The sequence below is a fragment of the Ochotona curzoniae genome, unplaced genomic scaffold (genome assembly GCF_017591425.1).
Source record: "Ochotona curzoniae isolate NIBS_2020 unplaced genomic scaffold, NIBS_Ocur_1.0 scaffold_2476, whole genome shotgun sequence".
Classification (NCBI taxonomy): Eukaryota; Metazoa; Chordata; class Mammalia; order Lagomorpha; family Ochotonidae; genus Ochotona; species Ochotona curzoniae.
The window spans coordinates 6,150,086-6,222,174 of NW_024467095.1; the positions used below are offsets into that span (position 1 = coordinate 6,150,086).

Consider the following 72,089-nt stretch of genomic DNA (forward strand, 5'->3'; position numbering starts at 1 on the left):
TTTTCAATTTCACAAATAATCTGCTTCAGGAAGATTAGTTTAGATTCCAGGGACTACTTCACATAGTAAAATGTGGCATAAGATAGCAACCTGTATACAATTAGAAAATCTGTCAATGGTAGCACGTTTTACTTTTCAAGTATGTAAGGGTCAACTGTGAAAAATCTGCATCTACTTTAAGCATTTTTTAAATAACAGAGTTTTTTTCCTATTAATGAAGTGAGAAATGCCTGAATCCCTGCAAACATTCAATAACACATACTCCTCTGTGCCCTTTTGCTGGATTCAGCTGAACAAGAAACAATGTACTTGTTTATTTAGACTGTGTTGTTCTCACTGAAAAGGCAGGAAGGCAGCAGGAACTCCGAGGTCTTACTGAAAGTGGTAACAACGTGATTCATGGGATAGGATCCTTGATCTGACGGTAGGATACAAAGTGAAGAAGTGGAAGGAAGGGAAGGCTTTCCATAATGAACTGGGTGGTTTGGGTGGATGCTAGGGCCTCTTATTAGATCCACATGTCCCTGTCCTTATGTGATTGATCTGCAATGGAGTGACATGGGAGGGCTTTCGTGGGTTCTTCCCATACAAGAGGGAAGGATGAGTAGTTGAAAATCTGCCAGAGACCCCAATTTAAATGTAAGGCTATACGTCTAGATGACTTATAAGGTGCATAAATGAATGAAGCTGCAGCGTTGAAACGTCTTTGTTTCTGAGATCCCAAAGCGACTTCCTGTTGTTTAGCAAAAGGGAAATTTCTTGGGAGGTCTTGGATTGGGCCAAGAAAGGAGGCCACTACTTGCAGTCTTACAAGACGCCATCTGTGTAGGATCTTCTAGGAACCATATACTGTCTCTCCTTTAGTCACCCACCACACGATGTTAAGAGGTAAGCATTTTAACCCTCGTTTCCAGATGGAAAAGTCAAGTCTCGATTAGGTAGTATAATTTTCCAGAGGTAGAACTTCAGCTCAGTTGCACATCTGCCTATGCTGTCTCTGCCCCCATGCTTTTTGCAACCCTAACAGTGCATATGTCTTTATCTTCCTCTCATTTTTCCATTTTCTACTTTTAAACTACAGAAACAGTAATAGAGTTACAGAATATTGATAATTAGCTTGCTATTCATGAAAAAAAGACAGAGTTGGAAACGACAGTTACAGAGGACTCCAGATAATTGTTTCCTTCTAGCCATAATGTACAATAGATACATTCTATCTTTGAAATATCTGGAGTTTACAAAGTTCTCAGCCCTATAATAGTTCACAGTAAACGGTTACTAAATGTCTATCATTCCCCACTATTTTTGTTTTTACTACACATTGTCTGGCATACATGAGTTAGTCGGCATTAGTAAATGCAGCGATTACTTAAAGGAAAAAAAAAAGTGTCAGGGCCAGTGCGATGTCTGGTGGTTTGCAAAAGTGTTTCACAATAAAAAGTGAAGTCTCTGAGCATTGTTCAATTTCGGGAAACATCTGAAAAGGGATCTTCATAAACAACACCACTTTTCTCAAAGACGGTTTCTCCTGAGAGCCGTGTGAGTTCATTTCCACATGGACAGCTGTCACTACGCCTGAAGGCTCGCTCTCTGTCCTAGGACGGCACAGGGGACTGGCACTGCCATCTCCTAGAACATCACTGCATTTTGTTCTTTTTTTTTTTTTTTACCACCGACTCGTGTTTTCTCTCCACCTCTTCCTTAAATGCCAGCTCATGCACTGCCTTCTGCACAAGATCCTTTTATGCATGTTTCACCAAGGCTTTAGCACCACCTACCTGGGTGAGCCGTGGGTGATTGATGATTTAATTCTCTCCAAATGTCCATTCCCTTCTCTGGTCCTCATTTATACATTCAGCCTTAAGACAACCAGAAAATCACCTGCCCCCCTTTCTTGCGTATTTTATGAGAATAGCGGCATCTGGGTTGATTGCTCCCGTGACCTGGCGTTCCACAGGCAAAGCTCTCCAAATGCCAGGGCTCATGCTCAGATGTGCTCATATTTTAAATGTGTGCTGAAGCCCTTTCATGCAATGACCTCTTCTTCCCCTGTTAAAATTTTGCATTAAATACCTTGCTCCTCTTTTTCCATAGATGGATGTCCACCATAATCCAGCCTGCCCTCCGTTAGGCATCTTTCCAGTTTCCATATTATTTTACATTACCATCCTAGTCACATTATAATGTTCCTATTATTGTTTCACTACAGGAAAAAAAAGGAATCTTTTCTAGCCTCACAAAATTACCATTCAGTGTCACTAAAGCCTCATCCTTTTTCTAGGCAAACTCTTCCTAAGGTAACTCAAAAATCAACTTTATTCTGAATAAAATGAGATGAGCAGATATTTCCTCCAAGTCTATGACTCAGCCTTTTACTGTCTTAACTGTTTTTTTTCCAAAATAAATTATTTTAATTTTCCTATACTTGAATATTTACATCAGTACTATTTATAATTACTTCAAAATGAAAATAACTTAAGTATACTTTACTGGGTTAACAGATAAAAACAACTATTTATATTTATCGATAAAAATGAATTTTTGTTGCATGCAATTGGAACTTCAAAGGCAGTCTCAAAGAAATGTCTCAAGAGATCACATATCATATGATTCCATTAAGGAATCAAGGAAACAAACGGATTAGAATGGAGGAAAATAAAAACAGTGGTCGTCGGGTTCTAATGGTAGAGTAGAACGTACAACTAAAAGAGCCAATGTGAGGAAATTTTGTGGCAAGCTGCTGTTGGCTCTATCCAGGTGACATGGTGGTTACAAAAACAAAAAAACCTATAGATGTCTTAAAGTTATAAGAATCTATTCCCAAAACAGTGGGGAGGGCATTGTGGTACAGGGAGTTTAGTAACTGTTTAAAGCTTATGCTGGTGAAACTGACATCCCATGTTAGCAGACTGAAGTTCCAGCTATCCCACTTTACAACGGACTCCTGCCACTGTGCCTGGGAAGACAGCAGGAAATGGCTGAAGAACTTGGGCCCCTGACACCACATCACATACCAGTTCCAGGCTCTTGGCTTCAGCCTTGTCCAGCCTGGTGGCTCTGGCCATCTGGGAAGTGAACCAGCAGACAAATGATTTCTATCACAGCCTTTCACACAAATAAGTAAATATTTTCAAGAAATTCAAAAACAAAAGCAGATAACACTACCATATTTCAAGTAAGTATTACATCAAAAGCTGGAAGGAAACAATGTTGACTTTATTAAGAGGTAACGGCTCTCATTTTCTCTTCCAAGTGGCAATAAGACCAGGAGGATGACTTATGCTCTATAGCAGTTAAATAGCTTACACATCTTCTGTTTAATTATCCTGACAATGAAATACTGAATATACTTTTGTATTTTCTGTTCTCTAATTTCATTCTTAACTTAATGAGGTCAGTCCTGCCAAGTTTGGTTAGTTCAAAGCCAATGTTGGCTATATTTCCACAAATCACCAGTGGGTCACTGCTTCTCTCAGAGGTCCAGATGTGTGTCTGCAAATCATCCTTGTGGGAGTTGGAGTAGGAAAACTTAAAGTACTACCTTCAAAACATAGACTCCCGGAAATTTCTAAGACTGTTTTTCACATGTTCCCAATGCTTCTCTGTCACCACAGGGAAGAGGTACCTTCATTCAGACTAAACACAAAGTGTCAGACCTCTGAGGAGTGCCCTGAGGCCCAATGGCCTTTCAAGTTCAGAGATCTTTGTTTAAAGTTGGCTCTGTAAGGGGGGAATGTGTGAATCAATGTATGCAAGAATGAATAACAAGGCATAGAGAAATCAGTATCAAGACTGACATCATTAAAATGCGTAATAACTGTATATGCAAGGAAAAATAGTTGTAATTGTTTAATTGTGGAAGTCCACCTCCAAGATAGCACCACAACATGCTATAGTTCTGTATTTCAAATTTATTCATATACCTACAAATTCTCACTTTGATACTTTCCTATAACACACCCCTTAAAATTCTCCAATGTCAAGTTAAATAATATCAAAACTCCTTAGTACATGAATGCATAAAAATAATGCAAATTGAGGATCAGGAGCAAAAAGCTTAAATTGTAGAATATTCAAAGGCCTTTGCTATTTTGCTCTCAGTAGACGCCACCTGATTAATTTCCTCTACCATTCCCTACCTGTGCTACAGTGAATATGAGCTGCTCTCCCCTCTAATGCTCTAACCTAAGCTTTACGCATCCTTTCTCTAAGCCTCAATATTCGTATCTGTAACATGAAGATAATCATATCTCTCTCAAAGGATCACTTGTGAGGGTTACATGAGAGAACATACGTAAATCACCAGGACATGTATCAGGAACTTGCGATGTGCTCCATGAAGGATGGGACGATGGTTATCAGTATTGTCACTGTTGCTGCAGCTTCGTTGACACTTTGAATATTTATAAATCTCTTCACTCCCAGCCAGCGTCATCTCCAGGTTCCAAGGCATCATGATTTAGTGGGCGCTCTCTTGCTCTCCAGTCTAGAGAGCAATTTGAAAACATGACTCAACTTTTTTTTTAAATTTATTTATTTTTATTACAAAGTCAGATATACAGAGAGGAGGAGAGACAGAGAGGAAAATCTTTCATATGATGATTCACTCCCCAAGTGATTGCAACGGCCAGTGCTATGCCAATCTGAAGCCAGGAGCCAGGAGTTTCTGGGTCTCTTCCGCAGGTGAAGGGTCCCAAGGCTTTAGGCTGTCCTTGACTTCTTTCCCAGGCCACGAGCAGGGAGGCGGATGGGAAGCGGGGCTGCTGGAATTAGAACTGGTGCCCATATGGGATCCCGGCATGTTCAAAGCAAGGACTTTAGGACACTAGTCCACCACACCAGGACTATGAACTCAACTTTTGTAAATTTTTAAATTTATCCCCCAAATTTTCTGGTATTGACTTAGGCATGCTAGGAGCTCACAAATGATTTAAGCTTCTCAGACTTTAAAAATTATTAATTTATTTAAAAGGCAGATAGAGGCAGAAAGACCATTCATCTACTGATTCACTTCCCAAATGGCTGCAATAGCTGGGTCTATGTAGGCTAAAGTCAGGAGCCAGGAACTTCAACCTGGTGTCCCACAGGAGTAGCAAGGTCCAAGCACTTGGACCATCCTGCGTTCCCAGGCATATTGAACTTAGTGAGCTAGACTAATGAAGAAAAGGGGACATGAGTCGAACTAATAAGATCAGAAAGGAAGAGATGACACTTGATCACAGCTATACAAAGAATCAATAGGGACTATTATGAACAACTACACAAAAATCAGAGAGGGACACAATAAAATCTATATATCAACATACCTGATGGACTTAGATGCAAAAGTTGTCAACAAATGTTAAAAAAATAATAAATGAAGCTGTGCTTCTGAACAATCCTTCCTCATGATTAAATCAGGATCAAGTGGGATTTATCCCAGAGAGCCAGGGATGGTTCAAAATATGTCAATCAAAAAATTAAGAAGCAAACATTACATCAGCAGAACAAAGTACAAAATTGTATAATTATCTGAACAGATGTTGGAAAAGAAATCAGTAAAATTCAACACCCATTCGTGATTAAAACAGAAAAAATTAAGTATTGAATGACCATGTGTCAACACAACAAAGGCAGTACATGAGTCACTCACAACCAGCTCCACACTGAATGGCAAACAAACAAACAAAAACATTTCGTCTGTCTTCTAAAAAACAACAAGGACGTCTACTTACACTGCTCTTGTACAATTACTTAAAGTAATCAGAGAAGAGAAAATAAAAGACATATCAATAAGAGAGAAAATGAAATCGAATTATCTCTAGTCACAAATGATGTAGTTATGTATTTAGAAAAATCTAAAGATTATACCAAAAGATGGTGAAAATGGACATGAATTCAGGTAAGCTGCAGTTTGCAAAGTCAATAGCATTTGTTTACACTAATAACAGACTTGTAAAGTAATAAATAATGAAATGATTTTCTTTCACAACAGTGACAAAAAGAGCAAAGCGCCCACAAATAAATAAACCATCAGCTAAAAACCTCTGGGTAAAGAATACAAAACAGGAAAGAAACTGAAACTTTCCTGTTTGAGAAAAATTGGGGAAAACTTCTTTTCAAGGATTAGAAGAACAGACATTTTTCAAAATGTCCCTGATACCCAAAGAGATGTACAAATCAACGAAATTTCCATTGAAATATCAATGTCATTCCTCATAAAACTAGAAAAAAATCACATGAGAATAAAAAAATTCTGATTAACAAAAGCAATTATGAAGAAAAAGAGAAAAAACAGCTAGAGACATCACAGTTTGTGACTTCAAGATGAATTAGTTAGTTTAACCAAAATACCATGATATTTGCATGGAAACAGATACACATATCAACGGAATAAAGTTGGTCTTTTAGGTGCAAACTATATTCCACACAGGTGCCCAGAATATACATTGGCGAAATGACAGTCTCTTTAATAAATAATGTTGATATCAAAATATTTTAAAAACATTAAGCTCGATCCCCTCAGTACCTCTTGCACTATGCAAAAATCCAATGGAAGGATAGCTGAGATTATGAAATAGGTGCAAGAAAGCAGCAGAAACATTTTGAGACATGATCTGTATGATGATTTTTTGTATAGAATACCAAAAGTACAGTCAACAGAAGCAAAAATAGAGAAACTGGATTATAAAACAAAAACAAAACACCAAGCTTTCACACAGCCAAGGAGACAGTCAACAGAGCAAACAATCACCCTATGGAACTGGAGCAAGTATCTGGAATTATTCATTCAACAAAGAATACACAGGGCCACTAAAGGTATTAAGGGAAAGATCAACAGAAATAAGCAATCCAGGCAAGAAACAGGCAAAGCATCTATCTGAAGAAACCAGGATTCCCAATATGTTTTCCACGTGACATTTTTCTTAATTACAAAGGAATGGTAGTATCACTTAAAGATGTTTACAGAATGTCTGTAAAAAAACAAATGGGTGTGCCTATCTATATAAATGCATTAGTATTAAACATAGTCTCATCCAGTGCTTGATTGCATGAAATCCTGACTTGTTTCTTTTTCTTAAACTCATTATTTATCGTTAGTATCATCAGGTTAACAAGAATTCTTACATTCAACCATTACTCCACTCAAGAAACACTAAAAAAGCTTACTAAGGTCAAGGTACTAATTCAATAGACCATGTATATCTCTTCCCTAAGGAAGTTCCTGGTCTAATAATTATGAGTCAGTTACTTAGAATTTTAGCACTTTCGAAGATAATACTATCTGTATTTAATTTCTAAAATACTTCAGTGAGTACAGTCACTACATTAATTTTAAATTGGAACAACTAATACACAGAGAGATGAAAATAATGTCAAAATAATTGAACTAAAGCTCTTAGTGCAAGAAAATATTGCCCTCTCATTTTTTATTTTTATTTTATTTTATTTTATTTTTTGCTTATTTTGAATGGAAAAATTTGCTGCTGACTCTAGAATTTTGTACGTCTCAGCCTTTTGCACACTCTTTTGCCACACTCCTGTGAACAACTACATGAAAAACACTGAGGTAAATTTTTATTTTTTAAGTAAAACTTACTTCTGAATAGGAATGGAGATATTACTGCTTCAGTTGGCCTCTAAGTAGCAGAAATCTTGTTGCAAATTTGTCTGGTTTGCGAACTCAAAAATACCGAGATTGTTTTAGTGGCAAAATTAGAAAGATTGATGGTGGGGCTGCCTGTTCTGACTACTGACACAAAGTGTATTAACATATTTCCCCTCAGAATCCTGCTCTCAATTCAAATATGAAATGCCAGTCCCCATAACTTTTCATATAATTCATATTACAAATTTGACAGTTAAAACATGATTAGACTTTTGTCTCAAAGAAAGGCATTAAGTGCTTAAGAACAAACACTTGTGAGATGGGGTGTTATAAGCACATCAGCCTCTCAGCAAACAGGAGCCGAGGAAGATGAGCCTGTAAAAGCACAGCCATCTCCTTGAGAATAGGCCTTCCCGCTTCCGGCAGTGACTCCCCCCAGGGCACCCTCTCTAAGGGTGACTCAGCCAACCGGTGGCAAAGGACTCTTCCACTTGTCTTTCTCTTGAGCCGGGTATAGGACGTCATAACAGCCAGCTTCATATTTAGAAAAGGAAAAGCACATAGTGATTGATAAGTAACAGGAGATAATTGCTTAACCTCCTGTTTAGCAACATAAATACAATATTCTCATGATGGAATACTATGCCAGCGACTATGTGCAATATTGAAGATTAGCTCTCGTGTCTTTGGGAGATTAATGCATAAATTTGTCATGAAGAAGAGAAAAGCATGATTTAACCAGACAGAATTTACCAGGACAAAACATGAGGCCATGTTATTCAGTGGGAGAAACGATTAAGCAAGTACCACATTTTAATGGACACTCGATACAAGCCAAATAGCTCCAGGCACTTGCTCACTGGAAGCACTCTGCAATAGCTTTCTCTGTGTTACTAACACATTTTAAATTAAGAAGAGCAGGCTATAATCAGGAGCAAATTCTAAGCAAAGTAGTCCCTTTGCTTTCTTCATTCTAATCAGTACAGACAGTGCAGAATTGGTGTTGTTGAATTTGATTTCATGCCCAAAAGTTCTTACTAAATTACAACTCAGTGGTTTCACTGATTAAAAAAAGATTTCTAATGCCTCCTTAGGTTAAAAAAAAAATCCCCTATGGAAATCATACAAATTTGATTATTCTAAGTTTAAACTCATATACTCTCACTGACCTAATTCATTTCTTGGTGGTGGAATCCATTATTTCCAATTTTTGTTATTATACCCTATAGTGGGAGGAGTCCGGAGAAATAATTCAGTGTAAAAGAGCATTGGATGTAACTGGTCCTCAGAGCTGGCTTATTGGGAATTTAAGAGACACTAATCCACAACAAGAAAACAGCTACCTAGAAATTGCTTTAAATAATAAAATAAAATCCATTTACACTATGATAGGAGATTGTATCACAAGTATAAAGAAGATGTTTATTTTTCAAATGCACGAAATATTGATTTCCAAAATGTGCTGTGGAAAGAAAACTTCATATCCCATGGAATTCTGTAGATTGTATCATTTTAATGTGAAGTTTTCCTTTTCTGCGTTGCAAGCTGCCTGATACTCTCACACTGTTATTCAGGTTGCTGCCTGTAACTGCTCTGACTTCTGCAGAGCTGACAGTAGGACTTTCACAGCAGGCAAACCAATCGAGCTTCGCACCTGTCCCCACTCTCACCTCCCTCTGCTTTCACCTGTCCCAGGGGTTCTGGTCTCCTCTGAGACCAGAGGGTGTGTCCTGCTGAGTTCTCTTTCCCTCTGCTGCCTCCCTCCGGACAACCGCCCTGCCCAGAGCCATTGCTGTACCTTCTGCTTTCCAACGTCTCTGCCTCTGTAGGTTAGAGTTCTTAGCAGAGCGTGCACTTCTTGCTCAAGACTGCTTCACCCCACAAACCTCTCAGAGATGAATTTTGCCCAGTAGAGTCAGCCATTTGAATTACAGCACTTGACCAAACTTAAGCTATGAGTACCGTTCAGTGTAGTGTCTCTCCCTCATGGGCTATTGGGTTTCCTTAGCATCTTCTATTTATATTCCTTTTCATATGAACTAACAAAAAAATTAATTTAATTATTTATTGAAATGTAGAGCAACAGAGAAAGAAGGACAGACACAGAAATAGGAAGAAATCTTCCATTCACAGATTCAGTCAAAACAAATGGCCCAGGCCAAACCCGGAAGCCAGGACCTCCATGTGGGGCTCCCACAGGAGTGGCAGGGGCTCGGGCTCCATTGCCCACCTTCACTGCTTCCTGAGCAGTGAATCAGAGGCAAAGAATCAGAACCTACATCAGCAGTGAGTCAGAAGCAAAAAATCCAAGCGTCAAACCCAGTCCTTGGATATCAGCACCGTAAGGAGCAGCGCAGCGCACTGCATCACAAAACCAGGCCAGCTTAGGAATGTTTGAGAGCCAGTGATTCCCTGGACGTAATCTGTATTCATCTCATTTCACAGCTGTTAGCATTTTTTCTTTTGTCTTTTCTCTCCATACAAACAAAAAATGCTCCTTTCCTTCATTTTATCTGTTAGACAATCCCTGCCCACCTCACACCTCACACAGGAGGAGCCACTGGGAATACAGTCTTTTCACTAGGATAATTCAAGACTTTCAATTATCCTAGAAAATGATATGAGATCTTACTTTTCAAAATATAAAATAAGCTCTTAGATTGCCAAGACAATCCAATTAAATTAATTCCTGGGAAGTGTGGGACAGTGTTTTATTTTGAATATTCACCTAAAGTTAATCTGAAATACTTAAAATCAGGCAACAGCAGGATAAATTGTTGATCACACACACTCGCATACCTGCATATACTTACGCATCGCAACATTCACAGAATTTCTTTCAAGAAGTTATAGAAGAAATGAGAAAGGAGTTCCTGGCTACTTATTTCAGAGTTTTTTTTTTTTATTTTAATAATTCTGTTCATTCATTATAAAAATGTGAAGAAAAAAATTCATTGACATGGAAGTAATTGTTCTAAGTCCTCTGGATGAGCTTACCCGAGAGACACCTATTTTATGCTTTATCAGCATGGTTGTCACCATCAATTACAGCTCATTACGTGGATGCTAAGGAGACAGAGCCTGGCCTGGGGTACCAGCACAGCTGGACAAGAATGTGGAGAACTGGCACGCAAAACAAAGGCTTGATTTTTTTCTGCTTTCTGTCAAGAGATTCTATAGGGTAAGTAGCACACTAGACCACTCAACACTTCATAAAGAAGGTCGAAATTTGTCTTTGCTTATCTTTTAGAATGAAGCTTTTTTGGGAAATAACTTAGCACACTTTTATAGTGTGCCTCATAGAAATTTCTTAAGAAGGAATAGATTTTATTGACAAATTAAATGTGTGGGATATAAAGTTTATTGTCTTTAAACATAGGATGTTTGGGTGCCTTCTCTAAAATAGTATCTTTTGGGGAAATCTGATTTCCCTGCATTTAAATATAAATATAATGATGACATTTTAACTTTAACTATGATTTTATAGTTTTGTATTTTCTATTTAGTGAAAAACTAAATACCATTTTTCCAGCCTTGTTCTTAAAGCTTAACTATATTAATCCATTTGAATTTCTGTGCTAAGATATAATCACCCTAAATTTATATGTGAATATATTCCCATTAAAGCTATACAACTAAGCTACATTTATAAGAATTAGTCTGTCTTGGGATCAGCACTTGGCGACACTGGTAAAAACAGCATCCCATAGAACTGGCAGTTCAAGTCTCTGCTGCTCCACTTCCTGTGGGGGATCGCCCATGGATCTCCACCTGCCTCGCCCATAGGAGGCCATAGGCACATGGCACACTGTGTCCTTGGCTAACTGGAGCTCCAACCTGGCCTGTTCACAGGGCATGAAACAAGAGTGGTGGGCTGCACCCCAGTTTCTCTTCTCTGCCCCTTTAATGAGCTGTGCTAGGACTTCCTTTCTAAACAACTCTAGGAAGTCAAATGTTACATTCATCCTGCTTTTTAGCAAGTAACAAGTTTGCCCTGAGACACAGCTTCCTGTGCTTCCTGACCTTTAACTTCATTGGAGGGTCCAGGTAGAAAGACATACTGTTAGCCAGTACAATGTCATTGTTGACTGGAAGCACTGGAAGCACTCAGTACTTTAAGGTGGAAATGAGCCAGTTGAGCCGTTACACCAGCCCCAATATTTGAGTTTCTATCATTCCTTTATTGAAATAAGCTTCCCCAAGCTACAACATTAGGTGAAAGTCTCCCACCACCAAACTCATTCTAGTAGATATGATTTAGCACTTAAAGGATTTGTTTCCATTTTAATGTTAAAAGGAACCATGAATAACAAGATCTCTGAACACTCTACAACAGCAAAGGTCCAGTAATGCCAATAAAAGCAAACTAATCTTATCACTAGATCATGTGGCATGAACAATCATTCCTACCGCACATTTTTCAATATGAAGTAGGATTGAAAATTTATTAGACAATTTACAGCACCGACAGGTTATGCTGAGCTCAGCAGTGTTGCCAAGAAAAAAAAAAATATTCCATGATTGCAGCATTTGTTCTTTATAGAAAAGTCCAAGCATATTTTCCTTCTATTTAAATTTGCTCACGGAAACCATTTTCCACAGATAAGTGAACAGTGAAAGTGTTTGCAATGTGCTACTTCATTCCTATCCAGTGCCGACAAAATGAGAACCATGTTTTCATAAATAAAAGGCAACAGACCATGTCCTTGCCCTCCTCTGCAGTTCCTCTCCCCGCTGCACGAGAGCAGGTTTCACTCACACTAGGCAATGGAATTACATTGTGAAGGAATGCACTCAGGGCAGTTTGGTGATGGAATATTCCACACAGAACACAAAGGCCACATTCCCTGTAAAATCAGCAGATTTAATTTGCCTCAGCCAGTTAATGATAAGCATAGGGATTGCAACTATTAAAGACATCGATAAGGAACTGGTAGATTATGCAATTTTCAACAATGCTCTACCCAGTGCGTTGAGCTATAGTTACATAGCTTAGTTTGGCTGCAGTCCAAATATACAATAGCATAGTATATGTTTTCAAATCTCTGGACTATTATAGAGTCAATTTCAATGTTTTCATAGTTTGTAGAGAGCATAAACAGAAATAAAATTAAAAACTTCTGGAAGCATGATTAAGAAAGTTAAATATTCCCTACATAAGTCAAGTTCACAATAAATCCTGAAAGACTGCTCAAATAGTTGTTACCTTCATTGCTACAAAGCAGTTTTCCCCTTATATGCTAAATAGATCTGAGGTCTTGGGCAAAATCTTTTAGAGTTACTTAGACCTATCATATCAAATACATTTTTTTAAAAAATGAAGCATCTGAGGAGGAAAATACAGAATGGAACTTAAGAAATCTTTGTGTTACAGTACTCCACATTTATGTAAAATAATAGATCTGGTTACGGTAAATCTTGGAAATGTATAAACAAAAGCCCCGCAAAAAAAAAAAAAAAAAATCACACAAAAAAAATCTACCTTCAGAATTAAATTAAAAAAAAAAAAAAAAAAAACTTAATTTGGGGGCCAGTGCTGTAGCACAGCACGCTAAGCTTTCACCTATGGATACAGCATTCCATATGGGTGCCGGTTCAATTCTCCACTACTTATCCATCTTTCTACTATAGGCCTGCTTTCCTGCACCCACACAGGAGTCCTGGAGGAAGCTCCTGGATCCTGGCTTTGGTGAGACCCAGCTTTGCCTTTGCAGCCTTTTGAGGAGTAAGCCAACAGATGGAAGCTTCTCTCCCTTACTCTCTCTTCTCTCATTCTCTATTAAGGTTTGTTTTTAAGTTATTTATTTGTTTATGTGGACTTGGAGGAGAGAGACTGAGTGCCATCTCCCTGCCGGATAATTCCCCAGATATCAGCAATGAATGGGACCGGACCAGACTAACACCAGAAGCTGGGAACTCAATTCAGGTCTGCCACATAGGGGAGAAACCTCCCTTCTTGATCTATTGCATGGCCTCCAAAAATCTACACCAGCAGGAGGCAGGTGTCAGGAACTGGAGTTGGGTATCAAATGCAGATACTCCCATAGAGGGTATATTAACTAAGCATCTTAGCTGCTAGGCCAAATGCTCAACCCCCTAGCCAGGTATTGATAGAAACCTCTAGTTAGCACTAATTGCAAGTTGTAATTTGAATTCATATACTGACTTCGTTTTTTAAATTTTCTAGCAAATAGCAAAGGTGAGCAGTCTTCTGCTGCAGAATACATCATATATATTATTTAACTTCAATTATCACAGCAGGTCATGTTATAGATAACACTGAATCTCAAGTAAGTCTGAAACTTTTAGCATAGTGTCCAAGCTCAAACATAACCAGAAAGATTCAGACTGAGTCATTAAATAGAGAGCTTGGGCTGGCACGTAGCAAGCATTAGTCATGGATTGAGCTTTCATCCTATTGACTGGCGACTGGAACATGAAGGCTGGATCCCAGAGTGTCATGACCAGGCTAGCCAGTGGCTTTTTCTGTGGTCTTTCCTATGGGCTTGTACGCTGTCAGCCAACAAGAAACAACGCAGAATACAAACACAGTCAGAACCCATGTGGCTTAACTGTTCTTAAGAAAGGAGAACGTCATCATTGTCTATATCTACAACGTCATGATACACTTAAACAGCAGAATGAGGGATTTGTGACTGTTGTGGAAGGACATACTATTGTAATGATATAGGAGGAGACAGTGGTGGACAGAGGAAATGGGGAGGGTAGAAGTGGATACCCCTGACCCCATGGAAATAAAGCATGAAAAATAAAATGTTTTTAAAAAGGAGCAAGATCTTCCAGCTAGGGGAAAAAAGAATACTCGGGGAATTAAAAAGAAAGAAAAAAACAAGATAGAGACACCAACTACCTACAAAGGCTAAGAAAGGATTAGTTTCACTGAAGATGGTTCATCAGCCCCTATCAAGTTTCAAATCATGGTAAGGAATGAGCAAGACAAGCACTGGTGCCTGAAAGATAAGAGTGCCAAAGTTCACAGATATCCAAGGCTAATAATTACCAAAACAAGAAAGTTTAATTCTAAAATAAGGTTACATCCAGTCACATATTCAATATTCACATTAGGTTTTTCAAGAAATCTGAAAATAAAAGCTAAACAGAAAAATTAACATTTGACATGTTTCACGAGATTCTTTTTTAAACTTCCAGTGCAGATTAGGGAGAAAATGGCCACAACTTATGTAATGTATAAATCATTTAATTACATTTTGTAAAAACAATAAGCTATTTAAAGGTACATGAAATAAATTAGGAAGCCTGGCTTATTTTCATATTTTCCTAATAGCCAAATTCCTAGTGTTGATCTTATAAAAATTTAGTTTGAGTTAATCAATATTACCATCATAAACTAAGAAAATTCTCTAAAGTTTAAGTTTAATTTAAAAAACAATTTCATCTCTTGCTACAAGAACATGGATCATCAGTTTTATTTGTGAAACTCAGATGCCACCTATTGTTTAGAAAAATAAATACATCATCTTTGCAGAGCTCCACTATTACTAACTTGCAAGTCTAGGAAAAATAATAATGTACAAGTAGAATGCAGCCTGATCCCCACCTCTGTAGCTAAGTCAGAATGGCCAATGAAAGCTAATGCCAAGATAAGCTTTCTGAAATGAATATTAAGTAGGGGTAAGTGAGTAACCTCAAGGACTCAACTTTGGAGGAGTACTTGGCCCTAGTAACTTCCATATGTACTTAATTTTTATTTAGTCTTTTAATTTTATACTGTTGTCAGTGGACACATATGTGCAACAGCACACGGAAGTCTCATTTACCCCGTGCAAAATGACAAGGATAGTGATGGATAAGTTGAGACATAGAACATTTTTATCATCATACAAAGACCCTTTTGGTCGTCTAATTATTGTCACACCCACTGCCTTCCTATCCCCATGACCTTCTTAATACCTTGCATCTCCTAGTCTGATCATTTCTATAACTGTATCATTTCAACTATGTTCTATAAATGGAATCATACAATGGGTAAATGTGTGCCTTGCACTTCTCAACCAACATAATCATATAGTCACCAACATTGTGATTTGTGTTGTCAGTTCATTCAATTTTGTAGGGGTGTGCTACAAGTTTCTAGTGTGGGACCTTTCCATATAAAGCTCCTGTAACCACTGGGTAACAGGTTTTACGTGTAGGTAACTCTTCATTTCTCTGGGATAAATTGCTGGGTCTGTAATTCCTAGGCTGCGTGGTAGTTCCATTTTTAATGCTTTAAGACGTTGCCAGCTTGTTTTCCACAGTAGCAGTCTCATGTCACATTCGTGGTGGTGGTTACAGATGGGTTTCTCCTCGTCTGCACCAGGACTTGGCTTTGCCTCTGCTTTGTTGCTTCTTCGTTCTGGCCTTCTGACAGATGTGGCGTGGTCTCCATCATTCCAGTTCTAATTTCCATTTCTCTAGTGGTTAATGATGTTTAACACAGGCTTATGTGCCATCTGATGAAATGTTTTTATGTGTTTTTTTCAACAAAATTGCTGGTGTTTCACTTTTGAGTTTTTAGACTTCTTTAAATAACCCAGGAACTAGTCTTTTGTCAGACATGTAATTTGTCAATTTTTATCTTCCTTACCAAGTCTTTCATATAGCAATGGTTTTAACTTTTGATGAAGTCCAATTTATCAAATCTTCATTTAGTGGACAATGCTTTCTTTTTTGTCAGATATAAATCTCTATGTGCCACTGGAGTGTGAAGATTTTTTTTCCTAAAAGTTTTATAGTTTAAGCTCATGATCCATTTTGAGTTCATTTACATATAAGATTTACAAAGATCATTTTTCGTTTATGGATATCTTCTTACCCTGCCACCATTTGTTGAAGATGTTCTTAGTTTCATTGATTTTTTTTTTTCCTAAGTTTCGTCAAATGGCAGCCATATCTGTTTGTCTTTGTCTGGGTCCTACCCTCTGTTCCAGTGATCTGTGTCTACCCCTCCATTACCACCCAGTCCTGATTAATTCTAACTGTATGGTAAGTCTTTAAGTCAGTTCCAATTATTAATTTCACCATATTGTTTTGCAGAGAAATTTTCAGCTATCTCTTTCCTTTACCTTTCATATAAATTTAATAATAGCCTTGTCCATTTCTGTAATACAGTTTTCCTGAGTTATTCACATTGCATTAAGATTGCATATCTACTTGCAGAGAAGTGTCATCTTTGTTGTATTGGATAATCTAACTTAGAAACATACCTCTCCATTGTGGCAGTTTCAACGCACAATCCTATATATGTTTGCATTTACAAGTGTTTGACTTATAAAATGCATTTTTAACTTCTGATATCCACATGTTCTTTCATAGTATATAAATATACAACACTTTTTTATGTTTATCATAACAAAAATTAGGACATCTATCAGGCGCTGTAAATGGAATGACAATGGCTCAAGCAACAGTTTGGTCATTGCACCAAATGCTTGTTCCTTCTTTTTTTTAAAGTGGGACTCAAATAGATGATATAAAAGCAAGTTTTATATCTGACATTTTTATTATTTTAATTTCTTTTCATTTTTATTGTAGCTTTATCTGTAAAGACAGAGAGATTGTGTCCGTTAGTTTATTTGTCAAATTCCCACCAGCAGCTGGGCTGGGCCAGGCCAAAGAACTGAGCCAAAAATTCAACTCAGGCCTCCCGTGTGGGTGGTAGGGACTCAAGGGTCTGCATCACCACCTGTTGCTTCCCAGGGGCACATGAATGTGCAGGAAGCTGGAACTGGGAGCAGAGACAGGATTGTAAGGGACCTCATGAACGTCTTACCAGCCACAGCATACACCCATCCCATGTTATCTGCCTGTTAGGTAGAGTTTTTAGATTTTTCACTTAACATAACTACTAGTATATTTTGATATAAATCTATCATGTTTTTTACTTCCTTTTTTTCAGCTTTTCTTTCTTCCTAACTTCTTTCAGAATAAATACACACTCCTGAATGATTCCATTTCATCCTCATTTTTAGCACATTCGTTGCATCTGTTTAAAAATTTATGACTGCATGAATTTCATAAATAGATAATGTCCCAGTCTATCTTCCAGTAATATTAAAATATTCCCTTGCAGTCTAAGAAACTTCCTTCCACATCTTCCCTTCCTTTCCTTGGCCTTTATTGTCAAATATCTTACTTATCCATATTTACAGATATCATAAAATGTGTAAATAGTTAAGCATCCTAAGTATTCTCATATTTTCCTTTTCTGGCTTTGCTGTTTGTATCATTTGTCTGACTTCCTATCAGTTGTCAACTCCTTCTGCCTAAAGAACTTTTAACATTTCATGTCTGCTGGGAGGCAACATTTTTACGTAAAAACACTCAATTTCACTTTCACCTTTTGAAAGATATTAAATGAGTATGGAATTTGGGGTTGGAATTTGATATTCTTAAAATGTGCATGTATCGGGTCCAGTGTGATAGCCTAGCAGTTAAAGTCCTCACCTTGCACACACCTGGATCCCATATGGGTGTGGTTCTAATCCCAGTGCCTTTCCTCCTGTCCAGTTCCCTGCTTATGGCCTGGGAAAGCAGTCAAGGACAGCCCAAAGTTTTGGGACCCTCCAGCAGAGCCAATCCAAATTACATGCTAAATAAAAGTTCTACTGGTTATCTAAAGGTCACTCATAGGTGGAGTTCTTTTAACAGTGAGGTGTGGCTCTTGGTCACCCTTGCAAATGGCTTTCTAATTCTGCATAGATAACCATGATAGAACAGGCATACTTTGGATTTTAAAGTAGGTCCGCAGGGTCAATAAAATCACTCTGGCACATAAAATTAAATGTGTTATGTTTATAAGTATCAGAGGTTCTCTAATCTAAGTTTCATTGTAAAATATTCTTTTGTGGGGGGAGGGAGGAGGGGAAGTTCTCAAGTTAGTCTTTATTCTCTGCCACATAATTTCCTGGGTAGATGGTGTGCAAATCTGCATCTCTCTCTTCCCCTTTAGGTAGTTTTCATTTGAAAGGCATATTTACAGAGAACACAGAGAGATCTTCCATCGCTGCTTTCTTCCCACAAATGGCCACAACAGCTGCACCTGGGCTGGTCCAAACCCAGAAGCAAGCAGCTTCTTCCAGGTTCCCCCCTTGTGGGCACAGGGGACCAAGGACTTGAACCATCTTACATTGATTTTCTAAGCCATAAACAGGGAGCTGGATAGAAGTGCAAGAGTGGTTAATGAACTGGTGTCTATACTGGATGTCAAAGGCAGAGACTTAACCAGCTCGTCACAGCTTCGACTTGGTCAACTGCTTTCTTAAACACATAAGCTTCTTATGAGTCAAATTTCACTTACACGAAATTCACAGTCTTTACATTTTGTAGGCAGTCTCCTTTCCCTTTTTGGTGTGTCCATAGCTGATGGAACATGACCTGGTTCAATCCCAGTGAGCTTGTCTGCTCAATTATTAAAATGCTTCCCTGGAGTACTATACTTCTGATATGCAGACACATGGGTAACATAAATTTTTGCAGGATGACTTAATGAATGCAGTTCTAGGCCAAATATCTTTACTGTTAGTCTTATAATTTATCTCTTTCTTTTTTTTTTTTTTTTATTGTTGCTTACATTGTATTATGTAGTACAGTTTTATAGGCGCTGGGGATTTGAAACCTGATGATAACAGTTTGCCACTACCCCTGAATCGGTAACTAATCTGTCTCACTGCCAAAACTGCAGTTATCAGTCGTGTATCTTGTACCAATTTAGGACAACTTTGCCTGCTAATTGTATAGCTACTGCTGTTCATTTCATAACACTTTGAGCAACTGTGGCTGATCCACTTTTCTAAGACAGGAACCCAGACTGGAACTCCGTTTCCTTGCAAGGGTTTGGAATGACTTCCTCCCACAAAATGTTCTCCAGCAAGTCCCTTTCTGCCAAATGATTCCCCTGCGAGGAATCCAGGTTCTCCCTTCACGGTCATGTCCCTTGCTTGGATAGACCACCTCCAGGTCCACAACTGTTGGTCCATTTGGATTCCTGCCAATACTACTGGTATTAATTTTATTCAACAGAGAAAGGGCACACTCTGACAGTTTCTCAGTGTTGCTAGCCAGAGGCTCTGAAGATGTTAATGCTTTATACATTAACCATTTTCCTTTTGCAAAATTTGTGTATTTAAGAAAGGAAAATTAATATGAACCGTTTCAGCTCATTTGCATATACTCTCAAACTTAGGGAAAAGATTATTTTGGGCCTATGAATAGCTGAGATTTTTTTTTCTGAATATTTTTCTTTATTTGAAAGGCAGAGTTGCAGAAAGAGAGACACAGAGGTCACCCAACCATTGATTCACTCTCCAAATGGCCACAACATCCAGACCTGAGACAATACAAAGCCAGGAGTCAGGAGCTTCTTCTAGGTCTCACATATAGGTGCAGGGGCCCAAGGACTTGAGCCATCCTCTGCTGCTCTCCCACAGGCAGGGAGCTGCATAAGAAGTGGAGCGGTGGGTATACATGAACCAACAGTCAGGTGGGGTGCTGGCACCGCACTACAGGCTGCAGCGTTAACCGACTATGTCATGGAACTGTTCCAAATGTCTGGCTATTCTACCACTGTTTGTTGAAAAGGTTTCCTTGGTGCCACTGATTTTTTTTCTTCCTTACCTTTGTCAAAAGGCAAACATATTTGTTTGTCTAATTCTTTCTTCTATTTCATTGGTCAATGTATTTACAGCTTAACCATCACTACCCAGTTTTAATTATGCTAACTATATAATGTGATGTAGAATTAGTCCTCCCACTTAATTTCTTTTCAGAGTTCTTTTAGCTGTTCTATTCCATTGCATTTCATATAAACTTAATAATACTCCTGACTATATTGGTAATAAAATCTTATGGGTTATTAAGATTTCATGTGTTTGCATACCTACTTGAGAATCGTAATCTTTACCATGTTAAATCTTCTAATCTACAAATATGTCTCTCCACTTATCAACATTTTTTATCTCTCACATCAGCATTCTATTCATTTGTGTTGACAAAGTGAGATCTATCTCTGAGATGGGTGGATGATTCAACAAGCAAAAATCTATTAATATGACATACCACATGGACAGAATAAAGGATAAAAATCACAATGTCGTCACAATCAAAACAGAAAAAAGCCATGTGACAGAAATCAACACCCCTTCTTCATATCAACTCACAATGAACTTAGAAATAAGGAAGCAGAATGAAAAGCATCTAGTCCGTGTTTCATACACTCGCTGGTGAGAAGCCGTAAGCTTTTCTACTGATACAGAGGTAACACAAGCATGGCACTCCTGGCAGATTAATTTACAAAATACTAGAAGTTCCACCCAGAACAATTAGGCAAGAAAAAATAAATAAATAAAAGGAAAAAAAAAAGAAGATACTTTGCAGATGACATGATCTTAATCTATGCAATACCCCAAAAGACTTCACTCAAGCCTTATAAACTAGTTTTCAGCATACAAACAAAAATCAGCTGCATTTCTTTTGAGTAGCTTAGACTATTACAAATAGAAAAAAAGGAAATTAAGCAAACCGTCCCTTTTACAATGGCGCCGAAAAGGATCCACTTAGTGATGGAGGCGAAACACTTCTGCACACTGAAAACTGGAAGACCTTGGAGAACTCCCACGGGAAGGAGCCCTGGCCCAGGTGGTCAGATTCCCTGCAAGTCAGTGCTGCCAAGCTGCTGCCCCTCCTGGTGCTGCTGCTCCTCTCCTGGTGCAGGTGCTAAGAGGGTGCAGCGCCTCTGGCTCCCACCTGAGGCCACCTTTCCCTGGTGCATTTGCTAAGAGCCTGCAGCATCTCTGGCTCCTGCCTGAGGCCACCTTTCCCTGGTGCAGGTGCTAAGAGCCTACAGAGCTTCTGGCTCCTGCCTGAGGCCACCTTTCCCTGACTGGCCTTTGGCCAAGAGACTCTCTCAGTTCCAAGAAGCCCTCTCAGGTCTTGCCTCCCAAGCTCCTTCATCTTCCAAGTGAGCAAGACAATCCCCCTCAATTCAGGTCACTATCGTACTGGCTTCTCAAACTTTAATGCCTGTCCTCTATGCCTCTATACCTGAAGATCTATGTGACTGGCTCAGGTCCAGGTAGAATGACCTGCCTTCTGTCATTTAAGGTGACATAATCACAGCAGGGATACATGGTCATGTTCAAGATGCCGCACACACACTCCAGGGTGGTTATGTGAGGGCAAGGATCATGAGGAGTTTTTATGATTCTGTTTATCACACTGGCAAGGGGACTCATACAACCTAAAATAATTAAAGAACCAGGTAGGAAATTTTCAACCTGTAACTTCTCTGAGAAGTTCCATTAGAAGGATTTCATCTCAGTATTGCCATAACTAAATATGTGCCTACTGCAGAATGAGAATGCAAGAAGAACTGAATGGGACACTTGACTTTGTGAATATAGGCTTCTAAAGCTATGTTGATTAATTTCTGATCCAGCACTCCAAATCCCTTAATTGCTCAAGGCAATGGAGTCACCCCGACTGTCCTCGCAGGTCCCTGCCAGGTGTATACCATAACAACATCCCAAATGAAATACTGTTTCATACTGTCCCTGGATGATAAGGACCCTGAATATGAAAACACACAAAAGGAGCAAATCAGGAAACACAGACATACACACCTCTCATCTAAGCATATAAATTGACAAGTTCATGTAGACATTCTTTAGTAATAAGCCCTCTAGCTCCTAATCATTTTCCTTGTCAAGCTACTGAATAAAGCTAATTTAGTGTAAGAGCTGTGGATGCTTCCAGGCATATAAAGACACAGTCTATTAGACATCTTATTCATTGATTCAACAGATGCTCAATACTTGATTTTAATAGCTGCCTGGTATGTGTTAAGAAATGCATCAGGTCCTGGCGAGGATGCTGATTCATTCAAAGCAATAACGATCCTTCTGGATTCAACACTGACACGAGGATATTCAAGTATATTTAAGTATCTTAAAACTTTACAAATGAACAAAGATGTTCTCCCCATGCACCATTGGGAACGAACGAATCAAATTCAGGGTTTTTTTAAATACACTATAAAAACAAACTTTTGAAAATATTTATTTGATAAAGAGTTGCGAGAAAGAGAATCTTCCACTCAAGGATTCACTCCTCGAATGATTGGACCCAGCCAAAGTCAGAAGGCATCAGCTGCCTCCTGGTTGGCAAAGGCCCGAGTCCCTGGGTCATCTGTTGCTGCTTTTCCAGGCGCACCAGCACAAAGGAAGGCAAACAGAGCAGCTGAGACTCCAACCAGCACGGTTATGGGTTGCCCACATTCCAAGCAACAGCTTAACTCATACCAGCCCCTAAAACATCTAGTTTAGCATCTGTCAACATCTGTTTTCTCTTGAACGCATTTTTAATCCCCATCCCATTTTTGAGTTTGTCTAGTTGCCTTTTATTCCAGCTGCCTGTTTCTTCTTTGGGTGGGGGAATAAGGAAATTGATGGGGGAATCCCTGTAGCTGTAGGTAACTGTTATGAGAAATAAGAAAAAATTCAAATATTTGCTTGTGTTTATATTAACAAATTTTTCAAACTCAGTTTCCGAATACTGTGTCTATCATTAAAACAACATGGCTTTGCTATGGTAAGTATCCATATCACAACAATCAGCCTATGTATACTAAACATAAAAGAGAGGAAGTATTTTTATCTTGTACAAACTGATCTGGTGTACACACACACATAAGGCACCACAGCATGTCCCTGATCAATGTTTACACAAGGAAAATCCAAAAAGTTCATATAAAATTAGCTTTGAAACTTAAGCTGTGAAATCTATCCATGGTTTTCTTGGAATGTGTTTTCCATGAGCTTTTTAAACTTTGTCACAAAAGCTAACACAGAACCTGTCACAACACTGACAGTTACTACATCTTCCACTAGATGGCAGTGACACAGAGAAACAGATAACAGGAAAAGTCTTAGAATCACAAATTCTATTAGAAATGAGAGCACATATTTTCACAAAGGAAGCAAATGCCAAACAAAAGATTATAAAGGAAACTTAGATCTTTCTGCAGGACAAAATCCTCCTAGATTATAATTACCTTGTAATTATTAATGAATCAGAAACACCAGGAAGGAAAGAAAAAGGAAGATTTAAAGAGGGGGGACAACAGTGGGAAAATGATAATGTGATGAAAGTCTTTCTTAACCGCAAGTATTCATGCAGGGGTGAAATGAGATATTTCTACTTATTCATCATTGAAATAAGTATAACTGATATGAAAATGGGCTATAATCAACCTTATAAATAAACAATATAAAGTTGTTCAAATGTTAAACCCTGAAATAACTTAATAAATTATAAGTGTGTATAGAAATAAAAGACAATGATACAATGATAAGAAACATATTCAAGTCCTTGGGAGCCTGAATCCATGTGGGAGACCCAGGGAAGTTCCTGGCTCCTGGCTTTGGATCAGCTCAGCTCCGGCCATTGAAAACCATTTAGGGAGTGAATTAGTAGATCTGTCTCTCCTTCTCTCTGTGAATCTGTCTTCCAAATAATTTTTTTTTAAAAAAGACATTCAAAACTTAAAGCACTGTGTGACAGAGTCTGTTATTGTAATGCAGACAACAAACTGAACATCAACTACACATCAGGCCTTTGACAAGTAGCAAAGAACAAAAAGTTCAAGTTCTCTTAGAGCTCGCATCCCAAAAGACAAAAAGGAAAAAAAGAGACAGTAATGCATTGTATGTGGCAGAATAACACACCAGTCACAAGGCCCCGTGTGTGACGGAGAAGCTGTCTCAGACAAGAGCCAGCGGAAAGCCTGCAGGGAGCAGGGCACCCAGCAGCCAGGCCACGTTTGAGGTCATTGAGGTACCCAAGGAACGCAGTGAAAGCCCCGCGTGACAAGCAATTGTCTTGGTAAACAGATAAATTAAGTCGTAAATTTTTTTTGAGGAAAACTAAAGCTCAGCAAATTATGCAAGACCACAGGAAAGCATGCCAGACATGCTAAGATGTATCGTGTGGATAGACGTATCTTTCTCTTGTATAAAACCCACGTTTTCTGACAAGTCTCTGCTGTCGCATTTCTAGCAAATTAAAAAGGCTTCGTCAGTGAAAGCAGAAGAGAATTTCACACAGGATTTTATTCACTTTTTTCTCATTTTGTAGCTGAAATGTATTCAGGTTATGGAGATGTTCCAGCAGAGGCCTAACAACGCTCACTGCGTGAGCCCACTCAGTATTTTGATCGTAAGTACCCCTCCCCCACATACCGGATTCAGATTGTATCTTTGCAATCGATGACCGCGATATAGATGTTGGCTCTTGACATTTCTCCACGGTTTCTAAGGGGGTTAAAAAAACACTCTCCATTTAATGAATGAATAGTGAACAAAACTTGCACGATGGTCCACTCAACTGCTCTTTCAAGACACATTTTCCTTATTCAAGGAAGCAGCAATGTACAAATGGAGTTGCACACCTAGAAAACAAATGATATTTGCAACTCATTTACATCCAAATATTATACTCCTGAGTATGTCTCTTAAATTGCATGACTTTAACATAATTATGATTTACATGGGCATTTTCATTGTATAGTCGTTTTAGAAAATCAGCTGTCCGTTTTGACAGAAATGCAATAGTTCAAATTCACTATCTTTTGAAGTCTATGTTGATAATTTTTCTTCATATTTTCTGGTTTTGAAACTTATAAAGACAGGAACTGGCACAGTGGCATAGCAAGCTAAGCCTCTGTCTGCCACACAGACATCCTATATGCATGTCGGTTCAAGTCCCAGCTTCACTTCTGACCAGCTTCCTGCTTATTAAAAAGTTTCATCTTGAAAATAAAAGAAAAAAAATAATGTTAGGCATATGTCCCAGGTGTCCTCAGCTGCCAGGCTGAAGCCAAAGGCTGGTAACTCCATTCAGGCTTCCCAGAGCGGTGGCAGGGACTCAGGGACCCCAGTTCTTCTTACCTGCCTCCCAGCAGGCACAGAAGCAGGAAGGTGGGATCAGACACCAGGACTAAAGTCCAAGCACTTCAAGATGGGATTCAGCCAACCACCAGGCCAAATAACTGACCCCACTGCTTTGATACTTTGTAAAGAATTTTTCAGAGGTATAAAAGAGAACAAAAGGAAGGTATAGACTTAGAAAAATATGGAAAACTTGACCCTTAAATTAGCCCATTGGAATCCACAATGGCCAGAAAATGTTGTACACATGGTAACACTGGATCTGAGGGAATGGGAAGGTTTTGAATAGTCCTGTCATTTATATGATTTCCAGTCGCCATCATGTTTACTGTATGTCTTTTACTTGTTTGTCTTTTATATTGTGAAAGATAGGGTTAGAGAAAATGCTTGTAAAAATTATTTCTATCCAATAAAGTCACTCTGAAACATATTCATTAACAAAGCACTATGTGTATTTTATGAACCTCAATAATTGTACAAGGGTACTTGAAGAAGTTCACATAAACTAGAACTACATATTTTGTACCTAAAGGAATTATTAGATTCCTATAAATTTTTACATTATAAAGCCTTTGCATGAATTCAAACATTTTTACATCAAAATAAATTTACCTCTTAATTCCATTTGCCATGAACTCTCTGAAACAGCCTTGTATGTATTTTTGGAAATGAACACCAAAAATTATTTCAGTAGATTCATGGTAAATTCTTCAGTTACTCAATTTTAAGTTTTATGTGATAATTTCATAGATATTTTAGATTTATGTGTTCATATATATTACACTAGCTAATATTAGATGTGTTTATTGGAAGTATTTTATAAATACATAATAATTTGACACTATACTAGATTTTCTAGCTTTGCCTGCATCTACATCCATGATGCAATTATACGGAAGAGTGTTAAACGTGTGACTGTTGCAAAAGGACTAGACTACTGTGATAATGTAGGGAAATGGTGAGAAGGGAAAAGGGGATGAAAGAAAGGAATGGGGAGGGAAGAATTCCTAAAACTATAAAACTTCACGGAAAAGAATAATAGCAAGACAATTTATAAAAAATAGATATATACATATATAGTTTGATATTTCTCAACATCTATTTATACACATGAAAAAATAGTTTTTCTTCAGTGGTCAAGAGTTATGAGCTAAAAAGAGCTCTTAATCATTCAGTACATGTTTACATCACATTTCTGGCCAACACTGCGCCAGAATGCTTTAGTCAAAAACGCTCTTACGAATGTTGCTTGGGGCAGGCTCCCAGGCACAAAGGGTTACTAAAGCAGCTGTTTGGAATTCCACTTGCAATCTGTCTGGATGTGTTAGCGATCCAGCTCCCTGCTGATGTGACCAAGGTAGCACAAGGGCTGTCGTCTCCAACTGGGAGCCCCAGGTGGAGGTCCCTTCTGCAGACTGATGCTGGCCATGATGGCCACTGGAGGGAATGAGCCAAGAAATGGAAAATCTGAGTCTGTCAGTATGCCTTTCAAATAAATAATAAAAAAGAAAAGGCTTAAGCATTTGCCCGTTGAAAGTAGGGGAATATTATAGGTTACAACCATTTTGTTTCTACAAAAAAAGAAAGAATAATCAAAGCATTAGTTAGTAACTTCATACCTTTCCTCAGTTCCTCCGTGTCCTAGTGCCCCAAGTTTTCTCTTCAAATATGTATTTATGTTTAGTTTTTTTATCCTTTCCATAATTTGCAGTTAATTGATGATACCTAGCCATAAAGTTAAAATCATATGAATTTCAGCATATGAAAAAATTCAGTTCCATGAGTAACATACAGTTATCAGACCAAAACCTTAAGGCAGGACACTCCGCACGTGCATCACACAGTTCCTCCCGCTCTCCCCAGCCTGCTCTGTCAACAGACACCACGCTAGGTTAAGTCTCCTGTCCTCCAGCATAAAGTCTTTCCCTCCTGTCACCACAAATGCCAAGTCATCGCTCCAGGCCTGAGCCTCCCTCCGGGCTCTTTGTGTGTGCTAAGTGCATTTTTATAGAAGCACCAGCGAGCCTGGATTGGATCCACCCTTCTCTTCTGGCCTCAGTTTAACTTCATCACCTCTTTAAAGGTTCTATCTTCCAATATACTCATAATCTGGAGTATGAGAGTTAGGACTATAACATAAATTTGCATAAGACTTGGGCTTCACAGTAAATAAATAGGGTGAAAGGAATATGGTCGATGAGGCTGCTCCCTGCAGTCCTCTTGCAATCCAAAGGTGAGGTGATTTTGATGGAGGCCCGTTGGAAGACCACCTGGAGTCAGCCAACAGACCCATTTAAAGAATGGAATAGTGGAGCTTTCATAGGCCCAGCACCAGTAACAGCAACCTAACGGGTGGCACACACCCCACAATCACCAATCAACGCAAAGGTGCAATCTTCCCTGATGAGTGCAACCTGCCAGCCTGGCCTGACGGCATCAGCCCCTAATTGGTTCCCTCGCTTCCCCACCACAAGATGAGGACCTTCCAAGCAGAGGAAAGTGGGTAATGTATGTCTGACCTCGGGCCACCTGTCAGCCCTCAGGTCAAAGCAGGGTCTCAGTTTGCCAAGAGTCCTTGCTGGTTTCCCGGGGACGCAGGGTGCTACGCCCAGAGGACCTACAGCACAGAGCAGGAAGACCCAGATCCAAGGACGACTACCGCAGGTCAGGGCTGACAAATACCTATGAAGAACCAATTACCTTGTCATGCCAAAAAACAACTCATTCTAACAACTCATCAGTTGCAGAATTTCACTTAAAGGAATAAGCACATATAGTTCTAATTCTGTAATAAATACCCAAGCATAACACCTCCTTTTCAGATGGTTTCACTGGTATTTTAAAAGCCACGTGAGAAATGGCTTCCACTCTAAGCCACAGAACTTCTGCAGCAGGGAAGGAATTAGCAGTGACACCTGTGATCAGGGGTCACCTGCTGAAGTATGCTGGATCCCAGACTGGCAGCACCTGCTCCAGCAATAACTCACAGAGAAAAATTAGTTCTCATTGCAAAATGGACAAACTGCAGAGTAAGGGGGAAGGGGGTTAAGCTGTAACTCAGGAGAATTAACTTACAATTTGAATTGAATATTGATCATTACTACCTTCTAAAGGTAAGTGATTCATCATTAGGAAATCACCTCTTTGAAATTTACAAATTAATGATGAATCAACATACAAAAACCAAAACAGTAAAATCAGAATAGTAAATATTATAGTAAATAGTAGATATAGTATATATATTAAATAGTATATATAAGTATATATATTAGTATATATATTAGTATATATGTTAAATATAGTATATATGTTAAATAGTAAATATATAGTATAGTAAATAGTAAATATTCTGAAAGTTATTTGAATGTGATGTGGTGAGAAAAAAACCCTGAGAGTCCTTCTAACTATCCAAATACTGGTTTCTGAAGACTTAGAGATGTAAATATGTTGTTTCAAATGCACAAATACTGTTGTTGTTGCTTTACTAATAGATTACTGTTACACACTCAAAAAATGTTGAGGTGGTGGAGAGAAACTTCCCACTCTTGAAAAGATCAACTGGGGCACCTTTGACAAAGTCAAGAACCTTTTAATAGTACACTCACTCACCAGGAATGTAGCTCTTTCATTTAAATATATATTTAGGCACACACACATACAGATGGCTTGCTTAAACCAACATTTGTTTAAGCATACATAGTTTTTTTATAGTATGCATATTCAAAACTACAACGGAAGTAACAGATGATGGCTCACACATTTAATAGAACATACATTTTTAAGTCCAAAGTTCAACTGAGACTTTAAAAATAGGTGGCCAGCACTATGGCATGGTAGGTGAAGCTGCCAAAGCCTGCAATGTTAGCATGTCACGTGGGTAACAGCTTGTGTCCTGGTGTCCCTGTTTTTGATCCAGCTTTCTGCTAATGGTCTGGGGAAAGCAATGGATGGTGACCCAAAGTGTTTAGGCTCCTCCTACCACATGGATGATCTGGAAGAAGCTCCTGGTTCCTGGCTTCAACCTGGCCAGCCCTTGCCATTGCTGTCCTGTGGGGAGTGAAACGGCAGGTAGGAAGATCTCTCTCTTTTTCTCTCCACTCCCACTCTGAGTAATTCTGATTTTTTAATAAATACATTATGAACATATATGTGATTATTTTCTTCTCTACCAACGCTCTTTATACAGAATTATTGATTGAAATGGATTATTTAAATATGATAAAGCAAGCTGAAGAAAAAGAAGAATGCACTAAAAATGATATACCTGTCAATAATTTAAAATCAGACCATTGGTGAAGCAGTTAAGCTACAGCTTGAAATTCCCACATCTCAGATCGCATTGCCGTGGCCAAGTCCTGGCTTCACACCCAACCCTGCTTTCTGCTAGTGTGCGTTCTGGAAGGCAGTAAGCAATGACTCAGTGACTTCATCCCTGACCCCACACTGGAAATCTGGATGAAATATCTGGCTTCTGGCTTCAGTCCACAACTACAGGAGTTACCGCAGCCATTGCGAGTCAGAGGATGGATGCACGATCTGTTTCTCTTCCTTTAAATAAAATTTCAAGTAAAATAATAAAAAGACCATACATTCTAGCTTCATTAACTACGAAAGTAAATTTATGTTACTGTATCCCATCTTCACGTTAGCTATTGAAAATCAGAAATGGATGCTCATGCTTGAAAACATGGGATCCTTTTGATATCACAAACAAGAATTTTGAAGAATTACAACGGTGAAGTTAGACAATGATACAGTAGTAACAACACCTTAAAAATGACGAAATCTGGGCCCGGTGTGGTAACTTACTAGCTAAAATGCTGGCCTTGTATGCAGGGATCCCATATGGGCACCGGTTCTAACCCTGGTAGCCCTGCCTCCCATCCAGCTCCCTGCTGGTGGCCTGGGAAAACAGTCAAGGTCGACCCAAAGCCTTGGGACTCTGCACCCGCGTGGAAGACGTGGAAGAAACTCCTGGCTTTGGATTAGATCAGCTCTGGCCATTGCCAAATCATCAAACGGAAGATCTTCCTCTATGTCTCTCCTCCTCTCTGTATATCTGACTTTGCAATAAATAAAAATAAAGCTTTTTTTTTTAAAGTGAATTAAATTTTTACCTAAGGCGACACAGTTGAAAGGGAGTTGCATGTGTTAGTCACCTTTGGTTCACTTTCAGCTTCTTACATGCCTGGGGCAGTGGATGCTGGCTCACCAGCCTGGGGGCCTTTCCCCTACAGGAAGATCTGGATAAGGGTCCTGGCCCAGGCTTTCACCTGCCTGAATCCTGGCTGCTGTGGATACTACAGGTGTAAGTCAGTGGATGGAAGCTCTCTACCATCATCTCTCCCTCTCTTTCTGTCACTCTGCTTTTCAAACAAAATAATAATAAATCCAAATGTCACTTACATGGTGAAACCATTAAAGGAAGCATATTCCTCAGCTGTAAATCCGTAAATATCTTTGCAAGACAGATCCACGTCATACCGAAGCAGGTGACTGACTGTACTTGTCGGCTCCTCGGTGAGGGAAATCATAAGGGCTGTTCTGCAAAGGCAAGTTGAGGCTGCTCGAGTGACCGATCACATGGGGAAAGGCAAGGACGTGAAGACGGGAGCCGATCGTGCGCTTCACAGAACACGTGCACGGAATCTAAACATAATAACCCCCCAAACTATCTCAGAAACTGAACAAAAATGAAAGGGAGAAGAAAGGAGGGTGGTGAGCAAAAATGGTGGAGTAAATATCAATAAACATAATGTTCTTAGAAGTGTATCTATAAACCATATTGACTGTTTTTAAAGAATAATTAGAAAACCATCAGTCTAAACATACCACCGATCGTCCCATAGTTCTAGGCCTCTGATCTCTTGAAACCTAGTGATTTTGGCTCAAAATGTGATGGGAGGAACATCTCAGTCCCCAGGGCCCTAGTCCCACCTGGCTATAATAGTTCATCTGTACAAGATCCTAACATACAAAAAATAGTACATATTAGCAGTCAGCTTCACGTGTTTGATTTAAAATATAGAAAAGTACTGGGCATCAAAAATAATGTACCTGAAAACATACATAATTTGATCCTATCTTTCCCAATACTAACTATGTATATACACATAGGCCCTCATACACACAGAGGTACCTCAAAAAATTCACAGAAAATTTTAAAGTATGTTTATTTGGTGCAAAATATTTTGAAACCCCTGTTTGTGTGTGTTGTGTATACATACATACTTCTTTTAAACATAGATTAAAATTGTAAACACATCCATGTATGTGAGTATGCACATCTGTCCCAACCTCAGGTACCTGGAGTCGCACGCCATCACCTTACTGAGATGTACTGGTTATACCTTTGGTTTTTATCTGAAGCATTCACATCCGCCCCTTTCTTCAGAAGAAACTCTACCATTTCTTCCTTATTCTCAGTAACAGCAAGTAACAATGGGGTATACCCATCCTGGAAAAAGTATTTGAAGTGGTTATTTAAAACATCATTCCAAAATTGTATGCTTTTCATATTTAAGTCCAGTTCTAAAAATAAATATATATGTTCAATAAATCTGTAAAAAAATATATTCTAACTTTCAGTGGCTAACTCCTTGCCTTGAATCTACCAGCATCCCATTCGGGCATGAGTTTATGTCTCAGCTGCCCCACTTCTGATTCAGCTCCCTGCTAGTGGCCTGGGAAAGCAGTAGAGGATGACCCTGGGCCTTGGGAACCTGCACCCACATGAAAGACCCAGAAGCTCTTGGTTCTTTGGATCGGCTCAGGCCGTTGTGGTCACTTGGGGAGTGAGCCAGCAAATGAAAGATGCCCCTCTGTATCTCCTTCTCTCTGTATAATTGCCTTTCTGACAAAAGTAACTAAATAAATATTTTATGTATATATATTTTAACTTTTAAAGGACTTTAATATAGAATAGTTTGATTTCAAAGACCCAGAAAACCAGCTAGAGCTAAGCCAGTTGAAAAATGAAAATTTCTGGGCCCGGCGCGGTGGCGCAAGTGGTTAAGTCCTCGCCTTTCACGCCTGGGATCCCATATGGGCCCCGGTTCTATCCTGGCAGCCCCGCTTCCCATCCAGCTCCCTGCCTGTGGCCCGGGAAAGCAGTCGAGGACGGCCCAAAGCTTTGGGACCCTGCACCCGCGCGGGAGACCCGGAAGAGGCTCCTGGCTTCGGATCGGCATAGCATCGGCCGCCGTTGCGCTCACTTGGGGAGTGAATCATCGGACGGAAGATCTTCCTCTCTGTCTCTCCTCTCTGTATATCCTCCTTTCCAATAAAAAAAATAATAAAAATAAATCTTAAAAAAAAATTTTAAAAAAAGAAAAATGAAAATTTCTATTTTAACTCAAATTGTGAATAAAAGTAGCCAGAAGTAATTAAATAGTAGGCAATGAAATAGACCTTTAAGAATAAGAAAAAATATTAGAATTTAGAACCTCATTTCCCTCTCCAATATCTCTTTTGCAAAATTTCATTTTTATAAAATATATATTTCCCCGTGATTATCTGAAAGGACTACCTTCTTCTGTGGCTTTCTAAAAATACAGTTTTATTTTTTAAAAATAGGAAATTACCTTATTTTTAGCTTCAATATTAGCTTTGTGTTTAAGCAACTTTTCCACTAGTGAGAGGCTCCGGCCGCAAACGGCATAATGAAGGGCAGTGTTGTGATGGCTGTCCACCAGGTTTGGGTCAGCACCATGGCTCAGGAGAAGAGAAGCACAATTCTCCTTCTGACACTGCACTGCCTATCAATGCAAAAGAATAAAGGCATAGCCCAGTTGCTACGTAGAAAACATTTTCAAGCAGAAAAACCAGCAAAAGTTAACTGAGAGATTATAGCAAATTTCAATGAAAAGGAGAAATAAGAACACACCTTAATCAAAGGAGATTTGTTTTCACCATCCTGGACATTTATTTTGCATTGTTTCTCAAGTAGAAGAGATACCGTATTTGCATATCCATTGGCACAGGCCAAGTGCAAGGGCGTTCTGTATCAGTATAATAAAACATGGTGTTAGAGACAAATTTTATTTGTACCTACTCAGACCTGTTATGGACACACAGCAGTAACAAAATAGTGGCTCTCACGTTCTCTAAATTAAGGTAACTTTAAAATTATTAAACTGATAAAACCAATATACAATGACATTACTTCACAACCACAAAAGTAAACCAGAAATATAAAAGTAGCTTGAATGATTTGGGAATGTTAACATTTCAGTGCAAGTTATATGAATGTAATTTCTGGAACAAAATACTATAGCATAACTAATACAAAAAATAGATCTCTAATAAAGTCTAAGCTTTTTCTTTATAAAGGTGCATTTATTTATTTGAAAGGCAGAGTTGTATAGAAAGCAAGCACGAAAGAGAGAGAAGCTCCAATGTGCTGGCTTACTCCTCGGATGGTCTCAAGGGCTCAAGCTGGGTTGTCCCAAAGCCAAGAGCCAGAGCTTATTCCAGGGACCCAAGTGCCTGGACCATCCTCTGCTGCTTTCCCAGGAGTATGAGCAGGGAGCTGGATCAGAAGTGAAGCAGCTGAGACTCCAAACTCACCCGGATGGGATGGCAGCATTGCAAGCATTAACCACACTGCCACAACACCAGCCCTGGGGACATCCTCCCTGAGGAAAAACTATAATCAAAAAGCGAATGTCCAGACTGGACAATAGAAGGGAGCCAGATGCCATTCATGAGAAATTAACATCTTCCATGAAGAAGACCATCTGAAAGAACCACACTTCCTTTGTGTTGGAAGGGAACACTTTGTTAAAAAAAATAATAATAAAGTTACTCATCAGACTTCATGGTCCAGAAGCACTCCTATTTTGTCCCAGCGCCATCCTTAGCACGCGAGTTTCTCATGGCTGTTTCTCACCAATCCTGAAAAAACACTGACAAAACACTGGCTTTTTTTTCCCCGCAACTTAAGGATGAACTTTCTTATATGTAAGAGGAAGGCTTTCCAGCCCTTCACTTAGATATTCAGAGTCTAATAGCTTGAAGTCCATTTAAGATAACTCAGCAGAAATGTAACCAATTCCAGAAAACAGTCTCAGCCATCGCTTTTATCCCTAATAAAGCCGGCTCTACTTATAAAAACAAAAACAAAAAACAAAAAACAATTAATCCCAAGGGGCTTAGATGGTTTCCACACCGTCTGTAAAGATAACCTAGTTTTCTTTCTTAATTAAAAACCAGCAACACAATTTGAAATAAAAAAGTGGAAACGCCTTGGGGTCATGCCCAGGATGTTTCCAACACTAAGGTCTACCTCCCTGCTGGACAGTTGGACCCTTCCCGCTGAAATCTAAAATTTACAGTAGCACACTGAGCCTTGACAAGAGCTCCTGAGTTATCTGCATGCTAAAATGAGATTAAGAAATCTGCCACAAATTTGATAAATCAAAACAATCATGAGTTTAAGCTCTCTAAGAAAATATAGAGGAATGTAGACCATTGCTCGTAAAATATGAAAACAAGAGTAATTCTGTCTTAAGCAGACCAGAAATACTGTAAAGTGTATAAAATCACCAAATCTATAAGACAGTCTTATAGAGAAGAGTTTTGCTGAAAATATTTGACATCCTGTCAAAGCAGTCATCCCGGTTTAAAAAAGCAAAATGTCTTAAGAGTGTACAGAATTAGGGTCCAACACTATAGCCTAGCAGTTAAAGCTCTTGCCTTGCACGCACCAGGTTCTCATACAAGTGCCAGTTCTAATCCCGGCCCTGCTTCCTTCCCATCCAGCTCCCTGCTTGTGACCTGGGGAAGCAGTCGAGGATGGTCCAAAGCCTTGGGACCCTGCACCTGTGGAAGAGACCCAGAAGAGGCTCTGGGCTCCTGGCTTTGGAATTGTTCAGCTCCAGCCATTGCGGCCACTTGGGCAGTGAATCAACAGATGGAAGATCTTCCTCTCTTCTCCTCTCTGTATATCTGACTTTCTAAAAAAAAAAAAAAAAAAAAACAACTAAAATAAGCCTTTAAAAAAGAGTGCATAGATTTAGAATCTGCATTCATTTTATTTGAAATTGTTTCTGTAATTATCCTTAAATTCCAGATAATGAACATCCAGATATTTACAAATGTATGATAAATGCTTTGAGACCAATCTGAATGTTTTTCTACCTACTATAAAAATCAAGTCACTGATTTTTTAAACAGTTTAATGCAAGTTGTATATTGACAGATATCTTAGGGAAATATTTTTAAATCAATATTATCCCAAACATCCCAAAACTTTACTCATACTTTTATCACTAAATTATGTTTCTAATGTGCTAGCACTTACCTAATGAGAAATCTACAGCCCTGTGAAGTTCAGTGATATAGGTTAGCTGGAATAAATTTGTTTCATTCGATCTGTTTCCTTCCAATTTCTCACTTTCTCATAATACAAGAGGAAGGATTGTAAGCAGGAACTACAGATGGGTCAAGAATTAGCAGATGCCAGAAATAGAATCACTAATGCAATTTCAAGCACAATGCCCTTAAAATAAAAATGCAAAAACCATTTAAAGAAGAAACATTCTAGAAGGAATTGATATACAATGAAGTTAATGAGCACAGTTATGTTTGATCACATAATCGCAACAATCATGATAAAGAACATTTGTATCACCCTAAAAAGTAGCACCTGCAGCACCTCATATGCAATAACTCTGCTCATTTACAGCTCTTTCCTACCACTATGCTATCGCCTTTTTCTAGAATTTTGAATAAATGAAGACATTCAACATGTAGCCTTTTTGTTTGGCTTCTTTCACTGAACATGACAATTTTCAGACTTATCCATGCTACTCATGTATTAGTGACTTAGTTCTTTTGTATCTGAATGGTACTTTAATTACCATGTTTACATACCTATCTATGCATTCATTAATCCTTTCCTTGACTTATGAAAAATAGGTATTAAGTACTGTTATGGTCAGGCCGGGTTCAACAGCAAACAAAAGATTTAAAACATCTGCTATTATGAATCATGCATGCTAGAGCAGAAGAGATAAACAAACCATAAAACAAAAATATAACACGCAGCAGACCAAATATTTGGAAGTAGCTAAAGCAAAAACTCCAGCATGGATGAAGAATGGGAAATGTCAGTACAGAAAGCAGATGCAATGCAGGAACAGAGTAGCCACGGGAGGTTTCATGGATAACAGGAAAATTAAACACCTCAGGGAAGAGGGAGAGCGGGTCGTGTGGACATCTTTGACAGCACTCCTGGCAGAGGGCACAGCAAGTCCAAAGGTCCTGTGAGCATTTCTTACCTGTCTATGAAACAGCAAGAAGACCTCTGTAGTTGGAGATAAAATGAAAGTGAAAGCAGAGAGAGCAATGGGTGCGAAGGTCCTATGGAGTGACACGGCCACTGATTTGGATTAAAAAAATTGCGATAGAATTTGCTCAAGCAAGAAATAACATCATTGACATCCATTATACAGAATAATTTTTACTTTGTGGGTAATTTAAAAAGAGCAGAAGTGTAGTTAAGACTTCGCTGGCACAATTCTGGTTTTGACATGACAGGAAAGTTGAGCTGAAGGTAGTTGTGAAAGTTGCACGAATTGTTCTATCTCAGGTCTATTTAGAAGAAGAAGCTAACCAAATTTGCCACTTAATCATGCAAACCCTGCAAATGAATGGCTCTAAAGATATTATTAGCCTAAGCACATCAAATAAGGAGTTTTGCATTTACAGAAAGAGAATAAGCCAGTGGAATAATCTCAGTGTAGGAATGTTTGAGAGTTCAATTTGAGATGCCAAAGAAAATGAGGAAGCTGGTAGATCTCCCAAGCTGTTATTTTTTTTTTTCAGGAATTTTGCCAGACTGTTGACATCATATTGATAAAGTCCCATGATTACAGGCTCACCTTCCCATCCCCAGGGAGTTGTTATTGAACAATTGCCAGCATACCACTGTCTCATAATCAAGAAGAAATACCAGCAACTGCTTAACATTCATTGATTTATTTATTTCAAAGGCAGAATGACAAAGAGGGAGAGACAGAGAAACTTTTGTATCTGCTAGTTCACTCCCCAAATGGACACAGCATCCAGGTCTAGACAAGGCTGAAGCCCGGAGCCTCCAACTCCATCCTGGGCCCCCGTACTGAGCCCAAGTACTCAGGCCATCTTTCACTGCCTTCCCAGATGCATTAGCAAGGAGTTGGATGGGAAACAGAATAAGTGGGATTCGAAATTACATTCAGATGCAGATATGGCAAATGACAACTTAATCTACTGTACTCGAACAGTCTCCACTATAGGCAATTTTGTAGACTGACTATTCAGGAAAGATTAATTTTGTATAATTTATATAAACTGTTTTATATTATATAAATGATATACAATTCTATTAAATATAACTTCTATGTTATTACATAACATATAATATAGTACACATAAATATATAAATTTCATGGAAGAAGTATGGTCAGAGGAAACAAGAGGAAGGCATTAGAATATAGCTTATTCAGGGGCTGGTGTTGTAGCAGGTGGATTAAGGTACGGGCTGCAACGGCCAACATCCATTTAGTGTCAGCGTCCTGGTTGTTCCACTTTGACCCAGCTCCCTGTTTTTGCTGCACTCTTTGTAGCCCTTCTGGCACCGGCTGGCTTTTTGACCCTGGTCACCTGTGATCTTTGTCCTGCATGTTCACGTCATATTTCTTGAGCTGTAGATATTGCTTCAACTTCTCTGAATCCCCAGCTGAAGCCGCTTTGTGAAGTTTCTTGGAGCATTTCCTCTGCAGGCTTAATCCCACGCCACTGGGCAGGTCGGATGCTGGGCTGCTGGACTCCTCCTTCCTCCTGCAGAACCAGAAGAGCTTCTCCATGGCAGTGCGATGCTGCCTTCCTTCCTCCAGCAGAACCAAGATGCTTCAGATGCCGGCCTGGCCCCTCAGCGCTGGCCCCAAACCAAATAAAAATGAACAGATGTGCCAGGAGTCCCTTAGCCTGGAGCTACAAGCTTTGGTTACCTGGCAACATCTGTGCTCTCTCACAACAGTGATTGTGCCTGCATTCCAGAGGCCCTGGTGAGATCACCCCCTTGGCCCTTGCCCTTACAGCCACATCCAGTCTTCCTACTTGATTGTTAGCCAGTGGGTAGAAACCTGCCAATTCAGCTCACACTCCCCCGTCAGCTTCCTCAGCTGATGACCTTCATTCTTAAAGCTTTGAGAACCATTCAGGAGAGAAATCTACAAACTCTCAAGCTATCTACCTTACAGAAAACACTTCTTTGCCATCTTCCTTTCAAATTCATAGGCTCCCATTCCTAGCGAAGGCGAGTGCCAGTACTGATTCTCTGTAGCCATCCAAAGTTGTCATTTCAGCAGGCCATTCTCGCTCACATTCCCACGCATTTCTAAAGCATCCCTTCTGTTAGCTAGGACTTTGTGTGTGTGTGTTATTTTCATTATATCTTAAAGTGAGAGACCTTCTGTCCATTCCAAACATTCTTGCAGCAGCAGACAAGTTGGGTCAAGCTGAGACTGGTTCAGTCCAGATCTCCCACATGCGTGGCAGGGACCTTGGTTCTTGAACCATTGTCTTCTGCCTCCTCCCAGTGAGTGCATCAGGTGGAAGCTGGAAGTGGAAGAAGAGCTGGGACTTCAGCTAGACACTCACATTTGAGATGCAGGTGTCCCAGTCAACATCTTAACCAAAAAAGAGCCACCCCTCTAATTCCTCTAAGCATATGCCAGTACTTGCCCTTTCCAAAAAAAAGGGGGGGGGAGGGGAGAGGAGTATCATTCCCTCTGCGACCATCTCAATTTCTCTATGTCAAAGCATCCTCAGAAGGATAAACTATGGGATGTCTTTACAATGAAATAGTACACAGCACTCAAATTTCAAAACTTTCATCATATTGTGTGAAAGAAGTCAGACACCAAAGGCTAGACACCGAATTTCCACTTATCTGACCTCCTGGAAAACTTAAGTCTAAATTTACAGGAACAGGTCAGTTCCCAGGAGACAGAGCTCAGGAGAGAAAGTTAGCTATCAGGATATATTTTTTTAATGAAGGAAATGTATTTTTTGATGGATACATGTCCAGTTTGTCTGACTGTAACAATAATAAGATAAGCTATATTGTACATCAATTATTTTTTCAATAAACTTAATTTTTAAAAGGTTCAAGAACCTTTGTAGCAGGAATAAAAGTCCTTTTAGAAAGTAAATAGGGGTCGGTATTGTAATGCAGATTAAGTCACTGCCTGCAACTCTAGCATTCCATAAGGTCACCAGAGTCCCAGTGCTTCACCTTCAATCCAGGTTCCTGTGAAAGCACCTGGGAAAGAAACAGAAAAAGATCCAAGTCCGTCGGGCTCCTAGAGATACCAGCTCTTGGCCTTGATTTGACCCAGCCCCGACCCCAGCTGCATTGGTGCTATGGGGACTTGGACGGTTGATGAAAGATCTCTCTTTCTCTCTGTGTGTCTTTGTAACTCTGCCTTTCAAATTAACAGAAGGAAGGAAGGAAGGAAGGAAGGAAGGAAGGAAGGAAGGAAGGAAGGAAGGAAGGAAGGAAGGAAGGGAGGGAGGGAGGAAGGAAGGAAGGAAGGAAGGAAGGAAGGAAGGAAGGAAGGAAGGAAAGAAGGAAGGAAGGAAGGGAGAGAGGAAGGAAGGAAGGAAGGAAGGAAGGAAAAAAGGAAGGAAGGAAGGGAGAGAGGAAGGAAGGAAGGGAGAGAGGAAGGAAGGAAGGAAGGAAGGAAGGAAGGAAGGAAGGAAGGGAGGAAGGAAGGAAGGAAGGAAGGAAGGAAAGAAGGAAGGAAGGAAGGGAGAGAGGAAGGAAGGAAGGGAGGAAGGAAGGAAGGAAGGAAGGAAGGAAAAAAGGAAGAGATCATCTCCTTGATGAGATTATCTCCTTGCTCAGACCATCTGCATGATGGGATTATCTGATTATTAATTAGGCGTGTATATTGGTGTTTCAATAAATTTCACAAATGAGATAAACCATGTAAGAAAGCCATCCTGGGAGAGGACTAAGGTTCATATTTATTTCATTTGTATTGACACTCAGGATTTGGGCAAAAATCTGATTTTGGACTTCATTTGTGACATTAGAATAAATTTTTCTCAGCAGTAGAAAGAACTGTATTCTTTGATTTTTGGAATAAGTTCACCAATGTAAATACCCCTACCTACTAAAACACAGCATTTTTTTCATGGTCTCTAATTTGCTTCATTCATCTTATTTCATTTTATTACACTGAACAAAAAATCTAATACTAAAATAGCCAACTGTAGCCACTACTAGTCAATGTCTTTCTCTTGCAGGCAGCACTGAAACCAAATTATTTTTTAGTGATTGGGATAAATTAGGAAAACACCTTCAACATTACCTTTTACAAAGCTCATGGAGTATTCCCAATGGAAAATGTTTCATGAATTCAAAGTGCCGCTATGTCTACTGCTTAAAAAAATGTGATTATAACCTACCTTGAAACTCTGATAGGGCCCATTCCAAAAGTGCTTTTCAGAATGCACACAGCTGCCTGGCATCCCTTATTGAAGTATACTGCTAATTTTCAGCCAAGTGCCAGCAAATGGTGGTGTGCAGGAGTAAGCCAGCCACTGTCTATTTTGTAAACGAAGTTTCAGAGCAAGACAGCCAAGACTTCACTTACGTCAGCATATTACCTATGACTGTTTTCTACTTTTTGTTTTGCTATAACAGAAGTTAAACAGTTTTGACAAGGACCACATGGCCGGCCTTCAAAGCATAAAATACTATCTGGAGCTATACAGAAAACGCTGCCAACTTCTATTTTAAGCACTCTGATTTAAACACAAACCTAAGTTTTGGTTGAACTAAAATGATGCATTTTTAAATTTTCTGACCACAAAGCAAGGCACCTTGGCCTATGCGAGTTGAAGAAACATCAAGTTTACTTCTGTCGAAATCTATAATTTATGAAGCCGATGAATTGCGTAAAGCTATTGGCAACAAGTCACCACTGCTTCAATTTACTCACACTTATAAACAAACAAAAAATTCCTTTAATAACTTAAAAACCAGTATCCATATGGGATGCCAACCTCACAAGTGGCAGGTTAACTTGCCTAGCCACAATTGCTGGCCGCTAATTTCCACAACTATTAAAAATTAAGAGCTATGATGGTTTAAAGAAAGATTTATTATTAGTTCATTCCCCAAATAGGCAAAAAAATGAAAGCTGAATCAATAAGGAGCCATGAGCCTCTTCCAGGCCTCCTGTGTGGATGCAGGGGCCAAGAACAAAATCCTCCTTTGCTGCTTTCACAGGCCACAGGCAGGGAGTTGGATCGGAAGTAGAGCAGCCAGGGCAAGAACTGGAATCCATAAGGGATGCCAGTACTTGCAGGTGGATTAGCCTGTAGAGCCACCACGCTGGCCCAAAGTAAAAGTGATAATGTATTGCATCAATTTTTTCAGGTAATGTACTGCTGATAAAAATCAATAATGCAATCATACTTCTTCTGTATCTCACTTATTGGGCAGCCAGTTTACCAACATCCTCCTCATTAATCCTGTTTCCCAGTCATGCTTAATGCTAGTGTCATAACTTTGGGTCCAAAACATTTTCAAAACTTCGTTAGCATTTTTGTTTTTTAGAATCCCACATTTTACCCAGGACTCTAAGTGCCAGGGAGCAACTTTCACTAGTATTGGCAAGGAATGCCAGTGCTGCACAGATAGATAATAGTAGTTCAAAATGCAATTTGTACTCCTGTGGTTTTCTTAAAAATAGTAAGAATTTTTCCTTAAAAAAACATACTCTGAACCACTGACTTCTTGCATGCTTTATGACATATGAAATTCCTCTTTCCAATTATTTTCTATAATGTTCAATTATAATTTAAGAAAGTGCTGCTTTCCAAAAGTTTGCTAAATTACTATTAGACCTTACACTTTGTTTAATACAAAAATAAAACCAAGCTATCAAAACTTACGACTTAGGCCAAAATTTTTTCAAAAAATGGTAGAAACATTTTAATTTACATATGACAACAAATCACAATTACATGCTCGTAAAAATCCTACATCATCTTCAGAATAGTTTCTATACAAAGATTTACAGATGTCCAGCCAGGCAGCTCTTCCTCAGTGTGCCACAGAGTTCAGAGGTTCTGCCCGGATGTTGCCCAAGTCAAGCGCAGAATCGGTCTCTTCATCAATTTCTCCAATGACTGCACTATAAATGTGGAAGGAAATGAATCACAGTTCAAACAAAGACATTTCTGAAATGAAATGACACCTGCCTCAAGAATCTAATGAATTAAATCAAAGCACTTAGTATTTCATTCATCCAAAACATAAGCCCTTGGGAGCTGACGTGAAGCCTCAGGAGGCTAATTCTCCGCCAATGGCACCAGCTTCCCATATGGGTGCCAGTTCATGTCCTGGCTGACCCAGGACAGCAGTGGAGGACGGCTAAAATCCTTGGGGCCCTGCACCCTCATGGGAGACCTGGAATAAACTCCTGGTTTGGATCAGGTTAGCGCTGGCCATATAGAAGGAGCACCAGCTTATGGAAGCTCTCTCTCTCTCCCCCACTTTCTCCTCTCTGTAAAACTGCCTTTCAAATAAAAACACATAAACCCAAGGAAGCATGGCAAAAAGAAAATATTTAAGCAAAATAGAAATGTGAACAATATTTTCATGAGTCAGTGAATTAATTTTTCCTCTAACTCATTGTTAAACATTTAAGAAATAATTTGAAGGTAATCTGTTGTGCAAACCAATATGAAATGCTATATTTGGATTTAACATTTGAATCATAAATCTTAAAACAAAAAAAGACATATAAATACAATGTAAAAATCCAAAATTTTCAAATCTGGGATTTTAAATCAATTCTAGAAATATATTAAAAACTAAACCAGATAAATTGGTTTCACTTTCATGTGCACTGGCAGCGTTCTGGAAGGATCAAAGTAGTGACAGGGCTTTGGTGCCTGTCACATGGTTTTGCTATTATCAGCTAGGGTTAATGCCATGGAATGTTTCCTTGATTTAATACTAACATAAAACCTGTAACATTTACTTCAATCAAGCCATGACTTAAAAAAAAAAAAAAAAGATTTATTCATTTTTATTGCAAAGTCAGATATACAGAGAGGAGGAGAGACAGAGAGGAAGATCTTCCATCCGATGATTCACTTCCCAAGTGAGCCCAACAGCCAGTGCTGTGCCGATCTGAAGCCATGAGCCAGGAACCTCCTCCCAGGTCTCCCACATGGGTGCAGGGTCCCAAGGCTTTGGGCTGTCCTCCACTGCTTTCCCAGGACACAAGCAGGGAGCTGGATGGGAAGTGGAGATATCGGGATTAGAACCTGCAACCATAGGGGATCCCGGCAAATGCAAGGCAAGGGCTTCAGCCACTACGCTATCGTGCCAGGCCCATGACTTTCTAAGTATATATAATCATATCCAAACTACAGGCTGTCCGTAACACGTTACTGTATTAAAAAAGTGGGTGATACATTCAACTTAAATTTGTTAGGTAATGACAGTAAATTTGAAAGACAGTATTTGTTGTACAGAATTTACTCACTATAAAACTAATTCAACATTCTTCTAGCTTCTCTAACTGCACTAACATTCACCATTGGACTATTAAGATTAAATAGGGTTTAAAATCCAGTTCCTCACCACACCCACACAGTTCAAATATTCAACAGCCACACATGGCTGGGAGCTACTGTATTCAGAACTGCAGAAACTCAACACCTCTACCACTGAAAGTCCTTCTGCCCAACACTGCTCTATACGGCTTCACACATTTCCTAAATTGGCACTATTATTTCTGAACTGGCCTATTAGAGCGTCCCAAGTTAACAGAATAAACAGAAGACATTTTAAGTCCATCAGCAATGGCTCCTGAAGAATGTCAAACAAAAGGGACTTCGCAAAGTCTGTAGACCTGAGACAGTTGTGCACGACAGCCCAAGTCCACTGGCTGCTGCCGCCCACGCACGACCAGGACAGGGTCCCTGCCACCCGGCTCCGGTCTGGCCAACAGCCAGCTGTTCTAAACCAGCAGATAGGAACTCCCTCTCTCTCCCTCCCTCACTCTTTTCAAATAAAGGTTTATTTAAGCAAATTCAAGAAAAGGAATACACATTTACAAAATATGTATATGAATACATGATTTTATATTATCTAAATACGAATGCTTTCCTATCATTTTCCACAAGGTAGTGTTAACTTTCACCCCTCGTAAAGGGACATCTTGTATTACTCACACATTGTCGCCTCTCACAATGTACAACCCCAGCACCACTTGCTCTACTCCCTGTGAAGAGCTGAACACGCGTTCATGGCTTTCATCCAAAATCAAGTTAATGGTCTGGTCAAAGCCTTTCAGTGTTCCCTGCGAAACAACCAGGAGAAACAGAAAAATTTTACTTCACTTGCACGCATAAACTCAACCTCACCGCCATTTAACTACTACCAAGTACTTTAACGGAGGTGTCTCTCTTAAATAAAAATCTGCTGTTAAATACTTTTTCTTTTGAACGAGGCCATGTTGATTAAATATCTCCAGCCAACAATAATCGGCTGCATGCTTCAAAGGGCAAAACTGATAAAGTCAGAACCAATTAAAGAGAAACCTAGAACCTGGAAGCAAAGCAACGGAGTATTCGCTACAGGAGTTAGAACATGGTAGTTATCACAAACCTCCACTCCTAACCTCTACGCATTCTATTAAGTGAACTGTAAGAAATGCAGAACCACGGGGACAGACAACGACAACATGTCGCCTCTCCAGGCATTTAAGATGCCCATGCCACACCCAGACACCTGCCTCCTGCTGGCGCAGCTGTGAAGGGCAGCACACCACACTTCAGTTCCTCGCGTTCCTGCCATCCACGTGGAACTGGACTGACTCCCCCTCCTGCTCTGTCCACCACTGGCTGTTGCAGAGTGATCTAGCAATATGAGCTGCTTCTCTGCCTTTCTTAGGTAAATGAGAAGCAGGCAACTGCCCTAGGTTTGAAGTTAAATCCACAATAAATTCGCATTTGGTTCTGCCACTTGCTATCCATGTAACCATGAGAAAGTAATTTCTTTAAGTTTGTTTTCTAACCTAGAATACACTGACAATTTTTTGGTACAAGGTTATACTGACAAATAATTTGAACATGATACATCTTTTTAAAATGGCAAACCACAGAGCTCTGGCCATCATTGCCAGTAACTGTGGAAGGGCCCACTGAGCAAAGCATGGAGATAAAAAGGCAAAACAGGCACAAGGAGAAAAATAGGAAAGATTAGAAAATGAAGTTTAGTGTCCATAAACCTCTTTGAAGCAATCACAGTATGAATTATTGATTTAAGAAATAATTTGGGCCAGGCGTGGTAGCCTAGTGGCTAAAGTCCTCGCCTTGAACACGCTGGGATTCTCTATGGTCATTGGTTCTAATCCTGGCAGCTCCTCTTCCCATCCAGCTCCCTGCTTTGTGTCCTGGGAAAGCAGTGGAGGACGGCCCAAAGCCTTGGCACCCTGCACCCACATGGGAGACCTAGAAGAGGCTCCTGACTTCGGATTGGCTCAGCTCCAGACATAGTGGTCACTTGAGGAGTGAATCATTGAACAGAACATATTCCTTCCTGTCTCTCCAACTCTCTGTATATCTGACTTTGCAATAAAAATAATTTTTTAAATAATAATCTAGTCCAAAATCATTGTATGGATTCTTTAGATCAAATTCCAAACACAACCCTCAGTCACAGGAAGGTTCTATCTTTCTAACATGGGGCCAAGTAGCAACTGAGCAGTAAGCATCAAGAGACAGAACATTCATTACAGGGGACTTCAAAAGCTCACAGAAAACTCACAATATCATCACAAAAATTACTTATGAGGCAGACAGTGACCCCCTATCTGGTGGTTCACTCCCCAGCAGTCCGCAAGAGCAGGGCTGCAGCAGGCTGGAGCCGTCTGGAGCTGGACCTGGGTCTTCTCCCAGGGTAGGAAGGACCCAGAGACCCGCACCAACGCCACGCATCCCAGAGTCTGCATCAGCTAACAGGTGTTGAGAACCAGGAGCGGACTCAAGCTGAGGTACCGCCGCAGGGAACAACCTCGGTGCCCAGTGACTGTCAGAGGGCAAGGGACAGAACAAGGAAGGCAATTAAACACACACACACACACACACACACACATTCAATCACTGCCTCCACAGAATGAGATCAGCCAGAGGAGAGGCCGACTCACCACAATCATTCTTCCATCCGAGGTAATCACAGCCACCGTGCCTGACAGCTCGTCAAGGAAAGTGCTCGAGAACGCAAGGTGGGAACTAAAAATACAACAATCTGAATACTACCCAAAAGATGACCCGGCTCAGATGCAACTATTCAACACGGGCACTACAGAAAAGTTTAAGACATTCCTGACTGTCCTTAGCTCGTTAAGTCTCTCTCTGTAACGTGATCAGCAGTATATCCTAGTAAACCTGCCAACATGTTTAGCAAGACTTTTCCGCCTTTCCAGGGTCCCAGTATCTCTAACATTAAAATGGGGCGAGTGGTAAACAAATTAACGTAAATTTCAGGCACACTACACTGTCTCCCAGGGAGCCTATATTCTATATTCCGGAGCTGTGAGCAACTCCACTCAGTGCCACAAGCTACCGGCGATGTTTGCAACGTTAAAATCATTCAGTGCTGCGTTTCTGGTTCCCAGTTTGGTACAAGGTCATGTTTTTACACCAGAACCTCCAAATGACAGGTTATTATTATTATTTTTTAAACCGGGCACCTTGAATGTGAAAGCCGACTGCCCCCTCACTCTAACCCAGCAGCAAAGGTTGCTTGGTCCTATATCCACCACCTGATCCCCCACAAGCAAAGCCTAGAAGATCCTGTACACAGACTGACGCGGCGCCGGCAGGGATCGAGCCCAGCACCACCGCACGGCTTTGCTCGGGACAGAAGGACCAGACCGGAGACCCGCGCGGCCGCCTCCCCTCCTCCCCCGGGCCCAGCCGAGCCCGCCCAGCCCGGCCCGGCAGCTCCCGCGCCGACCACGCTCACGGCCCGCCGCCAGAGGATACGGTTGATGTAGTTCTCCAAGGCGGACGTCATGCTGCCCGGCACGGCCGGAGCGGATCCCGCGGCTGGTGGAGGAGGAAGAGCCCGCCACCTACCCCGGACGGCGCGCGCTCATTGGCGGGAACAAACATCGCGAGAGTAGGGGCGCCACCTCCTCCAGTCAGCGCGTGCGCATAAGGGTCCCCGCGCGGAACCCACCGGAAGACCTCGGAGACAAAAAAGCGCGCGGTTGGCTGACAGGATGGCTGCTGCTTCTAGAAGGCCGGCGTGCCGAGTGGCCTAAAGCCGGAGAGCCAGGTGTCTAGCCAGGGAAAAGCCTAGGGTTTACAGGTTCCGAAAGAGGGGCTGTGTGAATTCAAGAAGAAATGTCATAAGGTGTTGTGTTTGGGAGGAAAGGGAAGGAGGGCTTCGTGGGGAAGGGACCTTCCGCATGGCCTGCAGCACGGAACAAAATGTAAACACACAAGGCGCCCAGGGCCCAGTCAGGCACAAGTGCGACCGTGGCCGGGAATGCTGCAGCCCTCAGAGCTCCCTACAGCGGACCTGGCTGTCTAAATGCACATAGGAAGGGCGTGTCCAGGCCGAAGGCGTGGCGGCTTGCAATTCCCCGCGAGGTGTCCACACAAAATGCCTTTTTCGCAAAGTGTAGGAATCTAGTTAGCCTCGTAGTGAACTGTTTTAAAGCGATGTGTGGCAGCAATTTGCTTCTGTAGACGGGAGCATTTATCTCTTCATTAGCTCAAACCCACAAAAGAATGCACAAAGTCATTTTTTTTTTATGCAAGTTGTATTTTTTACATATATACACTGAGACTGATTCTGACCCGTTTGAAACCATGCATATTCATCATATGTCTTCAGGAACAAATAAAACTACATCCAAAAAAATGAAAAACAAAACAAGATGGTGTGTGCTTTGCATAGGCTAAGCTTTGAACGGAAAACTGGAGAAATTGATGGTAAATGAAGTTTTGTTAATAAGCTGTTTTCTAAGGACTAGCAGACATCTTTTTGCTGTAAGCTCTATGCTTGTGTTTTGAAAATGTTACCACAACTTATGGACCCGATTTCATCATACATACATTATAAGCTTGTGAGTTTCTGTGAAATTAGTATGGATAGATGGCAGATGCACAAAAATCCCTGGTTTAAAATTTTTTGGTACATTTCTTCAACCTGTTGTATTTGTGATCTAATTTTTTAAAAGATTTATTATTTATATTGGAAAGGCAGATTTATGGAGAGAAGACAGAAAGTTCTTCGATCTGCCTGTTCACTTCCCAAGAGCTAAGCTGATTAAAAAGCCAGGAGCTTCTTCCTGGTCTCGCACGTGGGTGCAGGATCCCAAGACTTTGGCCCTTCCTCCTCTGCTTTTGCAGGTCACAAGTAGGGAGCTAGGGTGGAAGTGGAGCACCTGGGACATGAACCAACTTCATTTGGGTGGGATCCCCGTGCTTGCGAAGTGAGGATTCAGCCATTTCTAGTCTGTTTCCTTAGTGACAGAAAGACTATGGGAAAGAAAAGACAAAGACAAAAAAAAAAAAATGAACTTCATTTGGATGCAAACACTGAATATTAAATTTATCTAAATTAGCCTTGGGACCTTGGAAGTAAATGAGAGTAGAGCTTAACATCTGCATTAAAAAATTAAGTTAGAGCAGCTCTAATGGGAAAACAAGAATAAATAGAGATCTGACAACTAAAAAACAATTATGAACAGGTACAGTGAGAGTTTGGGCTTAATTAAAATGAGAATCTCACAGTGGTGCTCGTTTAAGTGATATTCCGTGCTGCCAAGTCATCAACCTAAGTGTGCCTGAAACAGACACCAGCTTAAATTGGGGGTCTAAGATGTCAACAGAATGTAGTAACCTAAGGGATCGAATTCCTTGAGTCTGAGGAAACCTAATGCCTGCTTCCCTGTGAACAGGGCGTGAGAAATCATCACAATAGTCATTTGAAATTAAATATTTATCTTAAACTTAACGTGATGGGGACTTTTGTTTTTGGTTGATTCACCTTCCTACAAATTAGAAAGGTGGTAACCAGTCAGAAGTTTATTTATGTACACACATATATTTAATACATTTTAAATAAATTAAAATAGATAAATATATGAAATAGATCTAGTTAGGGTTCTCCAAAGCAGAAAAAAGGGGAGGACATATATGTATCATTGGCTCCCCTTACAAGGAATTTCCTGAACAATTTGTGTAAGGAAAGAATAATATTTAACATAAATAGAGATTAAATAATGATGGAAGTCTTAGTTCACTTAATATCGTAAGTTATGCGGTATTTCTTTAATATTATGCTGCGATGTTTGTTCCTTTTAAGATGACAAAAATTTAAACTACATTTATTTTTTAAAGGAAAGAATATGCCTCATTTATTCTTTTTAAAAAGATGTATTTAATTATTTACTTGAAAGGTAAAGTTACAGAAAGAGAGGGAATGCCAGAAAGAACTAATTGCATCTGTTGATTTACTCCCCAAATCACCACCTCACTCTTGGCTAAGCAAAGCCAAAGACAGGAACCAAGAACTCCATCTGTGTTTCCCACGTGGGTGGTACAAGGAAAGAGGAGACAGCATCAAGTGACAGCCAAATCAGGTTTATTCAAAGAATAAACTTCATATGTGCTCCCTGCAGGGTGAACACCAGGCTGAGAATTGCCACTGAACACATGCTGGGGGCGGGGTACCTTGCCTTGCATAGGAGGGGCTTCCATTGCATAAGGTGACGGAAGGGATGTAGGGGTTCTGAGCTAAAGCTACCCAAGAAGAGGGAGAATGTATCTGCTTAGAAGGATGTGAACTATTTAGAAACGCAGGAGCATGAAAAGGACATCTCTACGACCGTGACTGCCTGAAGACAATGCTGGTGGGTAGGCTGGTTCAGGAGGGCGACGGCGAAGAACATCGCAGTGTCAGAGATGGGCACATCAAGGCCGGCTGTCCTTAGTACATTTCAGTGACGTAGCTCCTTATTTTTGCTTCCCAGATGTTCTGAGGATTGCAGAGTGCACCAGTCAGACTTAGAACTTGAGACATTTCAGCGATCACATTCCTTGTTGAGTAAGTGGCTTAAATATCAATCCGCTTCGATAAGTGTGGGTAATAAGTATGAATCCGCCTCCTGAGGCCTGAAGATTGAGTTCGCATTCACGACAAAGCTTCCAAACTGTGTTAGGATGCTGTGTTAGGATGCTGTGTTAGGATGCTTAATGACTTCAGGGAAACTAGCTGGGAAAGTCACACACCTGGAAAACTCCTACGTCTTACCACTCACGTTTTCTCTAACTTCTGCTATTCTGCTGTCCCCGCTATCTCTGGGTTGAACCAAGCTATTAAAGTCATTTTATATCATTCTAATATATGAGATAGTTTGAAGATACTCACTTAAGGAAAAAAAGAAATGTATTTCTCTCACAAGGATCCCATAATTTTTGCAAAAGCAAGCAAACAAAAAGAAAATACATAGAACTGTTGACTTGAGTACTCACTCACATGGCCTCAAATTGAAGCATCAAACAAATTAAATACGTATCATTCAAACTGATACTTTTTTTCTTCTCACGTTTTTCTTTAAAAAAATTTTTTTTATTTATTTGTAACAGAATTACAGAGAATAGTATGTCCTCTGGGTGGCTCCAAAATGGCCGTAATGGCTGGAGCTGGGCTGGCCGGAAGCCAGGAGCCAGGAACCTTCTCTAAGTCTCTCACGTGTGTGGCAGGAGCCCAGAGACTTGGACCGTCTGCTGTGATCATTAAGGAGCTGGACCAGAAGTGCAGAAGCCAGTACTTGAACTGGTTGCCTATATGGCTGCTGGCATGGCAGGTGGCAGTTTTGCTATGCCACAGCATTCGTCTCCTCGTCTTCTTTCTTTATTGTTGACTTTGGGTGATGAACTGTTGGCTCTGACTGTCTCCTTGCCACATCCCACCATCCGTGTTGTATCCCTGTAGTTCTGCTGATACACTCCAAAATGTTTATAACTGATAACAGACAAAGCTTCCTACTTACGATTCTCCCTGAGTTATCTGCAAAGTTGGATGGTACGTTTTAAACTCTTCTGAAAACATGCCTTCTCGCTACTCTGATGTTCAGAACTTGTATCTTTAGTAATTTATGTCTCAACAATTTCAGCCTTACTCTCTCAATACCTTAATGATAGCTTTTTAAACAGAAAAGCAAAAATGATTGAGTGGGATGGGTGCTAGGAGATAGCAGTCAAGCCACAGTTTAGGATGCCTACATAGCATGGCGGAGTTCCTCTTCTGATCCCAGGCACTGTGCTTCAAATCCAGCTTCCTGCTAATGAATGCCAGAAAACTGGAATGATAGTTTCAGTGTTGGCCCCCTGCTTCCCATGTAGAAAAATCACGTGAGTTGCTGCGTTTCCAGGTTCCTGACTTTATCCTGGCTCAGCCTTTGCTTTTGGGGAGTCAGCTAACAGATGGAAGATCTAAGATAAAAAAGAAAGAAACAAAATATGGCAGATCAAACTAATCTCTACTTCCTATTCTGTCCCCTTCCTTCCTGTGCTGTTACTATTCTGAAATCATATTGTCATTTCTACATTTATGTATCTGTATACTGTATGAATATTATACATTTTAAATTTCATATATATATAGGACCATATTGCAGCATCCTTTGAAGCATGCTTTTTAAACTCATCACTATGTATTTCAAAATGATCTTCCTATATCTAAATTTACTTGAATGGAACTTCCATTGTATAAATTAACATTTTTAAGGAGTGTTTAAGTATAGAACTGCAGAGGACCTTTTGCTCCTCGTTTGTTTGCTTTGCATTTTCTTAAGGGATGTTGTGTAGCATCAACTACAGATTATAGAGCAATCGTCCCCCTAACTCTATGACATTTACACATCACTTTCAGGGATAATTTGGGAAGACTCTATGCATGTGTCTTATAATGATTGAATTTGTCCAAAATATAATTACCACTTAAGTACATTTTTTTCAAAGATGTAATCAGTGAAAGGAGGAACTACAAAAACAAGAAAGAAACAGAAATCTTCTGTCCGCTGATTTACTCCCCAAATAGCTGCCACAGCCAGGATCGGGATGGGTTGAAGCCTGGGTGATAAACACTGCCTCTGCAGGCACGTTTCAGGAGGCTCTATCAGGAGCAGAATAGCCAGAACTTGAACCTCCAGTCAGGATGAGATGCCAGCATCATAAGCAGTGATGCCACTTGCTGCCTCGAATCACCAGTCTTACACACTTTGGTTTCTATAGTTTCTCTTCTCCCATCTTATTTTGTCTATCATCTGCTGATTCACTCTCTAAATGCTCAAGAATCAAGAGCTTAATTCAGATCTCCCACATGAGAAGCAGGATCCCAAATACCAGAGTCACCACTGTTGCCTAGTGGGATCCATGTCAGCAGGATGCTGAAATGAAAACACATGGGAGCAGGTAGCATACTGTTGACTTTCATATGGACATGGGCATCCTAACCAGCATCTTTATGGCTAGCCCAACTGCCTACCCTAAGATAACAGTTATTCTCAAATTGATCTATATATTCGACATAACTGGGGTGAAAGTAATAGATATTTTTATGAATTGACACATTAATTCTGAAAAAAGTTATGTAGAAGTATAAAGGATCTTGGACAGTCTTGAAAAACAGCCAGTTTGACAAGCTCACATTACTTTATTTCTTTTTTCATGGGGGGTAATTTATATGCCAAATGTATATCCTTACTGTATTAGTTTGATGAGTTTGGGTCTGGGCATATACATGTGAAATCATTACCACAAGCAAGGCAATAGACACAGTCATTGTATCATAAGGATGTGTGTGTACTAATTAGTGTGTGTGTGTGTGTGTGTGTGTGTGTATGTGTGTCTGTTTTTTTTCTTTTCTTGAGAGTGTGGTAAGCCCACTGAATATGAGATCTATTTCTCATATTTTAGATGCACAATACAGTGTCAATAACAACAGATACTATTTTATGCTGCACATTTCTATATTGTATTCATCTTGTATACTTGAAATGCTCTTCATGGCCCATCTTGCAATTTACTTTTCCTTCAGGCACTACCCTACTCCATTCTATGCTTGACTATTTTAGATGCCTCTTGTAAGTAGAATCTTGCAATATTTGTGCTTCTGTGGTTGCTTATTTCACTTGGCCTAAGTGAAATAGATCACTAAAACTTATTTCTCCTGTCTGGCACTCTCTGGGCAACACTATCCTTAGCCTTTGATAGCCACCAGCATCTGGTAACCACCGTTCAAGTAGCTTCGTCTAAGAGTTTGCCTTTTGAAAATTCCACATTCAAGTATCATGAAGTATGTGTGTTTATCAGCCTGGATTATTTCACTTAACACAGTGTCCAGCAGACTCATCCATGCTGTGAACATGGCAGGATCTTTTCTTTGTTTTTAAGCGTAAGTGGTTTTCTATCATATGTACACATAGTGCTTTCTTTATTTGTGCATTAGCTGATGGACTTTTACTTAGTTGATTTCCTTAGCATGGCAAATGTGAATAATACTGCAATGAACATACGACTGCATGATGCTGCTGTTACTTCTTTTGATAATACGTGAAGAAATATAATTGCAGGATCCATATGGTAGTTCTATTTTTAATGCTTTTGAGGAACTTCCATAAGGCTTGTGTTAATTTGCATTTCTACTAACATTATGTAAAGGTTTCCTTTCCTCCACGTCATTGCCAAACAAAACACTGACCTGTTGCCCTGTGATAAGCACTTTAATATAATGTGAGGTAATATGTCCCATGGTATTCATGTGCTTCTCCCTGATGATTAGAGAGGTTGAGCAGCTTTTCTTATGCCCCTTCACTATGTGAATGTCTCTTCACTCATGTCTATTTTGATCCTTGGTTGGGCTATTTGTATTTTGGTGTTGAATTATGTATGCTTCTTGCATAAAATGGTGGAAAGGACCGGTGTAGTGGCTCAACAAATTAAGCTATTGCCTAGAACACTGGGCTATTTTATCCAAGAACCAACTTGCTCTGCTTTTAATCCAGCTCTCTGCTAATTGGGACAGTCGTGGAAGACAGCCCAAGTGCTTGGGCCTCTGCTACCCATGTGGAAACCCAGGCGGCTGGGCAAAGGTGAAACTAGGAACTCAGAATCTCATGTAACTCTCCCGTACGGTTGGCAAGGACACAGGTAACTGGGCCGTCTTCTGATGCTCTCCCGGGACACTTATCAAGGAGCTGGGTTAGAAGCAGAGCAGCCAAGACTTAAACTGATGCTCCAGTTTGGGATGCCATCATTGTAAGCATCTGTTTAACCTCACATGCCATAATGCCATCTACAAAATAAACATCTTTTAATTTCATTTTCACAAACTGTGAGATGATCTCATAGTCAGACTCTTAATTCCTTATTGGGTTTGCAGAGGTGTGATTTATAAATATTGTTTTCCATTCCATTTTGTTAATTACTTTCTTTGCTGTATGTTATCATTTTGATTTAATGTGATCCCACACGCCTGTTTTTGCGGTTGCTACCTGTGCGTTTGATGTCAATACCAGACCCACGTCATGACGGTTTTCTTCTTTATTCCTTCTGGGAATTTTACAGTTTCAAGTTTCTTGGCTTTTGTAGCTTTAAGCCTTTTGATTTGGTTTTTGGTTTTAGTTAGTTTTAGTTCATTGGGGGACTCATTTCCTCTGTGTGCGTGTGAAGAGCCCGTTCTCCCAGCACCACTTACTGATGTGACTGTTTTCCCATGTTGGCAATAATGCTGAAGATCAGTTGAGCACTAAAATATGGATTTATTTCTGAGCTTTCTGTTTACTCCTATTGGTATGTGTGTATTTCTGTGCCAGCATCACACTTTTTAAATTATTATGGCTTGGTAATATAATTTAAAGTCAAGAAATGTGATGCATCCAGCTTCGTTTTTGTTGGTCGAGATTATCTTCACCATGCGGAATCTTTTGTAGTTCTGTATGAATTTTAATATTTTTTTATTTCTATAAAAATACCATTCGGATTTTGCTAAGGATTTAGTTGCATCTGTAGATCACGTTGAGTGGCATAGAAATTTCAGTGATATTAATTATCCTAATGTGCAAGCATGAGATTGTTTTTCTTTTTATTGGTCTGTTCCTTAATTTCTGTCACTGTTGTTTTGCAACTTCAATTGTTCAGGTATTTCACCTTTTGGTTAAATAGTTTAATTTTTCTTAAAAATATAAATGGAAGCTTTTCTTTCATTTTTCAGCTTTCTTTCATTTTTTAGCTTTTTTGTTGTTATGTAAACAGCTCTGCTTTTGCATGTTAATTTTATATACTTAACTGAATTCAATCATTAGTCCTGATGGGTTTTTATGGCATCATTATCATTTTCTAAGCATTAGGAAGCTTTATAAAATCTATGGAAAATTCACAGTTGTGTTTAAAATCCATTTTTCCACCAGCTTTTCTGAAGTGCCTTTTCATGTATAAATAATGATAATTTTATTTCCCTTCTGATTCAGTGTCTTGTGTTTTTTTTTTTTTTCTTGTGTGGTTGCTCTGGGTAAAACTTGCAGTATCATTTTAGATAGCAATAGTAAGAATTGATATGTTTGTCCTGTGTTGCATCTTAGAAAAAAAATAGCTTTTAGTTTTTCCCTTGATTGTAATGATAATTGAGTTTATTCATGCATGACGTTATTGTGTTGGGATGCAGTCCTGCCATACCTAATTTGTTGAAAGATGTTAACCTGTGCCAGATGCTTTTTCAGCTTCTATTGAGATTATCATGTAGTCTTTTCCCTTACTGTTTCCATTTGTCATGTTTATTTCTATGCGTTGAACCATCCTTGTATCCTCGGAATAAACCCACTCAATTGTGGTTAATGATCTTTATGTGCCATCGCCTGCTGCCTCCCAGGGTACGCACTGGCAGGAAAATGGACTAGGTAGTGAGATGAAACTTCCCCCAGGCATCCTGATTCCAAGGGGCATCCTAACTGCATCTCAGTACTCATCCTCTGCTTTCTTCTTTTTTTCCTCTTCCTTTCTTATTTATTTATTTATTTATTTACTTACTTATTTTAAGCAATAGAATGTAGCAATGACAGTGTGACTAAGAATGATTCCATCTTAGTGCACAGGATACTGGCTGTTGTGTTTCACTAATGGGCTAACAAATGAAGACAGGTCAGTTGAAGTATTTATCTAGTAGGGAGAAGTTTCCTCTATTTTCTTTGTGACCTAGAAAGTTAGTATTGTATAAACTTGTCTTTCATCATGGTTTTCCCAGCTGCTATTAATGACAGCTACATGGAATGATCTCATTTTCAGTAAAGAGTTTGAACTCATACACAGAGACAGTGGCCAGAAGTGCAGGTTCGTGGTGAGTGTTATGTGAGTCACTGCAGCCTGAAATCCATTTATTTCCTGTTTTTTTTTATTGGTTATTTAAGTCAACATTCTTTTTTATGTTTGTCATTTATATTGTGGAATTGATAATAAGGAGCCATCTTGTAATGAGCTTAATTTATGACTACATTTTTTAAAATGGAAACATAACTCTTCTAATATATATGAATATATATAATATTTGTAATCATAAATAGATTAACATCAATACAGAAATAAATCTGATATCTAATTACTGTCATAGTCAAATGATGTTTTATGACTTTTATAATGTAAAACAGTTTTGTGCTGATTACATAAGGTGTTGAAGTAGTTATACTCCAAATATATAGCAAGAGATAAATTTACCAATGTCCTCTTGCTTGTGGAGTCACAACCTTAAATGTAATCAGGAGAGAGAGTAAGCAAGCAAATTAGGAATTTCTATTAGGAGGATGATATGGGGACCTGATCAATACTTGTTATTTTGGAAACATTAGGGGTGATTTAACAAAGGAGAGAAGATATAAGGACCAAAGTCCTTGAAAAGATGCTAGGATCCAGAACTCATGTAGAGAAATAGTATTGCGTGGAGCAGGACTCTTTCCAACGCTTCTCTTTGATGAAGGAGCGAATATGGTTGGTGGCAGAAACCCTTGGTGATTTGGTTGTGACTGAATGAGAATGCTTCCATATAATAAATTATATGTTTAATAAGTTATGAAGCAAGGATGGAAGAGTTACATCAGAGATTGTAACTAAAGAAGCAAGCTAGATCATTCCAGAGAGGAGAAAATCAAACTTATTAGGTAAATTTAGTAGGATTTCTTGATAATTTCAAGGTTCAAAATATTGCCAGAAATAATGGATTTAAAGTGAAACTAAATCATCTTATTTTGTGATTTCTGTTACAAGCGCTTTCCAGCTTAGCTGAAGCAGGGTAAGTTCAGCATGGATTGCAGTTTAAGAAGATGAAGGAAAGAAGTGGCTGGCACTTGCAGGCATTTGCAAAGGATGGCTATATTGCTGAGGACAGAAGTGGTAGTGAATTAGGTGGAAAGTCACAGCAGGAGGGAATTGATAACCATTAAGAAAGTGGTAAGGTGAAAGAACTGAATGTCCTTACATCTCTGTAGAGTTGTGTGGTTGTGTGGAAGTACTTACATCAGTTCACTGAATGTTTAGGAAGCATTACTTCGTCATTGGAGAGTTCTTTAGCCTCCATGCCAGCAAGCTCATGAATATGCATTTTATCCGTGTCTAATTCTGTTTCTTGATTCTATTTCACCCAAAGTGGAATCATCGTTTAAGCCATTGAATATTCACACACTCACGTGTCCTCAAAACTTTCTTCCAAATGTCTTTCATACATTGCCATGTGACTACTTCCCATGCTGCTGTGGGGTTCCAAATAGCATCCAGAGTGTGAAAGCCTTTCCATGGTTCTGAGTCTACAGCCAAATCCAGTTTCTTCAACAGTGTGCACAAACTTTTGGCACAGAGAGCATGGTTTGAACACAGCTATGCAGGCTTGGTCCATTGACTGAATGAGAGCTGTTATAGCAAATGCATAACCTTTACATCATACGCTGCGGATGCCCTGGGTTATCATGTATGCACAAAAAATATAAAACAGATGTTGTTTTGCCTACATTGTTCTCTTGCCTGTAGAATGAAACCAAAAAAATCTTCAAGCAATAATGATGTCATCTAGGCATTCTGGTTATGGCAATAATAAAAGGGAACCTGTATTTGCTTCTGTTCTGAGTGCTCTAGGATTCTGAGTGGTAGATTAAGGATAAGACATTCAATTGAATCCTGCAACATTTCCACTCAGGAGCAATATTTAATGCCCGTTAATGCCTTGAATTTTGACAGTATCTTGGACTCCAAAGTGTATGTATGCATATCATATACTTTTAAAACAAATTAAAAATAATTATTTTTTGAAATTTATTTATTTAGAAAACAACTAAAGAAGTTGTTTAGTTATTTGTTGATGGATTGATCTTCCATCCACTGATTGACTCCATAAATAAACACATGAACCAGGACTGGGTCAGGATTCAGGAGAAGAGAACTCCGTCCTGACTTTTCACGTGAATACCAGGGGCCAAAGTACATGGGCTGTCTGCTGCCTTCTCAGGCACATTGCTAGGAAGCTGGACTGCAAGTGGGGGAGACAGGACTTAAACCAGCACTCCAGTATGGGATGCCAGTGTTGGAAGTGGTGCTACAGTTCTGGTTCCTAAATATATTTTCTGGCAAATATCTCATGTCTGCAGCTCTTCCTTAAAAACATTGTGTTTTTAGAATTGTCACTTGTGCCTCACTGCTGACATTCACATTAAGAATGTTAGAATGCTTTATTAAAACGTTGGACCCCCATATATCTTAATTCCATAAACTTTTTGTATGTAAAAAATCATGGGCATTCTCTCAGCATATTTAAAAACTTCTTCCCTTCGGCTGGCTTATCAGCAGGTTAAGTGTTGAGCTTCTGTATCTGGTGTTCCCGTGAAGTCACAAGTCCTTTTCCTCAGTAGCCAGCAGCCAACCTCTTCTCTTTGTGATGATGGCAGATTAACTGACGCTGTTGCTTTCGCCTCTTCACTTCTTTTAAGAGAGTTGAGATGGCCGATTGTGAAAGTTGTAACCCACATGCAATGACTATTACTCTAGTTTCATGCTGGGCAATTGTCCTTAGTTTTGTGTTAAGAATAATTATTTCCAGCTTTTCTCCGTGCATAGAAGACTGAGACAGGAATTTTTGTATATGGGAAGGAATGTGACAACATAAAATGTATCTCCTAAAACATAGCAACAGGTGTGCAATTGGGTATGATTATTTTGCCTCTGTGAGCTCATGGTTGATTGGGAGCAGTGGCTTAACTGACACAGCTCACTGTCACGAAGGCATTGTGCTGTCCATTGGAAGTCTGAGAAATGATCAAAATTTGAAGTAAAGTTTCTGCCAGTGTGTAACACTTTCACTTCACTGTAAAGTCAGAAAATTGTAAGCTGAGCCTTTGTGTCTGGAAATGAGCAACGCACCTGCCTAACTCCTGGCTTTGAGATCCCCTCAGAGTCCAGGTATACTTCATCTAAGACGTAAGGGAAGCATTTGAAGGAGAGGGGTACTGCGGTTCAAAGATCAGACTTACAGAAGACACACACACACACACACACACACACACACACACACACAGTCTTGTTTGTGAAGTGAGAGGAGTGGAGAGCAGAGTTTGTGGGTTGAGCGCTTGGGAGAAAAAGAGCGACTTAGAGAAGCTGGGATTTCTGCAGGTTAGTGAGGTACTCAGGGTTCTGAAGTCTGATGGAACCGGAGGGCTCGTGACGTCTGGGTGGTGTGTGCGGCCGCAGCAGGAGTGACGATCGGCGGCAAGGAGCTCTAGAATCATCTGCTGCCTTCGACACCACGTTAAACCTCTCCAGACGACGGCTCCTCAGTCTGTAAAGGAGGAATTGCATCCGTAGTGAAGCTTCTTCAGAAATCTTAAGCGCCTGAGGAGATGAAGATGAGATCATAACACTGTGATGTTTGCAGCATTAGAAATAAATATTCATTTTTCAAGTTAATGGTGTAACAGAAGCTAATATTAGGCAGAATAATAAATATCTGAGATCCTATACATCTGGTGCAGTTAGCTTCAAAGGGTGTTAGTGATCTCAACAAAACAAAAAAATGGCAGAACAATTTATCATATTTTAGAAATATTTGGTTATACTTTCCTGCTAAATAAAATGCATTTTGTAACTCCTAAAGATGAATTAATAATTAATTTGTACTACCTCAGATACTAAACAAGGTTGAAGTTGAATTATTAATACTAATCTCTTAATCTCCTTCAATCTGTATCATTAATTAATTTCATAGACATTAGTTATAAGTCAGATTATATGTAACAGGACTCTTAAAATTATACAATTATAATTGGTGCTGCCATTTAATTAGCTATTAGATTGATTTAATTGACAGTGAAGGTACCTCATTGCAGTGCACTTTTTTGTACTTAGACCAATTCCCTCTTAACCTACTTGGTTGAATCGATGGTTCCGTTCAGTCAGTACTGCAGCCGCATTAATAGCTTGCAGCTCTAAAATGCCCTATTTCAAGTCAAATTGTGGCGTATGAATGCCGTGGACTGAAGAGGAGAGCTGGTCGTAAGGGCTTCCTGTTTTGCTCAGTTTTGCATCCAGACAGGTGTTCATTTGAATGACTTAGAGTTTTCATAAAGAGAAGACTCTGATTAAAAAGAAGCAAACCCTGAGTCTGACTGGGAAGGGACAATATATAAAAAGAAAGGGGGTGATGTGACATTACATGCTCAGTCCCTGTTCATTTATTTGTAAGTAAAATGTTCTATGAGTGATCTTCTGTAAGATCATCGGAAGTGAGCATTATCTTTAATTTCATTTTTCCATGAACTGTTTGAAACATTCCTACATATTAGCTCTAAAAACCTTATATGTGTGAATCAATTCTGCTGAAGTGGGTAAAAAGTTAAGTTGGCACACATAGACAGTTGAAACATGTATTCACAAACATATAAAATTGATTAGATTTTTAGGTTATGATGGTTACCTTTTCTTTCCAGGTATTACATCTGTAGTTTGGGTAATTGACCACTAGATGGCAGGGCTGAGATGTGAAAAAAGATCACAGGACTATAATAAACTGATAATCTGTAGGAATAGACAATTTTAAAAGACAAGACAGAATTCTTCTTAACATGGTTTAAAAATGTAACTCGAGCACATGCTTTATAGTAAGATTGTTGCAAATATGGAGATATGAATTTTACACTATCTTTGTTAGCAAAAATACGCTAGAGTGTGAAGATACAGGGTGTTGCCTAACAGCCCAGACTGCACAAGGCAGACCAGGAAAGAAAACTCATCTTATTTAAAATGTCAACAGTAACAAGATATTGTAAATGTAGGCAGATCTAAACAAAGGTTTAAAAGTAGAACAACGCCAACCAAAGTTCAGTATTTAGGAACAAGTTAGGACCGAACATGAGGATGAAAAGTTTTCCTCTTTAGACCAGGAGCAGACGGAGGCCAGTGTGTAAAGAATGGCTGGAAATGCCATCTTGGATAAGGGCACTGGGGCAAGCCCACACAAGAGCACTTGTGTTTATCCTGGCTAAATGCACCTCGGTGCGGCTCCTGCATCCCAGTTGCTCAGCGGAGCCCAGCAGAGCATGAAGCTGACTTCTGCCACTGGTACCAGCACCCGCTGTCCTTCAGCAGGCTCCCAGGGATGCCTTCAATGACGCTGGATGTTTCCCCACTCCACACTTCATCACTTCACGCTTTCTGGACCTCTGCCATTGACCTCCGTCGCCGTAATCACTTCCCTGCTGACCTTGTTCGTGTTCCACTGGTGAACCGGAAGGCCTTCCCTGAGCTTCCCTGAGCTTTTCTGCTTCATCGACTTGTCACCTGTCTGCTTATCCACTCCACCTTCTTTGCTGCAACTAGCCATGCACTGAACCCTTGCTTCTGGCGGGGCTGATCACCCACTGCTGCGCGCTGTTCTGTTCACGTTGCGTGACCCCACAAGTGCTCGCCTTGCTCCTCAGTGATGACCATTTGCTCTTCTGGGATCATCCCCATCAGCCTGCCAACTGCCGTTTTGCCTGTTTGTTTGCTCTTTCTCCCATCGTAAAAGTGCGTGCTTCACCGTTCTGAGTTTAGGACTGATGCTGACCAGCCCACCCTGGTGACACCATTGGGCAAGAATCCCTGAAGTTCTCTGTGTAAGCCGAGAGCTCACACACAGAAGCAGACAGGACTGGCTCTGACACCCCAGGCCCTTTCAGGGAGTGCTGCGGATAGAGCTCTCAGCCCAGAACCCTGCATGTTGCAATGCTTCAAGAGCAAGCGTTCTGAGAAACAGCTGGTACCAGCAGCTAAGTTCGTGCCAGGCAGGTGTCTGTCAGAGAAGTCGTAAGCACAGTTCAGAGATGGTTGAAGAGCAACCAGTCAAGAGGCAGTGATCCGACGGAGGCTGCCTTATGGACAGCCCTCCACAACACTTGGTTCTTTTAGCTACTTCTGCGACATGTAGACAGTGTTCCATTCCCAATGCCAAGGAACCTTGCCAGTCTAGGTAAGTTATCTACCCAGCATTCCCACTTCAACCAGTGAGATGGAAACTGGGCCATAGATAGGTTTTGTCTCCTGTCTTTCATGAAGACAGTTAGGGGAAGCATTCTATTTGCTTCTCAGGAGGCCCTGGGGAATGGAGTTGCTTTTGTTCACAGTGAGCGCTCGCATACTGGATGCTTTCCTTGGCTTTTCTGCCATTCTGAGCTCATTTTCCCCAATCCTCCCTTCTGTGTCATGTGCTCATCACCAAAATTACATATACCAGAGATCTCTGGGTGTTCTTTTCTGGAATCAGATAAACTTAGGGAGCCATTTTGTTACCTTATAAGAAAAAATATTTCATGTGAAGGATTTGAAGCCTTAGCACTGGTGGGAATGGGTGAAAGTGTGACTTTCAGTTTCGGCCTTACTATTTTAATTAGGAGGGCATGCGCTTTGGGACACTGGTGCCATGAAAGTGACAGGGATAGGTTTAGGGCCTGTGTTGTAGCACAGTAGGTTAAGCTGCCATGTGTGATGCCAGCATCCTATATGAGAGTGCCAGTTCAAATCCTGGCTACTCTGTTTCCAGTGTATTCAGTTCACCTCCCTGATAGCACATCTGGGTTGGCAGTGAAAGAGATACCAAGTGCTTGGGCCCCTGTCATCCATGTGGGAAACCGGAATGAAGTTCCTGTCTCCTAGCTTCAGCCTGTCCCTGTCCGAGCTCTTGTTGGCACTTGGGAGAGTGAACCGGTGAACGGAAGATAGCTTTCCCTCTCTGTTAGTCTGCTTTTCAAATAAATTAACCACACACACACACACACACACACATATATATGCAAATGTTTTTATATATGTACTTGGAAGTAATAGGTAGAATTCTGTCTTCTGAAAATTGGAAAACCAATTGCATGGGATGAGTCATTCTGTGTTAACTATTCTTACAAAGAAATTGACTATCTCCAGATTTAGAAACAGTGCATTAAATGTGTATGCACCTTTTCTTTATTTAAAATAAAGGTAAACCTTATTATAAAGAGAATACTGTCTCCTTAGGAGAAGTGGCGGTTCCAAATCTTTTTAGAAAAACAGAATATTCACTTCCTGGAGTCTTTAAACATGGTTTGTCATCTAAGATCTGGCATCTTACATTCAGTAAATAATTCAGTTGTTCAACTGGGGGAACAAGTTATTATGCAGATTGGATAGGAGTTTCGATGCTCATGTGTGTATATTTATTCCGGTGGTTAAACTGGTATTTGAGAAACAATGTGAGTAGATTTGAAGTAATACATATTTAATTTGTTTCAGAATCTATTTATACCTCGCTTTCTTCAATATGATTTATAGCTACTTACAGTAATACATAAAATATGACTAGGTAGAATATATTAGATGCAGTACATTAGAACACAGACTAATGAGGGTGTGGTACACAGCAGACATGATGTAACCAAACACCTTGCATACTGCCATGTTTGGTTGTTGTTGCAGCTTCTCCATTTTAGGAGAGTCAGAAAAACCACCTACAGGGGGCAAAACTTCTCCCCCAAATTAATTTTGGATTGATTCTAATATGCAGATGAACATAAAATAGAATCCAAAAGTTCTGCTCTGTGTAGCATGGCAACGATCAACTTAGATTTTAAATAGTTTTAAGCAGTTATAACCAGATGCTCTGTTCAGAAAAACAACCACAAAAAACACAAAATGTTTTTAAAAGACCTTTTTGTATCCATAGATTTCCTAACACTGAGCAGCTGTCCTTAGTCACCTGCTCTCCAAAGAGATGCCCTACTTGTTAAATGTTCACCAAGACAGCTGAGACGGCTTGCCACACTGGCTTATTGTTTATAAACAAGGTGAACATTCTGGGCTATCCTCCAGAATTTATTTATCACATCAAAAAGATTGGTCTATGATTCAGGTTTTAGGCAGTGAGGTTTTAGAGTGAGTTGTTTGTTCAGGATGCTCATGGTTTGAGATAATAAAACCAAATCACTGATTTACTTGCTCTCTTTTTTTTATATTTGTTCATGCTTTTCACATCTGATCAGGAAGAATCAGGTTAGAAAAGGTGATGAAAGTAAAGCTCGCACTTTATCCTTGAGAAAATCCTCACTATTCTATCAGAAGTCCATTCTTCATAAATTTGAAAGTTATTCTCAGATAAGAATTATAGGTGAAAAAATGTTTCATTTTGATTCATTTCATTCTTTTGCAATTAAAAAAAAAACTAGTATGCTTAATTAGTTATTAGTTACCTGGGCATCTCAGGAATAACACCTGAAAACCCACAGTACTTGTCCAAAAATCTCATTTATCGCAGTGGATCCTACAGTGTTCCTCAAGAACCTCGGCTGTCTGCGCGTCTCGCCGGTTCAGGGTCTGACTCCCGCCGTCCTGAGAGTCATTCCAGCTCCAGAGCTTTGCCTCCGCGCTGGGGCGTTCTGCTTTACTGACTGTGTTACTGAAATCATGGAACTGCTCAAAGTGTGATTACTCAGCCAGAAGCCCCTACTTCACAGTGTTGTGTGGAGGGTTAAGTGAATTAAAGGTACTGTGCACATGCAGCAGTCTTGAGCACCTGTGAGCACCTGTTGCTGGTACCGGGGTGATCAGCACAGTAGGATCCTGTGTGAGCTGCCCCGTCGGGTCTTACCTCTCGTTTACCTACTGTGTGTGAGCTTAATCACTTTAAGGAAATGTCTCGTGTTTGTCCCTTCATCTTAAGGTTACATCTAAGTGTCAGTTATTTGTAACTGCTGGTATAGAGAGTGGAAGCGGCTCTCATTTGTGAAGAACCAACATTTCCATCATGTGGACGCATGCTTCTTACTGGTGTGTACCTGAACACTGGAACAGGATTTTCTATATCCCAGGATAGAAAAGTAGTAAAATCTAGAATGTCTACTGCAATTGAACACAGATTAGCAATGGGATTTTGAGTAAAATATACTAGAACTATCCTTAAAATCCACCTTAAGAAAAAGAAAGTGAGAAAGCAGATGGTAATGATGATTGTTGTTTATCTAGAATATCCAGTGTGCTGAATCTTTAGCTACATTGCTTCAAAATGGAAAGTTCAGATGCAACAATTTCAAAAGATAAGCAGGAGTAACCCTGTTTAAGGACCAGGCTTACTTAGAGCTCTACAGCTAGTGACCATGACAGTGCACACAGGGCATTCAGTGCTTCAAAATCTACCAGCACAATCTCTACCTTGACCTGGCTCCCCCTGGGCCATGCTGTGTCTCTTTTTTAAGTTGATAAGTAATAATTATATGTGTTTACTACATACAACGTGCTTTTTTGAAATATATATGCATTACTGAATGCTTTGAGTTATTGTACATTTGTATTACTCTTGTATTTGTGGTTAAAAACAAAATTTCCTAGCAGTTTTCAAGAGTATAATATATTACTATTATCTATAATCACCACATTGTATCATAGCTATCTCAAAGCCTTTCCTTTTACCCATAAATTCAGATTATACTAAATGATAAGGGATGGCACAAGCCATTGTTACCAGTGTACTTGGGTACTTGGATCCTTTGAATACTAATGTGGCACTTAATACTGCTGGGCCATAGAACAAGTTAAACTCTGAGGGGGTGGGGCGGTGATGTTGGGGGAAGAAACATAAGCCCAACTCTTAAAATTTGTAGTTTTATTACCTAATTTTAAAAAAGGCAAGAGAGGCTGCTAAGGCATGTGGGTACCAGTTTCAGTAGTGGCTGCTCCACTTCCCATGCAGCTCCCTGCTAACCTGCCTGTGAAGACAATGAGGATGGCCCAAGTACTTGAGCCCTGTAGCCATGTGAGACACCTGGAAGAAGTTCCTGGCTCCTGGTTATGGTGGCCATTTGTGAAGTGAATCAGTGGATGGAAGATTCCTCCATCTCTCCATCTATGCATGTAACTCTACCTTTCAAATAAATAACAAAATGAATATTTAAAAAATAAGCAAAAAAATATATACAGATATCTTCCTGTAGCCTAAAAAAATAAACCACATATTGTAAAATTGCTTAATGTTAATAATCTCGATAAAAACTTTTGGTTTTTAAAGTCCATTGGTGGTAGTCTCAACAGAAATGTCTGGCTGGAACCTACTGGAATCTGGAAAAATATGTACATTTCCTGTTATACAGATTTTGCTGAATTGTTCCATTACATTTGAAATCTGCAACTATTTGAAATTCAAATGAACATTTACCATCTGTGGTTTTCATTAGCATTATAATGGCATCTTGATTTCAGACAGTCAGGGCTGATGAGTGTTAGCTTTTCACACTTGTAGGGCTGCTTTGAATCTTGCAGTCCATGAAGAGTCCCAGGTAACTGTGAGTTACAATGTATGAATCAGAGTAAGAAGACTTCAGAAGATCAGCCCCCATATCCTGATTCTATGAGACGAAAGCAAGACTTAGAAAGGGCAGTCTGAACTCTGTCACGACAAAATTTCTACATCTAAATCATAATGCTCTAGTCTAGGTTTGGGCCTAGTATTTATTCTGTAGGTTCTTGCCTCTTCCTTAAGAAGCATTTTAAGCACAGGCACTGACATGGCTCAAGAAAGTGGTACAGTTTATTCAGAAGGTGAGGAATACAGATACACATGGCTCATGTTTAAGGAGAGAGGGCCAGGAAGGGTAAGGGTGAAGGAGGGAGAGGTCGCTACCTTTTTTCTCCAGGTCTGTGAGTCCATTTGCAGATATTGAGAGGGAAAGCCCTACCTCAGCGTGGGCCATTAATGGGCTTAAAAGGGGAGTGGTTTCATGCACGGCCCCCTTCAGGTCCCAGGTAATGACTCAAAGGTGGGCAGAAAGGATTACATAAGCAAGTCAGGTCAAGTCTGGCTTCTAAATTAGTAACCCTGAACTAGCTGCCTGTTTAAGTCCATATCAGTAGCATACAGCACCTAGTCCCATGATTGGTATCCTTGTAAGAAGAGGAAATCTGGGGAGAGAAGTTTAGAGGGAAGATGATGATAATAGAAGAAGTTAGAGGAGCTAATAGGTAGTTGCAGTCCAGTACCTGTTGAAATGTGGAAAGTGGAAATCCCTTTGGGTATATACTAGGTGCTTGCTGTTCCCCAGGAATTCCCGTTAGAAAAGCAGCAAATCAACCTCACTCCTGATTTCAAATTTTATCATAGGAATAGCAAGGAGGCAGTAATCCAAGCCTTCTGAGTTTTTGGTTTATCAAAATGGAATGGAAAGAGGTTACTAATCACACCCTTCCGGTGGATTTTTGTTCTTGAGCAGGTAGACAGGATTAGAAGTCGTGCCTGTGGAGTTTTGTGTCCCACCTCCTAACAGATTGCTAGCTGTTCTATCGTTCCTCCTGCCCCAATTGTATTTACAGGGCGCCACAATTTGGGAGTAGGGGGTTCTCTTATTGCAGTCTTGTCCCTTCCTGACAACTGTGGCCGGAGGCTTCTGCCTTTAAGGAATCTTGCTTTGCTTACTGGTTTGTTCCCATGGAAATTCTTCTTTCGTGTGAAGTAAGAACCAAGGTTGCTTCTGTCTGTCTGTAGTTCAGCCTGTTACAGTAAGTAATGTACAAGAAGCAGGCAGCCTTCTCTCTACAAGCCAGTAGAGAAGACTTAAAAGACATAGACCCTGTTGGCATTTGCATTTCAGACTTCGAAGCCTCCAAAACAGCAAGAAAATAAATATCTGTTGTTTAAATCACCAACCTACAGTGTGGAAGCCCTAGGAAACTTGCATAGAGGAACCCAATTGCAGAGAGTTAAAGGTGTAAGTAGAGAGAGAGAGAGATGTCTCGTGCCATAGTGGCGGGAAGAGGGAGAGGTGGGAGAGCAAAGAAACGAAGGGTGGCAAGCACGTGGGAGTGTGCCTTTCTGTGGCTGGGGCGTCTTGGGGCTCTGAAGGGCTGGTGGATAGGGCCCTCGGGAATGGCGCCACGAGCTTGCAGTGGATTAGTGGGAGCAGGGTTATGAAGTTACAGTGGATTGACAGACAACAAAATTTAAACCTAAAGAGCATGCAAGTCTTAAGGAAACCAAGACCTAGGGGATGCAGATATTTAAAATGATACTGAGTCCAAAATGGTGGCGGTCTTCAGGAATGTGAGTCACTGCTCACAGGTCTCAACACATTTTGACCATCAGCAATGAATCATCAGGGATGAATTTTGGAGGAAATATGTTTATGCTCTTCAACCCAGACTAAAGATTTATACCTTTAGAATAAATGGAGCCTATAAAATATGAAACATTTGACACCTGTTTTTATAGTCTCATTTGGTAACACCTTTGCATCCGAATCCCTTGTTTACTGTCTGCAATTCTGTGGCTCTCTGTGTAGAATTTGGTGCCAGCTTTCACTTTAATATGACATATAACTCTTCAGTCTGCAGTTACTGTTAAAGTCTTAAAATTAATGCTAAAATGTAAAAACTATTTCAGCATACTTCAGTAGAGTCAGATTTTTCATCCACCTACCTTAAAATTTTGTGTTTTTTCTTCATATTTTTATGTAATTTACTCCCCAATCCAAAGCAAAGTGATTACTGTATTTGATTTTGTCAAGTGCTTATAATTATTCAGGTTCCAAAATAATTCCAGAGCAAATAAAAAATGTTTGTTTCTAAAGTGGAGCCACCAGTCCTACCGCATGTGTGTTAGGGAGAGTTAATTCAAAGGACATAGGGCATGAAGGAAATATTTGACACATCCTTACACACCAAAATAATTTATTATTTTTCTCAAATTCAAGTTTAATTATTTGCATTGGCTAGTCTGGTCCCTGATTTTATGAAATTCAATGGTAACTTCAAAACTAAGATTTCTTCTTGTAACGAACGCCCCCCCCCAAAAAAGTCTCTTTTTAAGAACAGATGTGGAGATTATAGTAAGCACTTTGAGTTATAGTTTCTCAAAATTTAGAAATCCAGTCATTCATTGATGAGCAAATAATCCAAATACAAAGTAGATTATTTGTGTCTAGTGTCTTGCCCACATCCCAAACTGGAGAATCTGAATTATCTCTGCTCCTGATTCCAATTTCTTGTTAATGCATGCCTTGAGAGGCAACATTGAGTAGTTGGGTTTTGCTGTTTGTGGGAAGCCAGGATTGAGTTCGGGCTCCTGGGTTTCGTGTGGCCCAGTGCAGGCTTTGACAGCTTAGGAGGGTAAACCAGTGGAAAGGAAATCTTTGTTTCTCAGTCTCTTTCTCTGCCTCTCTGTATCTCCACATTTCGAATAAAATGAAAATATTTTGTTCCATGTGTAAGTTAACAAGTTAGCTTATGAAAGATAGTGAAAGACATACCACTTTTGTAACACAGTCGGTTTTAGTGTAACTATACCAGGAGCCTAAGTATTTAACATTGATTTCCTCCAGCTAGCAGTAATTCCCCAAGTGTAGTGCCAATGAGTTTAGAAGGATTACAGCACACACTGTGGTGGTTTGACAGGAGACAAAGACTGGGTTTAGGAATCCTGTCGTTTGTAGCGACAGTAAGCAAGATTAGCTTCTGTCTTAGAAGAAAATCTGACCTTATCCCTCCCAGTGCTCATTGCCTGTGCTGCCATGTGATAACCCAGGTGGAGAGCAGTCAGAGCCTTGCACAGGTCAGAGAGCAAGAGACATCTTCTGTGGCTTGAACTCAGCAGTCTCATGTCAATAGAAGTTAAGAGGGTAGAAGCTTTATAAACATCAACATGATGTTTATAAACAAGCACTTTAGGAACTGATTAGATAGGAAATTAGGATGCAGATCTCATGATTATATCTTGCTGCCTTTATAAGGTGAGAGAGAAGAAAATTGTATAAATGCTTACGCTCCCTTTCTTTTTGGTGTCTGATGATCTGATGCTGTGTGCTGCCCCAGGTTTCTGCCAGCAAGAAGACCTTTCACCCCACAACAGGGAGCCAAAATAAACCTCTCTTCTTTATAAAATAAGTCTGCCTTAGGGTGTTTTTTTTTTTTTTAATAATAATGATAAGTTCATCATTAATACATCTGTAGAGACAGGTCATCCAAAATCATTTTTCATAAAAATTAATTACCTATGACAATATGTACTAGAAATATTATCATTTTAGTTAATCCAATAATGTTTAAATTTTTCTTGATATTTATTTGTAACTGGGAATCATCAATATCCTCTTATTAAGTTCCTTAGAGTCCTCAATAATTTTTAAAAATCTGAATATGCCCAGGGATCAAATATTTGTAAAACTACTGTGGTAGGTACTTTCATTTCTTGCCATTGTATTCATCTCGATTCTTTGCCTTACTTCTAATTCTGGAGATAATTTGTTTCTGCCAAGAGATGCCAAAGGCTTTATGAGCGCTTTGAAACGGGAAACAGTGCATGCCCTGGCATAAGCTGTTTAAAATGTTCCCTTGATAAGTCACCATGATTGGTCCCACTGTGCATTTGTCCCAGAAAATGCTGGAGGAGCTATTCAGATTCTGATCCAAATGGAAAAATTTTCCATAGTCGCTTGGCTTTTCATTGGCTGCTCCTGGATTTCATATGGGGAGAATTGGCGTCATATCTCCGCTGACTGTAGAGTGTGCCTTACCTAAGGCCTCCATTATCTTTTATTAGAAAGGCACTAAACTGATTTTGTTTGTTTATTCAGTAAATCCTCTGTTCCTTTAAATGAATCACAGGAATCTTGGGAGATAAGCCGATAGAATCCCTAGATCCTGACTGCACTGTGCCAGCACAGGGTCTCTGAGTCATCTTTGCCACCTCTGCTGTTTGTATTTCTTGGAGCAGGAGATTCCAGTGTCTTATGACAGAAATAACCACTTCATGATCTCTTAGCACCTTGAGGAGTATGGTCACATTGGAATAGGTAGTAATTGCAAATAATAGATGACTCCATTGTAGAAAATTTCCTTTTTACTTGAGATTATCTGTAACATTTCTTTACTAATGAGCAGTTATTATTTTATGCTAAAAATTGCATTCAATTAAAAAATGTAGAGAA

At 39.8% G+C, this 72,089-nt stretch overlaps 2 protein-coding genes across 2 annotated transcripts; both read right to left on the reverse strand.

Annotated features, from left to right (window-relative positions):
- Positions 1 to 24,702: 24,702 nt before the first annotated feature.
- Positions 24,703 to 38,685, reverse strand: ANKRD7 (ankyrin repeat domain 7). The gene is made up of 7 exons (XM_041002289.1): positions 38,200 to 38,685; positions 33,437 to 33,551; positions 33,135 to 33,308; positions 31,902 to 32,008; positions 30,958 to 31,095; positions 27,171 to 27,276; positions 24,703 to 25,052 (listed from the first exon to the last, which is right to left on the reverse strand). Exons 1-6 carry the CDS (start codon positions 38,400 to 38,402, stop codon positions 27,177 to 27,179), a joined length of 837 nt encoding a protein of 278 aa, XP_040858223.1. The 5' UTR covers positions 38,403 to 38,685; the 3' UTR covers positions 24,703 to 25,052; positions 27,171 to 27,176.
- Positions 38,686 to 42,521: 3,836 nt separating this feature from the next.
- LSM8 (LSM8 homolog, U6 small nuclear RNA associated) lies at positions 42,522 to 47,727 on the reverse strand. Its single transcript, XM_041002357.1, has 4 exons — positions 47,620 to 47,727; positions 46,779 to 46,819; positions 44,803 to 44,930; positions 42,522 to 42,749 (listed from the first exon to the last, which is right to left on the reverse strand). The coding sequence occupies exons 1-4, from the start codon at positions 47,648 to 47,650 to the stop codon at positions 42,659 to 42,661; spliced, it is 291 nt and encodes a 96-aa protein (XP_040858291.1). The 5' UTR covers positions 47,651 to 47,727; the 3' UTR covers positions 42,522 to 42,658.
- Positions 47,728 to 72,089: the final 24,362 nt, after the last annotated feature.

What these genes read in the sequence shown, in the direction of transcription:
- ANKRD7 (XM_041002289.1), bottom strand. Translation starts at nt 38,402, where the DNA reads ATGGAGAAGCTCTTCTGGTTCTGCAGGAGGAAGGAGGAGTCCAGCAGC. An exon ending in ATGCAGGACAAAGATCACAG is followed by an intron (nt 33,552 to 38,199) that starts GTGACCAGGGTC and finishes ATACTGATACAG; the next exon opens with AACGCCCTTGCACTTGGCCT. An exon ending in TCCTTTAATGGTTTCACCAT is followed by an intron (nt 27,277 to 30,957) that starts GTAAGTGACATT and finishes CTTTATGGCTAG; the next exon opens with GTATCATCAATTAACTGCAA.
- LSM8 (XM_041002357.1), bottom strand. Translation starts at nt 47,650, where the DNA reads ATGACGTCCGCCTTGGAGAACTACATCAACC. An exon ending in CTTGGAGAACTACATCAACC is followed by an intron (nt 46,820 to 47,619) that starts GTATCCTCTGGC and finishes ACGAGCTGTCAG; the next exon opens with GCACGGTGGCTGTGATTACC. An exon ending in CGGATGGAAGAATGATTGTG is followed by an intron (nt 44,931 to 46,778) that starts GTGAGTCGGCCT and finishes GTTGTTTCGCAG; the next exon opens with GGAACACTGAAAGGCTTTGA.